The sequence below is a fragment of the Adiantum capillus-veneris genome, chromosome 15, assembly GCF_014529385.1.
Source record: "Adiantum capillus-veneris isolate H3 chromosome 15, ASM1452938v2, whole genome shotgun sequence".
Lineage (NCBI taxonomy): Eukaryota > Viridiplantae > Streptophyta > Polypodiopsida > Polypodiales > Pteridaceae > Adiantum > Adiantum capillus-veneris.
Genome location: NC_140945.1, coordinates 33,332,931 through 33,405,019, shown reverse-complemented (window position 1 = coordinate 33,405,019; position 72,089 = coordinate 33,332,931).

Genomic DNA, 72,089 nt, shown 5'->3' with positions numbered 1-72,089 from the left:
ATGAGTGGCCGTTCAAACGTTTATAAATAAAGTCACTTGCTAGTCGTACATTGCAAACTTACCTTGGTCGCGCAACCCCGAGAGTACTCCCACTCTTCTTCAGTCACTTCGTCACCGCATTGTTGTGCGCTTTTCAATTGGTTGTGCAACCATCTTAAGCTCATGAAGGTTGGTAGGCTCTCCAGAACCGCTGGATAGTGCATCGGTGGTCGTCTTCCCCGTCTCCACTCGATTCGTGCCCTTTGTCGCTCTTGCTTTGCATCCTCATATTGTGAAATCCACTTTTGCATCACTGGATTGTGAAGCATGCAAAATCGGTTGATTTTAGCCTCTAGATCTTCCGTCATCTTCTTCTCAACACCGAGATTGCACATGACAATCCCAGATATGCGCTCATCATCTATGGTTCGCCATAGCGTATCCCGGGATTTATCAAATCCGTCTAACCACTCTCCAATGTACACTAGGGACTCTGATACCAACCAACCTTCTGCCATGCTACCCTCCGGACGTGCCTTTTGACGCACATATCCCTTAAGCGTTTTCATGAAACGCTCTAAGAAGAACATCCATCTGGAATGAACTGTGCCAGCTATTTCCACCTCATCAACTATGTGAATAAGAAGATGCACCTGAATGGTTAGCATTGTAGTAGGAAAATGTTTCTCAAACATGCACACAAGCTCCGCAGCATTTAGTTTGGCGAATGGTATGGAGTCTACGTCGATCTCCTTTTGTGAGATCCATTGCACCAGCTTTGCAAGTTTGTAGATTGTGTTACGGATGTCGAGAGACAAACATCCCTCAATGGCAACCGGTAAAATAAACTGTAAAGTATGTGCAGCAATGATATTAAAGTCCACATTTTATGCAATGATATTAAAGTCCACTATGAACGTACCTGACACATTTTATGCCAATCGTGTGACTTCAAACCGGTAAGCTTTCCTTCTTTAGTAAAACACGTTCGGAGCGAGTGCATTACGCCAGTGGGGGTCCGCAAAGATCGAATGGCCTCTTTTACTTTGCGTTCTTGGGCTCCTGTGAAAATCCATGGTGCTTTAGGAAGTTTTATCGATCCATCAGACGCTGTTTGCGGCCAATATTGCTCCATACGATCCACATTTCTAAGGTCAACTCTGGCTCCCAAAGTATCTTTCTTGCCGGTCAAATGGTCCCATAGTAGATTACCCACATTCTTGAATATGTGCATTGGATCGAGCAAGTGATTGATCACGAGTCGAGGCCAGTATGGTAACTCGTACCATAGAGATAGTCTCTTCATCCCTGGAGGCAATCCGTCATCGCACATCTCCTTCTGCTCTAACCATGCTTGTGCAGACATCCTTGGTGGCTCTCTTCCCAAAAAGCCGTCGCGTAACACATGATTCTCCGGAAGATACGCTTGATGACCTTCGTAGATTTGCTTCTTCAGTGAGGGTGCCCTACGTGCATTCAGTCTAGGTCCACATGTGACACATGCTCTGTATCCGCTTGTTTGAAGCCCTGCATGTATACATATGATAATAGATCAACTATGGGAAAAACAAGATTTACAGTGTCTGAGAGAGGAGTGTCAATAGATCACCTGAGCATTCTGTTAGCCCGGGATAGTCATGCATGGTCCACATTAGAATACCTCTGATCAAAGCATTCCGTCGTCCTGTGTGTCGGCTCATATCCACCACCTCTATGCCAATCCACAATTGTTGTAGCTCTTCCAATAGTGGACGAAGATACACATCCATATTCCCCACTTTATATCGCCCTGGCACAATCAAGCTTAGCCATAGGTGCCCCTTCTTCGTAGTCAACCACGGGGGAATGTTGTAGTTGACGATGACAACGGGCCATACACTGTAAGATGTTGATCTTTGACCAAATGGATTTACGCCATCCATAGCCAGGCCTAAGCGCAAATTTCGAGCTTCCCTGGCAAAATCCGACCATGTTCCATCTATATGTTTCCAGGCTGCGCAATCTGCAGGAATTCGTAGCACACCATCCGAAGATTTATTCTCCTCATGCCATGATGCTAGGGCGGCCATGGACTTACATTCGAAGAAATGCTTGATGCGAGGAAGCAAAGGAAAATGTCGCAAAACCTTTTGTGGAATTTTTGTCCCGTGGAGATCTACTCGATATCTTTCGGAATCACATTTCGGACACTTCTCCATGTCTGTGTATTCCCCTCTGAAAAGAATGCAGTCATTAGGACAAGCGTGGATAGAATTGTAATCCATCCCCAAGTTTCGCAAAATCTTTCTTGCTTCATCTCGGGAATCTGGCATCACATTGTCAGCTGGTAGAATGTGCTCTTTCAGCAATCTACACAACATAAAAATATGATACAGTCGTGTAAAAATCTATCAGATCATTATACACCATGAGTTCTATTAAAGTAAACTAATTGTAATAGATCACCTGAAAAGCGCTGTGACGCTAGTGTCACTCCATCCAAACTTTGCCTGCATGTTGAGAAGAACCAGGAGTGCTTTCAATCTAGACATACGTGCTCCATTATACAATGATGTATCGGCTTCACTTTTCATATCATCATAGATAAGCCTTTCTGAATCCATGATCGTCTCGATCATTTCATCAATCTCGGGCTCAAACATTGCCTCGTTGGGAATGTGCTCTGCATGATCATCCCCCGAGCTGTCAGAGGCTACATCTTGTGGCCTCACATATGCTGCTTGACCAAAGCGCCTGCGAATACGTCTATTGGGTTGCAAGATTGCTGCTTGTTGGCCAGCGTCAGAGTCCGACGAGTTATAATTGGCAACAACTCGATCTATAATAGATGGATCGAACTCGCCAAATTCACGAACGTGCTGCAAAGAAACACGTCTTGTCCGTCGCACAGCATGCTTGCATTGATTACAAGGACATAAGACCCTCGTTGAGAGATAGGTGTTTCGGTTGGACGGTCCCACATCCTCGTCGCTACTCATAATGAGGATAAAAAACTTATAACCTAGACAACAAATTTAATATTCTATTGGCATTCTTCATCTTATCTCTCTCTCTCTCTCTCTCTCTCTCTCTCTCTCTCTCTCTCTCTCTCTCTCTTTACCTCACATTCTCTAGTCATGTCCAATCCCCGCACACCTCGGTCTAGAGGTGCACGGAGATCAGAACCACCGGGTTATAATCTCGTCTTTATTGGTCAATACCTATATTTGTGGGTACAAGAAATCTAGACACCCACGTCTACATGATACTGCATGTAGTGGACAAAATTCCTTTGCCTCTTCTCTAGCTGTAGCACTTCACTTCATCTTAACATCTTTTCACAGTAGATCTTTTCACTGTTCGTCTAACTCTAAACCCTAAACCGTAAGTAATTCTTGCGTGGACTCGATCTAACGTAAATAAGCGTAAATCTAAATAAACGTAAATCTAACTAAAAATAAAGCTAAATCTAATTTAACGTAAGTCTAATGACTAGAGGTTGTCTAGATGGTCATTGTGTCGGGGATGTAGTGACTCTTGCCGCCCTGAAGATCCACCTTCTTCCCTATCTTCTGAAGACATTTCACCAGTACTTTTGGATCGACGGAGCCCACTATGAGTGAAGGCAGCAATACCCTATATTCCATTGAGGGCTTTCTTCACCCGCTTCATGCAGGCATCGCAGTCTATGGAGACCCGCATCTAATCTAATATAACATAAATCTAAATCTAGCTTAAATAAATGTAAATCTAGTTAAAAATAAACCTAAATCTAATTTAATGTAAGTCTACATATAACCTAATCTTTAACGTCTTTTAAAATAGTTTCCTACGACGTTATAACTCTCTTCTTCCTGTGTGTGTGCGCGTGTGTGGATGTGTGTGCCAATAAAAAGAGATAAATGGTATAACCTTTCTATCACTCATGCCAAGTATGATAGATTGATTATGCCATTTCTCTCTTGAATAATAGGTCTTCAGTTCAACTCCTCGTCGGCTAGATCTTTAGGTCTTTTAATTTTAATTAGTTTCCTACGACGCTCCCTTAGTTTCTCTTTCTTTCTCTCTCAATGTGTGTGCGTTTTTTTGGATCGTATGCATGTTTTCTTTCTCTTTTCCTCTCTCAATGTGTGCGTTTTTTGTTTATGCATGTTCTCTCTCTCTTTTCCTCTCTCAATGCGTGCGTTTTTTGTTTATGCATGCTCTCTCTCTCTTTTTCTCTCTCAATGTGTGTGTGCATTCTTTGTTTATGTATGTGTGCGTTTTTGCACTCTCTCTCTCTCTCTCTCTCTCTCTCTCTCTCAAAAACACTATATGTGTGTGTGTATGTGTGTGTGTGTGAGAGAGAGCGCGATGGAGAGAGAAAGAGGGGAAGGGAACATGAGAATGAGGAGAGAGAAGGAGCATACCTGGCTCTCCTTCCTCTCTTCGTGTGTGTGTGTGTGTGTGTGTGTGTAAAAGAAAAAGAGAGAGAGAGAGAGAGAGAGAGAGAGTGAGGGAGAGCGTTACCTGCTCTTTGCTTGAGGGCGCCGAAAAACTCAGATCTGAGATCTGAGTTTTTGGGCGCGCTCGGTTATTTTTTTTACCCCAGTGAGCGTCGCTATGAGCGTCGCTATGAGCGTCGCTATGAGCGTCGCTATGAGCGTCGCAAATTTCTTTGTAAATTTGCGACGCTCATAGCGACGCTTATAGCGACGCTCATAGCGACGCCGGGATTTTTTTTTTTGAGCGTCGCTGTGTGAGCGTCGCTAATGTGAAGAGCCTCTTGTAGTGTGAGGAGCCTTAGTTTTCAACAGGGGTTTTGGGACCCACTTTTTTCTTGCTTCATGAGTTGATCCCTTGACTTGATGGACACTCGGCTTTTGTATCCATACTTGGCTATTACCATTGTAAAAGCCTTGCTTTTCTAATTGATGACAAGGTATCCATCTGTAGATTGCAGCAGCCTTGGTTATAATTGGCTTCTGTTGGCTTTTTGTTTTCATTGCTTGCTTTGGGATAGACGCTTGTGTTGCTTGATTTCTCTTCGTTGTTCCGGATTGAGCTACAATTTTTGGTAACCATATTTGGGTGTTACCTTCATAAAATCCTTGTGCTTCAAGTAGCTTCACTAGAATCATCCGCTGATTCACCTGTTTATGTTGGGTATCTTCGTTGAAGTCTGATTTCGGTACCCAAACTTGTCGCATTTCCCGCTTGGCAGGTCTTTTTGTTTGCCTTTTGTTGGTGTTCTTTCGCTTCCCTGAGTATTTTGTATTCCGTTGACAGCACGTCTTGTTCCTTGTAGAACTCATTGGCTGAGGTGGGTAGGTCCAGGCTGTTACTTTAGGCTTTTTGGCTCAAACATTAGTGTTTCCTTAGAAGTAGCTTTGAGCAGTGATTGACTCGTTTGATGCTATCCACCCTATCACCTTTTGTTGTTGTGGTTGAACCTGTGTTTCATGTATCCAAACTGGGTCTTTGACTTGGATGTGCTCTTTGGATACCAACACTTGGTTGACATTCTTCGGCTTCTTCTGGATGATTTTTTGTGATGGAAACTTTGGTTGATAGACTTTTTGCTTTGGTTTCCATTGCATTGTTGATGGTGTGGCTCTTGATGTAGAGGCTTCGTGGGAAATTTGATGGAAGCTCGTTGAAGGTAAAGTCGTCTGGCGAGGTTGATATACTTCAACATTTACCTTTGCTTTACCTTTTTCTGCGATGGTTGGCGTTTTCTTCTCTGCATGGATTTGAGAAGCTTCATGGAGTCTCACCGTTGTTGTTGTTGAAGCTTTTGAATGTTGTTGAAAGAAGATGTTCCTCCAGCTTTTTGTCAGGACCAGACTCTCTTTGATATGATGGGAGTTGATTATGTGGAAAGTATCTTTATACTCCCCGATACTCAATTTGAGTACAGCTTCTGCCACTCCAAAGCTAGGAATCGGCATTTTTGAACTTGTGCAAATTGTTTCTTCTAGCTCATTGATTGGTGGCTTTCCCATCATGATCCACGTTCCATAAGTCATTAGATTCTTTGTTGCTTTTGGATCTATTGTAGCTAAACATGTGATTTTGAGTCCTGTTTCTCCGTGTATGCTGAATATGATCGCCCTAGGAGACAGTCGATCTTCTTCTCTGTCCTTGTTCTTGTCTTGATCTTGCACTTGTTGAAGATTTGTTGTTGAACTTGAATCTTTTCTCCTTCATTTTCTTTCATTTGCACTTTTTGTGGATTTTGCTTCTTTAAAATAGCTTTCGTCCATTCTGCAAGTATGTCAATGATGACATATTCTTGTTGTTGCTCTGCTTTCTTCATGTGCACTTTGGCATCATGCTCCATGACGTAGCTATCTGTTTCACCTTTTTTGCCTTCACACTCACAAATCTCGTTAGCTTCCTTCAACACCTTTATCGTAAATACGGGAGTTATATCATACCCTTCCTCATCACAAAATTTAGTCAGAGTCACCTCATTCACACACACATCAAGAGTCGCCAATATTTGATCCCATCCAAAGGGTTCAAATAATTGCTCTGGAAAGGGTTCTGGTATGTAAGCTTCATCGTTCATTGATCTTTCTAGGATGCAATCCTCCTTCACTGAGCTTCCACCCTTCGAAGCACCACACATCCAAAGTTCTTGTTTGGTTTGTATCCACGTAGGTATCTCTTTCCCATTGACTATAGTAGAGTCAATTTCTTCTAAAGGAGTTCTATTCACATCTCTATAGCTATGGTCTTTTATGCTTATTTTTGTGGTGATGTTTTTATGTCTCAAGTAGATATAGCTATAGCCCCAATCTTGAACCATCTTAAGTTGACGCATGAAAGGTCTTCCTAAAATGATATCAAAATTGTTCCCTTTTCCAAAATCTACTATTGCAAATGTATGTTCATATTCAATTCCACAAGAAGTTACAATAATTTTCTCTAAGATTCCCATAGTTTTTTCCATGTATCCATCTGCAAGTTGCAGCTTCATTCTAGTTTTCCTAAGCGCTGGTCTACCCCATTTTTTCCAAATGTCTTTTGTGGCTATGGCTAGTCCAGCCCCACTATCAAGTATAGCCAATGTTTTAACTCCTTTGTATTCCACAGGTAAGGTGGTGTTTTCTTCTTCTCCTTCGCAATATTCCCCCACCTTGTTTATTGGCACAGGTTTAGCATTTGCACTTTGTTGTTGAATTTTGTTTGATTGTTCATTTGAGGGTAGATCTTGAAGAGGCATCTTTAATCCCATCTTCCCCAAATTGTTGCCTACTTCATCCCATACATGTGGTCTAATCTTAAGTAGTTCAGATAGAGTAATGGTGCACTGTATTGGAGCTGACATCAAATCTTGCATACTCTTTGTATCCATCTTCTTGGATATGGCTTTTCTCTGAGATGGCACCACTCTAGTCTTTGAGCCTACCTCATGCTCTCCTATGTATGAGGGTAAGGTCTTCAAGGAATCTGTTTTGCTTTCAATTGAAACTTCTGTCCCTGCATCTCCATTTAGAGATTGAATGTCTCCCTGATAGACTTCATTCCCTGTGTTGACCTCAATTATGGGTGCAGATTGGAAAGTCGCACTTCCATCTTTTGCACTTCTAATTGCTTCCCACAATTCATTTGGCCATGGCTCATCTATCTCTGGGATAGGTGCCATAAATTGTGATTTTGACCTTGCATCATTAGTGGTGTTGGCCACTACTCGATCATCTAGTTGAATTTTTAGGTTGTTGGTTTCTTGTGTTGCAGTCTTTGCTTGCACATCCTTTTGTGATTTTAGCTCAATGTTTCTTTGAGTTAATTTTTCAACAACCTTTGCCTTAGGCATTTCAAATCCAACACTTTTTGGTTTTGTTTCTAGAGGTGAAATTGGTGCTTCAGGCTCCATCATTGCCTGTGCAGTTTTTACCAATTCCTTACACATTTTCAACCTCTCAGTCTCTATCTCAGCATGAGGATATTTCATCACTCGTTGCTCTAGGGTTTGGTTGGGTTTCAATCTAGCCTCATATGCTTCCAATGCAGCATCTAATGGCTCTAGGACTTTGTCTACCAACACAGATCCTCCCGAAGATGCCTTCCTTGGCTTCTTATCGCTCACCACCGTTTTGTTTTCCCGTTCATGTTTTAGCTGCTCCTTTGTCTCTTGTAATTCTGTTTGTAGTTCAGTTTGATTTGTAATTGTTTTTGCTTTAATTCTGTCTCTTTTGGCTTTCCAGGATTTTCTCCCAGTCCTCACTGACACACTAGTTGTTTCCCCTTGTTTGGTTTGTGGATCTTTCTCCTCATTAGCTTGGTACTCAGCACTTTCTTTTGCTTGGGCTCTAGTCACTACCTTCACAGGAATTTTAGGTTCTCCCTCTTATCCACTTGGAGAAGGTAACACTCCCACAACATTCATTGTTGTTTTTCCCTATTTGTTTGGGTGTTTTGGACAATTTGGAACAACGTGTGTAATGGCACACTCCACACAATATCCAATTATCTCTACACGAGAACAATTCTTGGCCCAATGATTACCTCCACACTTGTAGCATGGTCCATCTTGTTGAGTCACTAGTGGCACAATTGATGGTTGTTCTTGCTTAGCCAGAGTGGTCTCTGGTCTACGCTCTTGATTGGCTATGAACATCAGAGTGTCCTCATTCAATGGATAGAGTTTTCTCATAGGTTCTTGCCCTAGCCTAGGTTATGATGCTTGAGCTCTTTGTAAAGCCCTTGATACAACCCTATTTTGAAATAATGGATGATTTGGTAGTGGCATTTTTTTTTCTATTTGATGTCCACATAGTATCCCCCTCGTGTAGGTTTGATTATAGTAGCACTCACTCATCTCATGATTGGTCCATTTTTTCTCAATGGCACACCATTTTATTCGTTGTGCTACTTGCACTGCTAGCTCATCTAGGATGGTCATTAATTGAGACATAACCAATTTCCTTGTGTTGGTTTCACGAGATGCTAAAGTAGCATTATCCATAGTGATCTTTGTATCACCAATTTCCTCTCCATAGGCTTTACAATTGTCAACTAGGTATAACGCTTCTCTCGTGACTTGTTCAAAGGAATTACATCCTTTTAAGTGCAAATCTTTTTTGAGTGTTTCATTTTTCAAACCCGCTATGAAGAGAATTGATCATCTTTCATCCTGTGGTAACTCGCGTTCCTGACATCTCTCTATATATTGTTTGAAGCGTAGCGATGCTTCCTTCACTCTCTCATCTTCTTTCTGCTTGAATGCATAGATTTGGGACACTGTGTTATGCTTGATTCCCCTTTTAGAGAATTCCACAACAAATTCTTGTAACAGTTGTTCAAAATTTGAGAAGGCATTTTTGTCCAACGGTTGGAACCAATTTAATGCTATCCCTTCCAAGGTTAAGCCAAATCCCTCATACTTTGTATGAAAATAAAATACTTGCTCGGCTCTTAACACTTGTTTGAACAAGGATGCATGTACATATGGATCCCTTAATCCACCATACTTCTTCTTGACACATTTGGCCAATTGATATGGTCTCATTGGTTCTGGTTCAACCATGTATCTTAGTGTGTTGGGGTCTCTCACAAACACATCCCTCGTTCCTTCTTCTCGTCTTGGAGCAAATCCTGGGGGGATCCCCTTTGAGACATGTTTTGAAATGTTGATGGATTTGTAAGTCTAATTGGTGGTCTCTTGGTTCCACTCAATGAGGTAGGAGCTACACTCCCGGGAATAGCTATTTTGGATGTTTGAGTTCTATTTGATCCCATAGTTTCAATGTTAGCTTCTTCCCAATCATTCTCAAAAAACCTTGGTACTGATAGCCGTTTTTCGGCTTTCCATAATTGCCATAGTAAGCTATCTCACCCTATCAAATCACTCAAACATTTTGGTTATCCCTACCATTTCCCTATACATAGGCGTGTGTGAGTTAGGGACTTTCTCCATATTTTCTTAAAAACCCTCAGCTAGCTAGTCACTGGGCTAGTTGAGCCAAAAAAATAAATAAAATCAAAAAAATAATATATTATGGTCCATTTGTGTGTAGATATTGCATTGTATATAGGGCCTAAATAAAAGGATTTTTCATAATTATTTTGGTATTTATTTAAATATTTTTACCTATAGTGTGTTATTTATGCTATGTACATTGACTCACCATTACCACAATTTTTCTTACCATTTTGCATACTCTTTATTTTTGGTGTAACTCCATCCCAACAAAAATCCAAAAAAACTAGTTTATTTATGTGTATATTTTTTCACTATTGTGATTTTTTCCTTCCTACATCTATTCTCTTTTACTCTCATAAATTAGAACACAGAAAATATTCATCTTTTTATGGTAGACTTATAATGAGAGAGATTTATTTTGATCCCTTAATATTTTTTCCACCTATAGTATTTATATTTGACATGTACATATTTTTTTAGACCCCTCAATATTTGATTTTCTTAGTTGTACTATTTACTTATATCATTATCTCAACAATATCTTCAATTATAGACCTACCAAATAAGGTCAAGGGTGTTGAAGATGATAAAACAGGAAACAGAAGGAAGACAGCAACTCAGAGTAGGAAGAAGATGGAGAAGGAGAAGACACAGAGCTTGTGTACGAGATCTCTGTAGTCTCTCTCTCTGTATTAGAATAATAATGTGTATACAAACTCAGAGCTACAAAGCTTATATGAAACCCTAAGAGATAAGGTGTCCTTTCACACCAGATGTCCAGGGGGAAAAACCCAGTGGGAGAAAAGTGCCCCTGGTGAAGCGCGTATACACACTAACACTACTACATGTCTACAAATCCCCCCTGTAGTGATAGTGTGAATCCGTACAAGGTAGCAGATCATCATGTGTATGAGAGTAAGCCCAAAGCTTTTCGGAAAGCTTCAAACTTTTCTCGTGATAACGCCTTCGTAAATAGATCTGCAATGTTATCCTGTGTAGGACAGTAAGTTAGTGTGATCTCCCCTGCATGTAGCCTTTCCCTGACATAGTGGTAGTGAACCTCTATGTGCTTTGTTCTTGCATGAAATACTGGATTCCTTGCAACTGCCATAGCACTCTGACTGTCAGTGAAAATGGTAGTGGGTGCCTGTTGACACTCACAAAGATCTGCCAATAACCTGCGTATCCATACACAATCAACTGTTGCCGTGAAAGCTGCCCTGTACTCAACTTCACAAGTTGATGTAGCCACTGTGGGTTGCTTCTAGCTTAGCCAAGATATACATGCATTTCCCAAGAAAAAACAATTGCCACTTGTGGAATGTCGTGTGTCAAAATCACCAGCCCAATCTGAATCGCTGTAACCAAGAAGCTGCATAGAACTGTGCTTTCCATACATATCCCCCCTTGGAAAGAACATGGCAAGATTAGGGGTACCTGAAAGGTAACGAAGTATGCGCTTCACAGTTTGCCAATGATGCATACCTGGGCTGTGCATAAATCTGCTTGCTTGTGAAACCCCAAATTGAATGTCTGGACGAGTGTTGCCTGCCAAATATATCAAGCAACCAACTGCTGCTGCATAAGTATGTACATCAAAAGGTTCTCCAGCATCGTGCATGCTCAACTTTGATCCAGTTTCTACGGGTGTAGAGATTGGCTTACAATTTTGCATACCAAACTTGTCCAAAATTTTATGCAAATATTTTGCCTGCAACATGTATATGCCATCCTCTGATTGCACAAACTGAATACCCAAGTAATAATGTAGCAAACCAAGATTAGACATCTCAAAGGTTTTTCTCAAAGCATCTTTAAACGCTTCAATTTCATCTGCATTATTGCCTGTAAGAAGCATATCATCCACATAAAGTGTTAGCATAATGAGAACTCCATCTCTCTTTTTGACATACAAAGTACTTTCTGTTGGACTATTCTGAAATCCCTGGCCAATCAAATAAGTATGTATCTTCTCATACCATGCTCTTGGAGCCTGTTTGAGACCATACAAAGCTTTACGCAATCTACATACCTTTTGCTCTTGACCTTTTACAACAAAATCACTTGGTTGACTTACATAAACTTCTTCCTGCAAATCACCATTCAAAAAAGCAGTTTTGATATCCAACTGATGCACTTTCCAACCATGATGAGCAACAATTGCAACTAGTGATCTAACTGTGGACGCACGAGAAGTAGGAGCAAAGGTTTCATCATAATCTATGCCTTTCTGTTGCGCATAGCCTTTTGCCACAAGCCTTGCTTTGTACCTGTCAATAGTACCATCTTGTTTCCTTTTTACCTTAAAAACCCACTTTGTACCAATAGGCTTTTTACCTGTAGGCAAGTCCACTAGATCCCATGTATGATTCTTATGAATAGAATCAATTTCTTGCTGCATAGCATCTTTCCACTGAACACACTCTAAAGCTTGTTCAAATGAATCAGGCTCATCTGCATCACAAAGAGTGCTAAAGCAAGCCAAATCTACTTGCTCTCTGCCAAAAGTAGTACCAACACGTGTTTTTCGTGGCAACGGTGCATCCAACTTGCTATCCTGCAAAGTTTTCTGAACCCATTTAGGCAAGGTTCTTTCTTCCCTGAGAACTTCTTGCTCTTCATGCACAATTTCCTCTACATCATGAGGTGTCACATGTTGATCAAAAGATTGATCAAGATTATCAACCTGTTGTGATTCTTGATTCTCCACAAAAGAAGGAAGCAAACCTTCAAATACATCATGTGTCTGCATATGAGGTACATCAACAGTAACCATAGGTTGAGCAGTAGTTTCTGCAAAAATTACATCACGACTTTCAAAAATCTTGTTTGTAGCAGGATTGTAAAGTCTATAACCTTTACTTCCACTACTGTACCCCACAAATATACATTTGATTGCCTTATCATCAAGCTTTCCACGTAACTGCTGAGGGATGTGAGCATAAGCAAGACAACCAAAAACACGAAGATAACTGACTGAAGGTTTTTTGTCATACCAAGCTTCATATGCAGTAATGGTCTTCAAAGCACGAGTAGGACACCTGTTCAAAACATGTGCTGCACAAGCAACTGCCTCCATCCATAGCTTATGAGGCAAACTCTTAGCCTTGAGCATACATCTAGCTGTCTCCATTAAAGACATGTTCTTCCTTTCTGCAACACCATTCTGTTGTGGTGTGTATGGCATAGTGCATTGGTGTTTAATGCCTTTCTTTCCCAAAAAATCCTTAAATGCACCTGACATGTATTCACCTCCTCGATCGGTACGAAGAGTCTGTACTTTGCAACCTGTTTCATTTTCAACCATGGCGACATAATGTTGAAAAACTGCAAACACATCTGACTTTGCTTTGAGTGGATACACCCAACAAAACCTGGAAAAGTCATCAATGAAGGTCACAAAATAAAGGCTGTTTCCTATAGATGGCGTCCTCATAGGACCACATACATCACTGTGTACAAGCTGCAACTTTCGTGTCGCTCTAACTGAACCATCCTGCGAAAATGCAAATCTGTGCATCTTTCCAAGAACGCAACCTTCACATACATGTCTTGGTGGCATCTCCAATAAAGACAAATCATGCACCATATTATGAAGTTGTAAAGTCATCAAACTGCCATAACTAACATGCCCGAATCTAGCATGCCACAACTCAGCATCCTGCATGGCCTGAGTCTTTGTTTCTGCAATACATACCTGAATCTGCTTTTCATAACGATCTAGCACAAATAGTCCATTGTCCAGCGTACCTGTAGTGATAAGAGAATAACCATTCTCTCGATCTCGTACAACACATCTGTCATCCTCAAAAATGACCCGAAGACCATTTTTTGCAAGAGAGGATACAAACAACAAATTCTTCTTGATCCCTGGAACATATAAGACATCTGGCAAGCATAAATCTGAACCATCTGAAATGGTAATCAAAATCTTACCAACGCCTTTGATTGGATAAGAAGCATTATTTGCACATGTCACCTTCTTTCCTGCTGGAGCTGCATCCAATGAACAAAACAAATCCTTCCTTGAAGTAATATGCCTGGATGCACCACTATCAAAGTACCAAATCATTTGTGTCTTGTCAACACTGTAAGCAGAAAAATCTGAACATACTACAAAAGCATAAGAATCCTGCACAAAGTTTGCAGACTCTTCTTTAGCTGTAGAAGAATCACCAGAAGCTGAAACAACCAAACTTGACTCTTTCTTCTTTTCTTTAGCAATTCGCTTTTTACACTCACTAATGTAGTGACCAGGTTTCTTGCAGTAGTGACATTTACCTTTCTTCTTGGACTTGTCGGAATCACCTTTAGACTTCTCTGAAGACTGTCCTGCACTAGACTTGGAGTGATGAGCACTCTCTTTACCCCTGTTTTTGTTCTGTACAACAAGAGCATGATCCATACCATCCACCTGTAAAGACTTGTTCTTACGTGATTGATCCTCCTGCAATAGCAAAGCCACTAACTCTTCAAAATAAAGAGGGTCAGGATTAGCTCGCAAAGACAGAGTCAAAGAAGTCTGAAAAGTCAAATAAGATGGTGGTAGTGAATTGAGTGTTTTGGAAACCAAGTCCTTCTCTGGAATCACTTCATCAATGCTAAGCAATTGCTCTTTAAGATCCCTTATTTTTGTAAGATGCTCGACAATATCGTCACCTTCGTCCATCTGTATTTTGTCAAGTTGTTTCTTCAAAAACTCTATTCTGGCAGCGTTTCTTCCTCCAAACATAGCTTGCAGAGTGTTCCAAGCATCCTCAGAAGTTCTGCAAGATCTGATATGTGGTGTGATTGTCCTCTTTATGGTTAAGGCAATCACAGCCATAACCTGTGCATCTTTAGTATCCCATCTCTTTTGCTCTGGAGTGACTTGTGAGGGTCCTGCACCAACAGCTGCACCACGACCAGGCGTGGTAGGTGCAATGCTACCTGGACGAACTTCATCTCCAGATACATAATCCCACAATCCTTTACCAACCAAAACATTTTTGGCCATAAAAGACCAAAGAGAATAGTTGGTACCATCCAATTTGTCTTCGGATGTAAACGCACCAAAAATCTCTTTCTCCGTAGATTGAGCCATACTGTGGATGCACACAAGAGAGCAAAAGAACCTCCAAGAGATTCACAAATCTCCTCTCCAATCCAAGCAAAACTCTACACAAAATCTCAGCACAAAGCTAAGACAAGCTGCTTCCCAAAAGAACTGTTTACCTGAAGAAAATCTGTCAAAAAGCACACCCTCTTGATCTAAACGCCTCCGAAAAGTAACTTCTGCTACGCTGCTCAGAACAAAATTCTGAGGGCTCGAACGGCTTCGAAAGGGGGGTAAAACCCCAGGTCGCCTAATCAAAATACTCCCGGAACGTCGAGGATGCTCCCACGAACAAATTTTCCGAAAACTGCCTGAAAACTGCGATTGCGCGCGGACGCGAAAACGCAAGTAGAGGCTCTGGAAATCACCTCGCTCTGATACCAATTGTTGAATATGATGAAACAGGAAACAGAAGGAAGACAGCAACTCAGAGTAGGAAGAAGATGGAGAAGGAGAAGACACAGAGCTTGTGTACGAGATCTCTGTAGTCTCTCTCTCTGTATTAGAATAATAATGTGTATACAAACTCAGAGCTACAAAGCTTATATGAAACCCTAAGAGATAAGGTGTCCTTTCACACCAGATGTCCAGGGGGAAAAACCCAGTGGGAGAAAAGTGCCCCTGGTGAAGCGCGTATACACACTAACACTACTACATGTCTACAAAGGGTATGTGGCATGCATGCATGCACCATGGGGAGCTCACTCTTGGAGGTATTTAAAAGAATCATCCAAAGAAGGACCTCACAAGGACCTTGTGCAGTGGAAAAAACAGTCGGTTTTACTGAATTTTTAAAGATCACATGCTCCCCAAATTTGAAAAGGTGATACAAACAAAAGTTGTAGCTCGTGAGCTGAACTTTCACCTCAAAATTTTTTCATATTTTTTTGAGCTACGAGCTGTGAGCTATGATTTTATTGGTGGACCCCAATTTGCCCATGCGATGTAGCCACACTCCCTCTTCCACTTTATCATTTTCCTCTTTCACACACACTCCTCCCTCTCCTTCCCACTCCCAAACCTACAACTCCCATGTCCTAATTCACCCTCTTCACCATTGCCACATCTCTCACACCTCCGTAGCCTTCATCCTCCATTTCTACACCCTATGTGTCCCCCTTTCTCTCTACATATATGTCCATATTACCATACTCTCTTCAGCTTTGTAAAGAACTTAAAAAAATCAGAAAAAATCCAAGGATAACCTCTGCAAATGAAGTCTTTTATCATGAATTTTCCAAGGTTTGAAATAACATTGCTTCATCGACACGCGCTGCTTCGCCATGCTGGCTGCTTCTTCTTCCGGTGCTGTAAAGAGGTGAATGTCAACTTCTCCAAAGCTTCAACCTCTCTTTACAAGCTCACACCTTAACACCATATTAAAGAGTTTGAGACTTTATGGACAATTTGGGAATCACCAATGTCTTAAAGATTTGGCCATACGAGCAAATCTCAAACTATTTTTTATGGCCAACTCCTTCGACAAGGTAGTACTTAAAAAGCCCTGTTGATCCATGCTCTCAAAAATTTGGCTAAGATTTGGCCATGTGGTCAAATCTTAAGCTCATTTTGAAAGTGGGAATTGAGAAATTCTCAAATCCACTAATATGGTGTTCCTTCTCTAACTTTTCTCATCATATATCTCTCCATTTGATGAATGATTTTGTAAATATTTTTTAGTGATAATTACTAACTACTAACCACTAACCTTATCGTAAAATACACCCTCTACTAGAGTAGACACTCCCAAATTATTCACTCAATCCTCTCTCCTTTCATCCTCAATAATTCTCTTCCCTTGAGCCCACATCCATGTGACTCAAAGGACAAGAGAGACTCACCCTCATTAAAAAAAAATAAAAATATGCATAATATTTTATTCCTTCAAATAAACTTGATTAGGCCTAATCCTAATCGGGTCTTCTAAAACCTATAAATAGAGCCCTTCTCTCCCTTGTAAATCATCACATGATCACACTACACCACACCATTCTCAACACATAACACACCACTCTTCAAGCGTAGTTGTGTAGAGTGTGTGCATTGTGAGTGCTCTATTCCATCACTACACATAGGTGCATGGAGAAGCTTGAATTTTGTTATGCCATCTGGAGGAGTGGAGTGTATGCCATACTCTTCACCACACCTGTAGCCTACTCTTGTGCATAAATAAGATTTATAGTTTTGGGTGCAATTGTATGCTGCAACTACAACTCTTCTCTCCAAATTGACTTGATAAGTTGGCTCATCAGGTGGTTGAAGGTATATTGTCCTTGAAGTTTGTTGTGCCATTTCATGCTTGGTGGTTTGAGGGCTTGTTGAATTTTTTTCCTAAAAGGTCAATTGTAAGAGGGTGCTCGGTGAGAGGGCTCCCGTGACCCTAAGACAATTTGTGTATTGGCAACAAGGTAAAGTTTTGTGTTGTCTCTCTATTTCTCATCAAGATTTGTGTACATCTAGTCTTTAAGACTAAGAGAGTTGCTCAAGTTGATTTGTGCTCTTTACCTCTCTCTGGCATGGTGAATGTTTGTGTTTGGTGTGTGTGGCTATCTTGCATTCCCCTCTCTTTGTGGGTTTGAGTACAAGGAGATATCACGTGCGTCCTAGTTCGCATCTACAACTAGGTGGTGCCCCTTTTCTTGTTTGGTTTCTGGCTGTGGGTTGTTGTTGTCTCTGATTGTGCTTGCCACAGCCCCATTTGAGCAGCACCGGAGCCTCGAAGGGTGTTTAGAGGCCGCTCTTCTTATTGCCGGCCCCGGACCTCCTCAGTACGCTTACACTCGGTTGAAAGTAGTAAGCAGAGATTGGAGTACCCATGTATGTATATCTTTCTAGTTCAATTGGGCTGATAAGTTTGTACTCTCATCCATACTTATCTACCATTAGAACTTGCACGGTCATCTGTGTATGTGAAGGCATAGAGATTCTTGTAGTTTGTCAAATCTTCAATGATGGAATTTAAAAATCTATAGAAGTTGTTTTGATCCCCAATAGGTAACCTATAAAGGCCATCATAAGTGTAATCCGTTAGAGCTCTCGTGGATTCATTGGTTTTGATGAACCTCACGTTGGGTTTGTTGATTAGAGGATGCTTCTCCTCTAAGTCTCCAACAATTTCCACTTTTGCTCTTTCAAACTCCCGCATTTTAGTTGATTGGTTTGGCTTCCAATGAGCTACATGATCACTTGACAAATATCCATGAGCCATGCCTTGAGGTTTGGCTTGATATGATTGATAAGCTTCATGGTCTTGTCTCAACCCTCTTTTTATAGGTGTTGCACTATTTCTGGTTGTTTGTGTAGGTGGTATAGCTCTGAGTTGAGTGGGAAACCCCAATGATGGATGAGTTGTCATGTTTAAGCCTCACTCAATACTCTCAAGATGATCCTTGATAAGGACACCTTGGCTTAGTGCACACAATCCGTTTTTGCCCCTGGTCAAGTCTCTAAAAAGTCATGAATTTGTGACTTTTTTTGTCTTTGGAAACTTGGTTTTGGGTACCCCAAAAGTTTGGTCTAGGTGTGTGCTATTGCCCACAAGCTTTCTTCGTAGCTATACCTGACTCAGTTTGGAGTTGTCTATCAAAAGTTAGAGCACTTTTAGTGAACTGCACTTGAAACAACACTCAAAACAATCTTAGGATCAGGACACAAAGAGATTTTGTGCTTGTATCTTGGCTTCCAAAGGGTATTTTTCACTCAAACTTGATATTTGGGATGTACTCAAGTAGGTGTACAAACTTATGAAGTCAGATACCCCCACTATGTAGAGGTACACCGATCGCGATCATTGACCCCATGTCACAGATTTGGAAGATTTTTGCACAGTAGTTAGACCTTGATGTCTTGATACCAAGTGTCTTTGTATTTTTGAATTTGGAGATGTTTTGACTAATGAAAACCTAAATCCCAGGTGGTTTTGCAGTTATTGGCCTGGTTGTGTAATTGGGACTTTTGATTGCTTTCTTTTGCTTTTTTGACCTTGCTTCTTTTGGAAAATATGTTGCACTAGATGTCAGCTACCTACTCATAAATTTTCAGTCCAAAATGTCACTGGAGTACACCGATTGCGATCGTAGTTCCAGCTCCTTTTTGCATGAAATTTTAGGAGTTGATCAACATGGGTATGATTAGTCTATTCCGAAACCCATTTTGCATTTGGATCACAAAAACTTGAATTTTCTCAAAATTTTGGTATGAAGGATCAATGATCAATGTTTGCCCTATTTGACAACTGTCTTTTGGTTTTTTGACCTTGCTCCTTTTGGAAAAGTTGTTTGTCTAGTCATCAGCTACCTACTCACAAAGTCTCAACTCAAAATGTCAGTATGGTACACCGATTGCGATCGTACTTTGGAGCCCAAATTGGATGAAACTTCACCAGCTTGTTCACTAGGCTATTTTAAGACTACCTGCCAAATAGTTTTGAATTTGGACTCAAAAAAGTCAAGTTTCTACCATTTCTTGGTTAGAAGTGTGTGTTTTCCCAATTTTATCAGTTTGACTTGATTTTGGTGTTTGTTTTGGGAAATGAAAGCTATTTGGGATTGTCTTGTGTACAGGCTATCCCTCTGTATGGTTTCTTCTCAGTTTAAATGTGTTTTGGTCTACTGAAAGTCAATTTCTATGCCAGTTTAGCAGTTTTTGACTTGGATCTGTATTCAGTGGTTTTGACCATTTTTTTGTGGTTTTTGACCCTAGGTCCTTTAGACTTTTATGTTTCTATACACTTGAGGATCCCACATATGAAATCTGGTCAAAATCTTGGATTGAGGTACACCGATCGCGATCGTACTTTTGAGCCCAAATTAGACCAAATTTGGCATGCTTGTAGACACTGATGTTTTAAGGCTATCCCCCAAGTCTTTTTGCATTTGGATCACCAAAAGTCAAAAGTTTTCACTTTCTAGGTCTGTCATGCTAGTTTTACCCAAGTGGCTTGATTTTCTTGATTTCTGATGTTTTTGGGTGTGGTTGCTTTAGACAAACTTGTTTAGAATCTTATCAGGAAGGCACATGTGAAATCTTGTACAATTCTGACACTGAGGTACACCGATCGCAATCGTAGTACAGAGGCCAAATCTGATGAAATTTTGTCTGCTCCCTCTGACAAGTGTTTCCCAGTGTTTGGTGCTACCACTTTGTGATTTGAATCAATTTCAACTCTGTTTGGTCAGATTTTCAAAATTTCAGAGTCTTATGGCCTTTTGCCAAAGTTATGGTTTTCTAGTTTCTCGACTCTAACTTTTACCCCAAATCTGACAGGAATGTGATTTACTTATCCTACTCCTAAGTACAGAAATGAAAGAACATAAGAAAATGAATCAAACAAAATAAACAGGATTAAAAACGGATGATGGATTAGTACTCAATCGATACAAAGAAATTTGAAGAGAAAAAATGCTCAAATCAACCTCACTCACAACTCTATATATCTCTCAAGAGTAGATCTAGCCAATCCCCCGACCCTAGACTCCACTAAGCACTAAAACCCTGTTTAGATGCTTCACTGAAATGTAAATAAAATGGAAATTATCTTTTGGAACAATAATAAAACTTTGAATACGCACTTGGTCACTCATCACCTAAGATTCATTCCCCGGCAACGGCGCCAATGTTTGCGGGTCGCCGCGACGGACATCCATAGCATAGCTCTCAAGCATCAACATAAAATTATCGATACAGGGGAAGCGACTCGGATGAGGCATGGAAACTCACTAGGGTGTCAATCCTAATGAAGTGAACTCGAAGAGATGCAACTACTAACTCTACAAGAAAATCAATCACACTAAAGCCAAGTAATCTGCCTATGTCCTTCTACACAGCTCTACAGTCATCATGCCCGTTCCTCATGCAAATCATATCGGAATCCCACGAAACTTGAAGGGAAGCTACAGGGGACTATCAGGAACATATCCTATCACTGTCACAGCATTCTGGAGAGGTACAACGATCGCGATCGTTCATCCCAGAGTACGCAAAAACAATAAACGAATGATTCTAAAGGGTCGTTTTTAGGTCTCTAAGGCCTCTCCTAGGGTCAAAACAACATAAAATACGCATATAAACACTCAAAACAGCGATTTAAGGCTTAAACGGATGCGTCTGAAACATTCACCGAATCTTGAATACTTACACTTGAATGGAAGAGCAGAGTAAGAGGAACACAATGCAATAAACAAAACTGAATTTGGATTATCGTAGCCACAGAAGCGATGATTACAAGTTGGAGCAAAGAGGTAGCTCTCTGTATGTAACGCGGTAGTCCCTTATCTTCAAAAAATGATCTCCCTTTTCCACTAACCTTGGTGTATTATATACCTAGGGCTTTTGAAAGTGGCCGGCGGCCAACTTCTCATGGACCTTTACATACATCATTGGAAAAATTACGTCTTTGACTCAGACTTGACATAGGCGATTTTCATTAGACTTTTACAAAGTTTGATGTATTAAACATCGGAAAAATAATGTGACCACATCAAAACTTTGGCCGGCTGACTCAACGGCGCCTTGGCTAGGTGGACACTTGTATGTTGTTATCACCTCTAAACAAGGAGCTACATCACTCCTTTTACAATGAATATTTTATGAGGAGCTACATCATTCCTTTTACAGTGAATGTTTTATGAGGAGTTCCATTACTCCTATCCTATCAAATACAATAATGAATACAAAGGTTCAATAAAGAGGTGTAAGGCTATCGATTAGCTTGTAATCAAAAGTGTCTTCGTGAATCTTTTGTATAGCTTGTCATCAATATGGCATCACCAAACATGTCTTCGTAAATCTTTTATTGTCACCAAGTTTGTCTTCATGAAATCAATTCTTTGATCAATCCTACATAGATCATAGACTCAAAAAAACATAGTCATGAAAATTATTAGCATTGTTAGTGAAATAATTACATTCACAATGCCATAAGAGATGGTTCGCGATGCCACTCTTTTGATGAAATATATAGGCACGATAACATATAAGTATGAACGTAAAAGTACAAGATGCGTGATTACGTGATGCAAATGACATGTGTATAAACTACATAAAATGACATTTATCAACGTAGTGATATCAATGAGTATCATCAAAGTATTAACAAAATATCATCATTGTATCAATAAAAATGAATAAATCATCATGGTATCAAAGAAAAGCATCATAGAATATTCATTGTATCAACGAAACAACGTCATGGTATCATCGAGAATAACCATGGTATCAACGAAACAACATCATGATATCACTGAGAATAATCATTGTACCAACGAAACAACATCATGGTATCACTGAAAAGAATCATAGAATAATCATTGTATCAACGAAACAACGTCATGGTATCATCGAGAATAACCATGGTATGAACGAAACAACATCATGGTATCACCGTGAATAACCATGGTATCAACGAAACAACATCATAGTATCACCGAGAATAACCATGGAATCAACGAAATATCATCATGGCATCATTGAGAATAACCATGGTATCAACGAAATATCATCATGGTATCAACGAAAATCACCATGACCAAAGTACTAACAAAACATCATCATGGTACCATCAAAATCACTATGGTATCAACAAGAGATTATCAATAAAACGGTGTAAACTATATCTCTAGAAGAATAATTATACGAGAATCAATGAACGAGTATATCATATAACAAAAGATCATGTACCAACAGTAGCTCGATAGAATTTAGACGATCATCGGCTCGACTGAATCGGAACGATATGTAACTGGCTTCTGCAACAAAGTTACGTCAGTAACAAATATATGATTGATGAAAAGAAAATATAATCGAAAAGTTTTCAATTATGAGAAAAATCAAAAGCAAAAAGTAAAATTTGCTTTTCAAACATATTCGCAGTACCAGAACGATAACCCAAAATCAGTGCAGAATTTAGAGAAACTTTCTTCTGCAAAGTTATATACCACATCATTTTTCTACATAGCTTCTGCAAAATCATTTGGAATTAGCAGAAAAATAAAAAAAACAAAAACAAAAGTTGCTTTTCAGGCATGTACGCAGTCCGTAAACGATAACTAAAAGTCAGTGCAGAATTAAAAAAAACTTCCTTCTGCAAAGTTGTAGACCACATCGATTCCAGTGGCTCCACATGCTGTGTTTGGAAAATCGTTCTCAATTAGAAGAAAAAAAAAAATAAAAAAAAATGAAAGTTGCTTTTAGGTATGTACACAGTCCGCCAACGATAACTCAAAATCAGTGAAGAATTTGAAAAAACTTTCATCTCTGCAAAGTTGTAGACCACATCGATTCTGGTGCCTCCCACGAGTAGTTTCCGTAAAAAAAAATTTAATTAAGAGAAAAAACAAAAACATAAAACGAAAGTTGCTTTTCAGGTATGTACGCAGTTCGTGAACAATAACTCAAAATTGGTGAAGAATTTGAAGAACTTCTTTCTGCAAAGTTGCAGAACACATCAATTCCAGTGCTTCTAGCGGGTAGTTTCTGCAAAATCATTTTTAATTACCAAAAAATGAAAAAACAAAAAGCGGAAGTTGTTTTTCAGATATGTAGGCAGTCCGCGAACGATAACTCAAAATCGGTGCAGAATTTGAAAAAAATTCTATCTGCAAAGTTGTAGACCACATTAATTCCGGTGCCACTACCGAGTAGTTTCTGCAAAATCGTTTTCAATCAGCAGAAAAAAAAAACAAAGAGTGGAAGTTGCTTTTCAGGTATGTACGCAATCCGCAAACGATAACTCAAAATCGGTGCAGAATTTGAAAAAACTTCCTTCTGCAAAGTTGTAGACCACATCGATTCTGCAAAATCATTTTTGATCAAGAGAAAAACTGAAAACAAAAACGTACTTCTCTGATAGCATGTTGAGAGAGAGAGAGAGAGAGAGAGAGAGAGAGAGAGAGAGAGAGAGCATAGAAATAGAACCCCAAAGTGTGTAGAATACACACATGAGATGATCTGGGTGCCATATATAGAGAAGCCATATATTGAGTAGCTTCACATATAAGCTTAACAGATCCCACACTGTACGAGCGCAAGTTGGCAAGTAGAAAGCGCTTAAACACCCTGATGGACATTTTGAGTTCTTGCAGCGGTATGATTAGTATTTCACGTTACACTTTTACATTTGTTGTACTTTAATGATAAGCTAAGAAAATAGATTGTTTTGTAATTATATGTTTATACTTACAGAAAGTCATATTGTTTTTTTTTGCAGAATCCGACAGATACGCCACTTGGACGCGATGAGACGTCTGATTAGATGACGTCAGTCTAGCTGTAGCTAGATAGCATTAGTTTCCTTTTGTCATAGCATGTATAATGAGATGACGTGTATACATCTTTTATTTTCTCAATAATGACAATTGTGTTGTAACTATTACATTTGCAAAGATTAAATATCAAGTGATTTTTCCTATGATGTATATAATTGTTATTTATTTACTTTCGTCCAGTTACTTTTGTCAGTTTCGTATCTTTATTCTGCAAACAATAGTATGCATGATGGATTTAATGGTTATATTGTCTTGTGGGTGACTACTTTCAGTCTATATCTTGCACTTTCTTTCAAAGGTGAATATGGGCTTATCTTGCATTCATTTAGGTTTACTCTATTCTAGAAACATTCAATATGGTTAGTGGGTGGCAGGGCATCACCCAAGATGTTTAACTCTCGGGCATTGCTATAAGCATCTCTATATAAGGCTCTGTTACGTCGCTATAAGCGTCGCTACAGAAAGATTGTAACCGTGTCTATAATTTCCGCTATATGTGTCACTATATAGCTATGCGGATAGCGATGCATACAGTGATGATTATACCGACGGTTATAGCGACGTTCCCATAGCGACGCTGTTAGCCATGATCTTAGCGACACAAGGGAGTATAGAAACCTAATGTATTTCTGTCGCTAACTGCGTCACAAGTGCACATAACCTCTTGTAGTGAAGTTCCATTCCTCTCTCTCTTCCCTTTTCTCTATCTCTCTCTTGCTCCATTTGGTGTGTGTCTTGATGTGAGATTGTTTGTGTTTGTTTTGTTGCACTTCTTCTTGGTTGTTCTCTTGCGTCCTAGTTTGCATCTTATAACTAGGTGGTTTCCCTTCACTTGTTTGGTTGTGGGTTTGTTGTTGTTTTTTCGTGCTTGTGGTTGCTTTAGCCCCAATCAAGTAGCATGAGATCCTTGAGGGGTGTTTAGAGGTTGTCTCTCTTGTTGCTTACCCCGGACCACCTCAATACCTATTTTGACTTTCATTTCAAATAGTAATGCTTACAAATTTTGTACTATTGTATTTTTTGGGGCCACATTTTGTGCTATGGTGGCGTACTTTTTGGTTTAGGGTTTAGGGTAGCATAATGAGTGCTTGTTTTTAGATTCAGTAAGCTAGTAACCCTAAGCAATAAGCTAGTTGACTTACCTAGTTTGCTAATAGTATAGATAGTTGTAACCATCATGAATGGCACTTTGTATGCTAGTTAGCATACCCGGTTATGCTAGTCAATAGACATGCTTCTATATATGTTAGTCACCATACATGCTAAGTATTCTATCTAGGAGAGTTTGTATACTAGTTACATAGGGGGTATGGTGGCTAGCGTACTATGTATAGTTACCATACCCACTTATACTTTTTAGCATACCTACTTATGATGGTTATCATAAATGGTAATGTGTATGCTAGTTAGCATACATGCTATTTATGCTATGTATGGTACTTAGCATAGTGGCTACGGTGGTCAACATACCCAATTAAACTAGTTACTATACCCAGTTATGCTAGTTAGCATACATGCTAGTTTTTCTACGTATTCTTGTTAGCATAGTCTATATGCTAGTTAGCATAGTGTGTATATTGGCTAGCATATTGTGTATGCTAGTTTGCATACCCATTTAGTGGTTGTTATAAACACTAAAGCCATGTATACACAATGCACACAAGAGACACAAAACCAGCTTTACGATAAAATTGCATTATTTGCAGCAAGAAATATATTGAAAATTTAGTGGTTACAACTCAAAAGCTGAAGGGCATGCTATTACAGGTTGCTAGCATAGCTTTCTGAGGTGATTATCTGCTTGAGATGTGCTCTATAGGTATTTTGTTACATCACACTAGATGTGAAAGTAGCTGGACAATGGGTTTCTTGTGGTCTAGCTTGAAGGTGTATGCATCCAACTGCTTGTAATACAGTCCTTGCACAACATATGAACCTCTGTCAATTACATTGATCCATTCATTGATGTACCCCTTCTTCACATTATTCTTTGCTGCAACACACTTGATGAGGTAGAAATCTACATCCTTGGCATTGGTTGAAGCATCTATATTTACAATAAAAGTTTTGCCAACACATAGAGTGCTGCTCAACACATCATGATGACCTTTGTATGTGAAGCCAACATAGCCGAAGACTTCCTCTGTTAGAACTTCATCTATTGGCTTTAAATATACAAAACCTCATCAGGTAATGGCAATAGAATATGATAATCCCAAGATTGAATGTGAACTTTATTGATGCATCAATTCCACCTTTCATGCATGCATGCATCACAAAAGCATGCCAAGTTTCTTATTGCAAGGACAATTGGATAATGCGAGTTGGTAACCACAAAAATCATGCAAAGAGAAAGATTTTGCCCCCTCTTTTTCCTCCCAAAACACATGGGCACATTCCCTTTCTTTTGAGGGATATGATGCAGGTGCTCCCTATGACAGGTAGGCTTGGCAATAAGAAACAACGTCTCTTGCACACCACAAAATAGCTCCATGTGGTTTTAGCTTCTCAGGGATCAAGGTTCTTTTTAGAAATGCTCTTGCACCATCATGCTCGCCCTTGCCACGCCTTGATTCAAAGAAGAACCAGATCATCCCAATACCGGCAAGTATACTATATCTTGGAACACAATATAAAGGTCTGGATCCCTTGAATTGAGAGGCCGCACCATCAAACCACACCCATTGTTGTGTAGGAGTGACACCCTCTTGCTATAATCATTCACCATGTAGCATGAAGCAATGTTTCTCAAACAATGTGTCATACACCTTGTCATCTGAAATGAAGAAGTGGATTGTTTTGACTACCTCCTGTGCCTTGTGGTAGAATGTCGTGTGTACAAAAATGGTTACCTGATTAGACTGCCAATGCATTGCCTGAATATCATTTTGCTTCTTGAAGGTGTAATTGTTGAAAAATTCAACAACTAAGACAACAACATCATCCAAAAACCAAAGTAGACAATCCTTGAATTCTTGTCCTAACACTATATCAAAAAAATTGAGAATTTCTCAATTCCCACTTTCAAAAAGAGCTTAATATTTTTTCACATGGTCAAATATAAGCCAAAGTTTTTGAGAGAATGGCTCCAAAGATCTTTGCAAGTACTACCTTATGGAAAACATCGGTCTTAAAAAATAGTTTGATATTGGTCCATATGGCCAAATCTTCAAGAGATTGGTGATTCCCAAATTGGTTCTATAGTCTCAAACTCTCTAATATGGTGTGGACCTTTCTATCGAGCTACATAGTTATGAGTGATGAAGAGTTTGAACTTGGTCTTTAAGAGTTGCAAAAACTCTCAACACTGCATTTATTTATGCAAAAGATATTTTCTTTCTTTATTGTTTCCATGCTTGTATTTTGCTTCTACATATACAAACACTTTCAAAGTTATACTCTTACCCAGTTTTTTCTATCTCCAAGAAACATAATTCTAACCTATTGAATCCACATATCTACACTCTCCGATCAGCCATTGTCTTCTATGGAAAACTGCATCCACTGGATTTGGACAGAGAATCAAATCCCACATATGTGTGACACCTTTGAACGAGTGATTCCAAGCCAAGTAACCCTTGCTATTCTTCTCACATGTGGCACACATACTCCATGGAGAGTCGCAACCCACATCAACCCAAAGGCACAAGGGTGCATGTGGGTTAGTGAATCTTGTGCATGGCATTTGCAACATCATGTGTATCTATCCTCCAGCTGCTTGCAAAAGAATGGCTTCAACATCTCAAACATTCTCATGCCAATCTGGATGTTTTTTGTTGAATTTGTGAAAGAGCTCAACTTGTAGTATCAGAATTTGATTAGTTTTTTTACTAGGATAAATGAATCCAAACAAGATTATAGAGATTGTTACCTAGGACATCCAACATGTTCGTGAAAAAAATTGGAGTGTTAAATAGAACATTCAACATCCTAAAATGCACGTAACAGGGTGTGTTGACTACTATATATAGTGTTATCACTAGCATAATAGGTATGCTAACTAGAATGCTCAGTGTGCCAACAAACATATGTCAATAGTATAGCATGTGTACTAGCTAGCATACAAGGTATGCTAACTAGCTCCTTAGGTATGCTAACCAACATATCATGTATGCTAACTAGCATGAACAATGTTCTAATCTGCATGCCCAGGATGATAACTAGCATACTAGCTGTGCTAACAAGCATAATCAATGTGTTGTTCAGCATATGAGGTATGCTAAACTACATACAATGTGTGCTAAGAAGAACAGAAAGTATGCTAACTAGTATGGACTAGGTTTTGACCAGTATACCTTGAATGCTAAGAAGAATAATAGATGTGTTGATTAGCATACCAATGATGTAGTTGATCATACCCAACATGGTAATTATCATACTAGGTATGCTAAGAAGCATAGAATGTGCTAATGAGCATACCCATTATGCTAGTCAGTATACTAAGAAAGGTAGCTAGCATACTCATTATGTCAAACAACATACTCAATATGCTAGTTTGCATTCAAGGAACACTAACTAGCATAATCATTGTGTAAAAGAACATATATAGCATGATAGTGAGCATACTAGGTATGCTAACTAGCATAAATTAGCATACATATTGTGTTAACCAGCATACTTTGTATACTAGTTTGTATGCTAGGAATACTGACTGGTATAAACATTGTGTTAAAAAACATATACAACATGTTGGTGAGCATACTAGGTATGTTAACTAGCATAAATGGTGCTAATTAGCATACATATTGTGCTAACTAGCATACACTGTATGCTATGTAGATTACTACGCATGCTAACTAGCATACTCATTATGCTAATTGGCATACCATCCATACTAAGAATGCTAACTAGCATAAACCTTGTGTTAAGCATAAAAAACATACTCAACATGCTAGTAAGCATAATAGGTATGCTAACTAGCATAAAGGGTGTTACTTAGCATACATATTGTGCTAACCAACATACTCTATAAGATTACTAGGCTGTTAATTAGGATACATGTTGTGTTAACTAGCATACTTTGTATGCTAGGAGATTACTAGGCATGCTAACTAGAATACTCATTATGCTAAACCACATACCCAGCATACTAGGAATGATAACTAGCATAAACCTTCACTACAACACGCCACACAAAAATTGATGCGTACATCGATAACTCAAAGCTAGTTTTAAAACTAAAATGCACTCGAATAAGTATCAGAATAGATGTCGATATCGTGTCATCCGTATATGTTGAGATGTCGAGCTCTACACCTTGAGCTGGCATCCACTACGGGTCTTGGCCGCTTACGGCATTTACTCACTGGCGCGTTAGGTGACCGACACGGAGGATCTCTGCCAGTGATTCTACAGCTGGACTACACTTATAGTGCCAGCCTAGTACGCTTCTAGCGAGTTCACACTTAGTGACCACATGTACATATGTGCTACTTTTCAGCTTTAGCACTTAGTCATTTTGTACTCTCTTTTCTGTGAAGAAGAAGAAGAAGCTTTCCATCTCTGTGTGCTTTGTGCTTGTCTTGTGTAGCTCTCTTGCATACTCATTCTTTACATGGTATCAGAGCCTGGTGCAGGCAAGAGAGGCTAAGAGAGCAAGAGCATCACAATCCCTTCGTTCGCAATCCACGACCAGATGCCGAAGGCGCCTCGTGCAGCGAAATTTTTTTTAGGGGTTTTTCGCACAAGTTTCTGAACAGGTCTCCAAAGTGCAGTATACAGAGATTTACTGTACAAGTACAGTGGTTGTATGTACGCTTGATTGTGGACACTCGTTGAGTGTAGAAAGCGTTACAGGTACCACGATAGCAAGTTCAGCAGATTTGCAGGTTTTTGTAGATTGCAGCTATTTTGTCTTAGTGCTTCAAGATGTCTGACGGTTTCAGTCAGATTGTTACTGAGAAGCTTGAGAAAAATAACTACCCTGCATGGAAGTTCAGAATAACAAATTTCCTAAAAGGAAAAGGTTATTGGGACTATGTAGAAGGAGACAATGAAAAGGAACTAGAGATTCCCGAGGCAAATGCTACAGCAGAACAAAGGAAAGCTTTGAGGGACTGGCAACAAGGCCAGAGCAAAGTGATGTATTGGCTGTCTATGAGCATCACAGATGGCATGATGGGCTATCTACAGGATGCTGAAACCCCCGCCATTGCATGGAGAAACTTAGGCAGAGTGTTCGAGGTGAACACCAAGGCCAGGAAGCTTCAACTAAAGTCGGAGCTAAATCAGGTTAAGAGGAACAACCTCTCCATCAATGATTATGCTTTGAAGATCAAGAGTATCATTGTGGCTCTTAGATCTATTAAAGTCTCAGTGGAAGACGATGACATTGTCCGTGCATGCTTGGATGGTCTAGGAGATGAGTATGTACATTTTAGGTCTTCCATGAATACAAGAGACAACATCCCCGTGTTCCAAGATTTGATTTCTATGCTTATTCTTGAGGAGAAGAACCTTGACACATCTTCTTCTCATGGCAGAAATAATTCTGAACAGGCCTTCTATTCTAACTCCAACAGAGGTAGAGGTAGAGGTCGTGGTCGAGGCCCAAGGGGTTGCAGGGGCCAATTTTTGGAATGGCAATCAAATCAAAACAATACAGGTGGCAGGGGAAACCAGTCTCAAGGCAGGGGGAGTCAAAGAGGTCGTGGTGCAGGATCAAGCAGGCAGCAACATACTCCAGATAGTAGAGAATGTTGGACTTGTGGTGAAAGAGGTCACATGTCACGTGACTGTCCAAAGGGAAAAGCAAGTAGAAAGAGAGAACAGGGCAACTATGCATCTACTAGCAGAGATGCAGATGACAGCAAAAACGAGTGCATGTTTGTTATGCAACATGTAATGAATACAATGACTGCAGAGAATTCCACCCAAGATGATGTTTGGTATGTGGATTCAGGTGCCTCTAATCACATGACGTCTCGTGGAGAGTGGTTTAGAGATATGCGCAAACCAGATGTGTCAGGCTATGTGCAGACAGGAGATGACACAGCTCACCCCATTGCTCATGTAGGGGACATACCTCTAAATACGAAGAGTGGGAAATCAAAGTACTTAGCAGATGTACTTCATGTCCCAAACATTACAAAGAATCTTGTTTCTGTTGGACAAATGGTTGAGCAAGGTTTGCAGGTTCGCTTCAATCCAAATGGCTGTTATGTAGAAGATTTCCAGAATGGCTGTAAGCTGATCACAGAGGGAAAATGTGTGGGCAGAATGTTTACGCTGAATGTAGACATGCTCGAGGTAAAAGCTGCATAATTTGCACAGGGCACAGGTGTTGTGGCTGATGTTGACATTTGGCACAAACGCATTGGCCATGTCAATGAGCAGAGATTGCGTAGCATGCAATCAAAACAGATTGTAAAAGGTTTGCCCAAATTCAAGGTGGATGGTATGCATAAAGTGTGTGCAGCATGCCAGTTTGGAAAACAGTCAAAGGGCTCATTTCCACATGAGCGCAATGTATGTAAAAAGACACTTGAGGTGGTGCACACAGATGTTTGGGGTCCAACCGATACTGCAAGTATACATGGTTGCAGGTATTATGTCTCTTTCATTGATGACCATACAAGGAAAGTATGGGTCTACTTCATGCGTAACAAAAGTGAAGTGTTTGGTCACTTTCAAGACTTCAAAGTCATGATTGAGAAGGAGACAGATATGCAAATCAAGACATTGAGGTCAGATGGAGGGGGAGAGTACTTCTCCAATGATTTTTCAGATTTTCTGCGAATGCATGGTATACACAGGCAGTGTACATGCAGATATACTCCACAGCAGAATGGGGTCACAGAAAGGAAAAACAGGCACATTGCAGAGGTTGCACGTGCATTGATGAATGAGAAGAACATGCCTCATCATTTCTGGGCTGAAGCTATAAATACAGCTGTGTACATTATGAACAGGACACCTACAGCTGCGGTGCATGATGTAACACCTGAGGAAAAGTTTACAGGTACAAAGCCTGATTTGGCACACTTGAAAGTGTTTGGCTGTATAGCTTACGTGCATGTACCAGATGAGTTGCGTAGGAAATTGGATCCTAAAGCAGAGAAATGTATTCTTGTGGGATATTCCCTTGAACAAAAGGGGTACAGGTGCTACAATCCTACTACACGAGAGTTACGAGTGAGCAGAGATGTAGTCTTTGATGAGATGAGCAGCTGGTACAGTAATGCACATGGCACTATTGGGGCTGATGTAAAAGATGATGTGGTTGTACAAAATGTGAGGCCAAAGTCACAGGTTTTGAGTGGACCACAAGAGTCCTCTTCTCGTGGCTCTGTTGAGAAACCATGGAATGGTAGACTACGTACGCAGGTTACTCCACCAACAGGTACAAGGAATGTATCACAAAAAGGAAAGGAAAAGGTTGATCTTATGGCTGATGCATCATCAGGTTTTTCACATGTAGACATGGATTCAGATGGTTCTGAACAAAGTCTTGATGAGGAATTTGGAATTCCGACTATCAGGACACCTGGTGTAAGGAAAGTACAAGAAGATGCTAGAGGGCAAAGGAGTGACCCAGGACCACGTAGATCTAATAGAGTCAGAAATCCAGTTCAAAAATTGACTTATGATGGGTATCTAGCGCATCACCAAGCCTACATGACTAAGGTGATACAGGATGTGGAGCCCACATGTTTTGAAGATGCAATTGGAAATGTGCATTGGGATGATGCAATGAATGAAGAGATGGCTGCATTGGAAGCAAACGACACATGGGAGTTGGTGCCATTGCCAAGTGGCAAGAAAGCTATTGGCTGTAAATGGGTGTATAAAACCAAGCATAAGGCTGATGGTAACATTGAGCGTCACAAGGCAAGGCTGGTCGCAAAGGGTTATGCACAGACGTATGGCATAGACTATGAGGAGACCTTTGCTCCAGTGGCAAAGATGACGACAGTGAGAGCTGTCATAGCAGTGGCTGCATCTAGAGGATGGATTATGCATCAAATGGATGTAAAGAATTCCTTCTTGAATGGTGAGTTGCAAGAGGAAGTGTATATGGATCAGCCACCTGGTTATGTCGATCCAGGTTACCCAGATTATGTATGCAGACTTCTCAAAGCTTTGTATGGTTTGAAGCAGGGCTCTAGAGCATGGTATGACAGGATTGCCAAGTATCTTGTCAGTATTGGTTTTAGGAGAGCTCATGCTGATCATTCACTCTATGTACATGAGAGTGATGTGGGGATTGTGGTCATTACCATATATGTAGATGACCTTATTATTGTTGGTGACAATGCTATGGAGATTGACCATGTGAAGGGTCTTCTCAAACAGGAGTTTGAAATGAAAGATTTAGGCGAGTTGCGCTACTTTCTTGGCATTGAGGTGATCAGGACTCCAGAGGGTGTATGGCTATCACAGAGACAGTATGCTTTGGACATGTTGTCAAAGTATGGTATGGCTGATTGTAAGCCAATTTCTATTCCCTTGGATGTGAATGCAAAGCTGAGTGCAGAGAAGGGTGATGTTGTTGAGGATGTCAACATGTACAGGAAGATTGTGGGTAGTCTAATCTACTTGACTATCACGAGGCCAGACTTGAGGTACACAGTAGGCTTGGAGAGTCAGTTCATGCAACTTCCGAGGAAGCCACATTTGGATGGAGTACGACGCACACTTAGGTATGTGCAAGGTACTCTTGACTACGCATTGTTCTATGCAGCAGATGCACCATTAGCGTTGTATGGGTATACAGATGCAGATTGGGCAGGTAGCATTGTTGATAGGAGATCTACGAGTGGCTTCATGTTCTCTTTTGGGAGTGCTGCTGTTACTTGGAGCAGCAAAAAGCAGCCTACGGTTGCTTTATCAAGCACAGAGGCCGAGTACAGAGGTGCAGCAGTTGCGGCGTGCGAGGTAGCTTGGCTTCGCACATTACTTGAGGACTTGGGAGTGTAGGTGGACCAGCAGATTTTCATCCATTGTGACAACCTCAGCAGCATGCAGTTGGCTAGGAACCCAGTGTTCCATGCCAGGACCAAACACATAGAGGTCCATTACCACTACGTTCGAGAGCGAGTGTTGGCGGGCGACATCGACTTGGTCTACGTCAGCACAGAGGAGCAGATAGCGGATATCTTTACCAAGGCCCTCGAAGCTGAGAAGCTTTGACATTTCCGGACTATGCTTGGACTCTGCGACATGCAGAGCTCGAGGGGGAGTGTTGAGATGTCGAGCTCTACACCTTGAGCTGGCATCCACTACGGGTCTTGGCCGCTTACGGCATTTACTCACTGGCACGTTAGGTGACCGACACGGAGGATCTCTGCCAATGATTCTACAGCTGGACTACACTTATAGTGCTAGTCTAGTACGCTTCTAGCGAGTTCACACTTAGTGACCGCATGTACATATGTGCTACTTTTCAGCTTTAGCACTTAGTCATTTTGTACTCTCTTTTCTGTGAAGAAGAAGAAGAAGCTTTCCATCTCTGTGTGCTTTGTGCTTGTCTTGTGTAGCTCTCTTGCATCCTCATTCTTTACAGTATATGCACTGGTATATTGGTCATCAAAATAAGCAATGAAAATCACACTGAAAACACCGCCTGTATATGCGTTAGTATAATATTTTACTATACCGACTTCTATTTCAAGGAAATATACCAGTGTCTGTACTGACGTTGTGAGCGGGATGGAAACACACAGAATGCCTCTATAATCATCCGACACACACTCTTGGGATGATATACACACACACTATGGGCCACCACTCGGCTTACACAACCCATCTGGCCGAAACAGGGAACACACCTTTGGAGTGAGAGGAGAGAGACTATCCACTCGCCCATCCCACACAGAGAGACACACACACACACACAACCAAAAAAATCATCTCAAAAGAGGAGAATTTCTGATGTTTAGGTACAATAGAGCTTGGGCCAACACCAATGGGGCAAATAGCTCACACAATATGGGCAAAATATGCCATACAATCACAAACTGGAGCAGAAGCTTCGCTCATAGGAGAAACTTACACATCCAAAAAAGCAGAAAAATAGTTTGGAATTTGAGAAAATGGACAGCGCCATTGCGTCCGGAACGACCCAAAACCCCTGTCTACAATGTCAAAGTGCTCAAATCCGACCTCAGATGAACAATTTACGGCCAAAACAGGCTCCAAAATGGGCAAAAACACAGTTGCGCGGCAGTTTCTCCTCTTCTCTCTACGTTTTTTCTGGTCTTCTCTATGTTTTTTAAGTTTCCACTATTATCTTTATTACTTGGGCACCCTTGGACTTTTAGTTGACCTCAAACAGACCCCGAACAGGCCAAAAACTGACCTCGCAGTGCATGGTTGTCACCCTGTCGCATCCATCCGCACACTTGGCACTCAACTTTTTCCAATAATGCATCCCGCCACCACATGAAGTGGCCCCAAAAGATGGTCCTCATGATGAACTTTTTACATGATTATCACAAGAAAACACCCACGTTGTGTCTGTACTCATCCACGTGCAAGTATTGACCCCATTCGACCTCCTGACGCCACTAGATGCCATGTGACGCACCTGCTTACCTCATGTTGTCGGCCTGTGGATAGCTTCCTTGAGAAGTTTTACGTGCTACCAACTCCTCATTTTTGTAGAAAAAAAACATTGGTACTGATGACGATGAAAATCGATGCACTATGTGCATACTGTCCTACCTGTACACATGTGGGCCCCACATAACCACCTAGCTTTGGAAAATGGGCAATCCTTTATTCGATGCACCATGAATGTGTATGTACATATGTAAAATCCCTTACTCCAAAAAACTCCTGACATAATTTGCCCATCCCCTAGCCTGCTAGATCATTCATGATCAACAGCAGCAAAAAGAGATATGAGACTCGTCGCGTCACAGGTCTCTTCATCCCTCACACACATTACTTCTTCTGCAGACAGCTCATCTTGCTCCACCATTATCAACCTGGCATGGTACAATTTAAGATGCAATCCATTTACCCTTGACTTTCCATCCAGGTTCGCTAGTTGATATGTACTATTCGAAAAACACTCGACCACCTTAAAAGGGCCTTCCCACTTAATTTGAAACATCTTTTGGAAGGTGTTGTCTAGCTTACTGTTGTAACACAAAACCAAGTCATGCTTCCTAATACCCTTACTTTTGACCTTTTCATTTATCTTTGCCAAAGCCCTATCCTGCATCTGCCCATAATGTTCCAATGCACTCATCCAATCCAGCTGAACCTCTTGTAATTTGAGCCTCTCTTTGAATGCATCACTAGGCGGTCCAAGCAACTTCTCTAACATCTTTATTGCATGCAACTCTACCTCTACATGCAATAGTGCTTCCTTTCCAAATACCAAATGAAATGGAGTAAACCATGTACCTGTCTTCACTGAAGTACGGTAAGCCCATAATGCACTAGGCAATTCCAAATCCCAATTCTTTCCTTGGTGCTCTGTCACTTTCAAAAGAATTTGTACCAACTCACCGTTGAATCTTTCATTTAAACCATTACACTATGGGTAATAAGGAGTGGTATGCTGGTGTCTAATATTCATCTTGGCACATAAAAAGTCCAGCAGTTTAGCTCTAAATCCTAGCCCCTTATCTAAAAGTAGCTCCAATGGCATCCCAAACTTGCAACATATTTCATCATACAAAAATTTTGCCACATCCTTTGCAGTGATTTGTTTTACTGCTATAGCCTCTGCCCATCTAGAAATATAGCCCACTGCAGTCAAAATATAGATTTTGCCCCTGCTTTCTGGGCCTATTGCATCAATCCCCTACTTTTCAAACACATCAAATGCCATAATGGTTTTTCGTAACTCTGGCGTCAACACTCTCTTCCCAAATGCTTGACACCTATTGCAAGACCTACACCAATGGTGAACATCCTTGTGCAAACTAGGCCATACATACCCCTCTTGCAAGATCTTATGCAAGGTGATCTTTAGAGCAAAATGGCCACCACATGCGCCTTCATGATTCTCTTCCAACACTCTATATAGCTCCTCCCGCCAAGGTACACGTATCAGCATGAGATCAACCCCTTTCATGTATAAGACATCACCAATCAATTTGTACGTGTATGCTCTACGCACAAAACCATACTTCTTAGACTTTTGAATGTCTTTTGGAATGATTCTTGTTAGCAAAAACTCCTCTTCTTGAGCCAAAGTTTCCCGGCCACGATAAAGAGGTAAATTGGTCCTCAACACAAATAGCTCCCCAATCATGCTTTGAGATGTTTCATGTGCCTCTTCATTTAGAGAACGTTCAATGTGTCTGATACTCCATGCTTCAAAATTTTTTAACAGGCCTTTAATCCTGAAACACATTTCCTTCAATGAGGTGTTCTTGCTCTTACACACACCCAACACTTGCTTCACAACTAACAAGGCATCACCTTTTATGCTCAACCTTCTAATCCCATGCTTCAAACAAATGTGTAATCCGGCTTCCAACGTAGCATATTCAGCCTCATTGTTACTATGCGTATCCAACTTGAACACTCTCTTGCATACTAGCTTCCCCTCTGGATCGTAGAGTGCTATACCCCCTGAAGCTGCATCATGGCTCTTTCTGTATGAACCATCAAAGAACAGCACACGTGCATTGCTGATCTGTGGTGCTTCTTCGAATACCTTTTTCACTGCCTCTTCCTTAACAATAAGGGGATTCTCCTTATAGGTCAACAAATCAACTAGGGTAGCCCTTGTAATGTCTTCCACTAAAAAAGAGAACTCAAACTCTTGCAGCTCAATTACCCATTTCCTCACCACATTTGACATGTTAGTTCCATTAATTAGTTGTGTCAAAAAGGCATAACTCGTCAAGAAAACAAAAGGTAGTGGTAGCAAGTAATGACAAAACTGTCGACAAGCAAATATTACACTGGCCATAGCTCTACTTCTGAGAATTTTCTCTCTCCTACCAAATTCACTCGGCTTGCACAATACACTAACCTCATATAATGACTGCCCTTCCCCTTTTGCAATAGCATGGCTCCAATGGCATCATCCCCTACTGATGGATTTACATAAAAAACTTTCTCCCAATTAGGGGCCTGCATGGCTGACAAACCCCCTAACACCTCTTTGACCTCTTGAAACACTTCTTCACACTTGTCATCCCATTACAATGGATCATGCTTTGCCACTTGCTGTAATAGATAAAGAAGCTGCGAAGACAATGGAATAAACCTTGCCATATACTTCACTTTGTGTATAAAGGTTGCCAATTGCTTTGTACTCGTAGGTGATGGAAGAAGAATAATACACTTAACCTTGTCTGGATCAGCCTCAATGCCATTTTTTGACACCATATGGCCCAATAACTTCACCCTTGGCTGTGTCAGATGACATTTCTTTGGATTTAGTTGTCCTCCACATTTATCATATCGAGCCAATACAATCTACAGCTTCTCATGGTGTTCGGCCCTACTGTTGTAGACATAGAAGTCATCCATAAAATCTTTAACACAACTACCAATGAATGGTGCCAAAACCCAATTTTCTCTCTCTTGATAGAAGGAAGGTCCATTTGACAACCCAAATGGAAATACTGTGTAGAAATAGCAGCCCCATGGCGTAATGAAAGTTGTCTTTGTTCGGTCTTTAAGAGCAATCTTCAATTGAAAATAGCCTGAAAAACCATCACACACATTGTACCTCTCATAGCCAACCACTGAATCCAAGATCTGATCGATGAATGGAAGAGGATATGGGTTCTTCTTAGTGGCTTCATTTAAGGGATTAAAATCTACACAAATCCTCCACTTCCCATCCTTCTTTGGACTCTACTAGACTCACCCATTCTGTGGTCTCCACAGAAATGCAACATCGGCATCCTCATCACTGCTAGTTGTACTATCACTGTCCTCATCAAACACTGTGGAATAGTCTTCATCACCAGACTCATTTTCATCTTCATAAAGCTCCTCCAAATTTTTCCTTGTGTCCATATTACAAAGCTTCTTGGCACCTGTCTTTCCATAGAGGTTAATCGTACCACGTCTCCAATCTTGAAAAGCTCCCACTGCACATAACCATGGTCTGTCCAGTATGATAGGATATGCTCCCAACCCCACTGGCATCACATGAAAATCAACCACCACCTTTTCATCATACGCCTCCACTTTTAATCTCTTTACAACACCCAAACATTTTACTTTTTCATGGTTTGCCAATCTGATCCGAAAGCCTGACGCCCCAGTCAGTGTAAGACCCATCTTCTCAATGCATGAGTGTGTTATGATACATATTTGGGCTCCACCATCAACATAACCTTGTCCCAAATTTTTTCTTTTATGCCACACATCTACTATTGGACAAATGTCTGGTAGCTCATCCATCACCAACACCTTTACTGAACCTCTCTCTGGCTCTTTCTCCATTGGGTTAACCATCCTCTTCCATTGTCGCTTTAGCTTAGGCACAATCTCTATAAGCTACCCAAAAGTAACATCTGCTTTCCTGCTCGTTAGATCCTCCTTCAAGTCATAGATTAATTGCCCATCCCCTAGTGGAAAATCTGAAACATGAAACTTGTGACGAGCCCTCCTTTTCCTCTTGGCCTTGACGTCTTCGCCTTCATGGCTCTTTCCCCTCTTCTTACTAGGACCTGGGGCACTTCTTCCTTCCTTTTCCTCTGTAGTCCTCTAGCTTTGATGCCCTCTCCAAGGTGACTACACTTATCACTTTTGTCTTTCCCTTTTCCTCCTGGGTTAATCCACTAGTTCCTTCTTCTCCTTTAATTTCGATGCCATAATCATTTGACCTAGTTAGCACCTGTCTTGGCAATGGATACATGTCTCCACCCATCCTTGGTGGCTTATCACATTGCAGGCCGATGTGACCCAACTCTCCACAATTATAACATGTGGGTGTCTGCCTCTAGAACCTACCATTGCTTTGTCCAACACCATTCTTGGGTCTTTCTTCACCTCCTGGCTGATTTGCAAACCATCCTCTATCTCGATTATTTTCCATAGTACCTAGCAGGTTTAGGCTGAGATTCTTCATTAAATCTACCACTTGCCTCATGTATTTCCTTAGCCCATCATCTTGCACTGCTGTAGTGACCACTACTGGCATAACTTGAGGAGTAACAGAAGCCACTGGTTCATGATGAACCCCTGGCATGCGACCTTGTAAAGAGTCCATAGGCTGAAATTCAGACCTCATGGGCAAAGACTCTACTCCTAGCTGGCTCATTTTCCTCAGCTTCCACTCTTTGTTCCTTGCTACCTCTAGTGCATCTTCATATGTCCTAGGCTTCTTTAGCTCCACTCTCCAATGTATATTCTCCCAAAGACCAGCCAAGAACCTGTCCTTCTTCATCATGCCAGGGCGGGGGTACTTGTGGTGCTAAGATCTTGCACATCCGCTCCCATGCCAATGAAAACTTACGTATGTACGCATCTACTAGCTCACCTTCCTTTTGTATCAAACCTTGTACTTCTTGCCACACTTTGTCAGGATCTTCTGTCTTCACAAACTCCACTTCCAATCCATGCCTTAGATTGTCCCAACTCAATCTTATAGGTGGATCAACCACACGCAACTCCTCTTCAAATGCTTTGGAATAAACTCATGCATTACTCTTCAAAGAGATTTGGAGAAGACGTAACATCTGCGCCGGATCATGAATCTGGTTGCTAATGCAGGCAACCTCCATCTTTTCCAAAAAGTCTTCCACATCTTCATCACTTCTTCCATGAAACTCCGGATAAGAGAAAGCCATGGCTACCCAAGTTATAATGCTTTGAGAACCCCTTCGAACACACGTGCAAGAACCCTAAACTTTTGACTGACTCAATCCCTAGAGACTTCAAAGACCATATTAGGTATTTTGGTAAAAATCTCACATTATGGGAATCTCCAAATCGACCAAATTCATGTAATTTGGGAATTTTCCACTTAAAGTGGGAAAAATTGAGGTGTGTGGCTAGTAAATAAAGTGAAAATCTCATAGGATTGTGGTGTTGATAAACACCAAAAGTCAAGAGGATGTACAACACATGGATTTGAATAATAACTATAAATTACATAAAACAAAGGAAGATACAAAAAAGATTTTGTTTACAAATTGACTAGTATAGTCACAATAGAAGCTCCACATAATTCTACTCCACATTTGATGCCATATCTGAACTTTGATCCAAGTGTGGCTGATGTGCACGAGTGAGGCCTTCTTTGGCTTTTAGAGCATGTCTTTCTGGAATCTTTATTCTAGAAAATGGTCCTTCTTTGTTGGGTCTCCAGGACCAAACAATTGCATCTATAGTTTCCCACACTTGTGGGTCCTTATAGTTGACAGCCCAATAACCCTTCCAACAATTACTGTAAGCTTGAGTATCTGTCATCCCACTTTTTCTCGCGCAAGGTGCCCAATATTGAATCAAGAGTTTTCTGTAGTTTGGTGATGTAGGCTCATTATCAATGTCAGATAAAGCCATTGCAAGCCACACTGGATAGATTTCTGTGTCACTCGGAACAAGCATAAGAAAGTCACCTTGGTGCACATCAGACATAGGGTCAAACTCTTCCCTTGGCCTATCTCGTTGAGGCCCACAAAAATGATCGTTCAACTCTTCAAGGCCTAGGAATCTTTCTGCTCCTTGTTGCAAATTCATTGTAGTGCTTTGTAGATGAGAATATTCTTGAGTTTTTGGCCAAAATATTTCATACAAGACTCCCTCTGATATGATTGCTTTTCCAATCTCTTCAATTACCTTACTCCAATAATCTATCACGGGTCTATAATATCGCGGAATACTTGAACCATTCCCTAAATTTTTCCAAAATTTTATATAGTTCTTTAGCCCCAAAATGACTTCTTCGTGGGCCTTGACATACTCCGCCATTTGTACTAGAGGTGGATCTCCATGTGGTAACATTGGCTTGCCTTCTGTGTCTGTTTTCCAAAGGCGAATACTTCCACTCCAACTTGATACACCTACATGTGCCTTATATTGCATCATTGGTGTCTCATCCTGCATAAAGAACCTGAACTGAAGCGGTTTGGAATGTCCAACAAGTATGTCTTGTCCATCACAAAGATAGCCATCACAATATTGCTTGAAATCAGGGATCTTTGTGAGAAAAAATGGAGCTGGAGATGAAGATGAGCTGTTTCGTAATGTATCCATCAAATGTGGCAAAGTATAGGTTTGTGTAACTCTCAACTTCTCTGAAAACCTACTAAACATGGCGTCTATGTCCTCATGTGTATGCCCAACCATTAAAAATCCCAGCTGGATGGTTTTGAAAACACCCCTTGCAACAAGCATTGACAAATAGGCAAATAAGTATCGATTTTTGTTTTCCCCTGCACAATTATCCAATTGTAGCAACAAGTTCTCTGGCAATCTGCGAAATGTTGACCCCAATTCCTCTTCTGCAATTTCTGACGACTGCACAATGGGCTCTTTTCCATCACTCAAGTTATGGTAGTCCAAAGCATCCCTTGAGTTCAAAGCATGTAGTAGTGAAATATTGCTCCTTGGAAGTCCATTTGTTACTAGATCACCAAGAGGATGCTTATCTATCCTCTCGAGGTTATGTAAACAATTAGCAATTGAGCCAATTGTAAGATTTGGATCAGCTGGCCACAAACCATTCAAGACAAAGTGTCCGTAATGACCTTCTCCATGTCCATGAGTGATCATGCCAATCAATGCCACCTGCAGATTATATCCTGAATCCACACCCTTGGGAACAATGCGTAATCTAGGAATGGCAGTCTTCTTTTGATCCATCTTATCATGGATTATGCATACATATTTTTGTGGTTGAGTTTCTGAATACCTGCGCCATGCATAATATAGGCTTCTGCAACTCTTTTGTTGTGCCATGTGAACTTCTCTCTCCCTCAAGAGAAGAGCTCTCTCTTCAAGAGAAGGTTTAGCTTCTAACCTTGCCTTGATTGAACTACAAATATTGCACTTAGAGAACTCACTCGTCTTTGTTAAAGTGACATGTGGGTACTCTTTGTTCCAAATTCTACCAAAAGAAGATTGGGATAGCTTCTTCTCATAGCCCATTTGGTCAAGTGTCGTGTTGATTTCACATAAAATATCCACTTGTTTGTATGTTGATGGAATCACCAATTGAGTCTCTCTTGAGCCATCTAGCAGTGTTCTACTACTATGTGGCATTTTCTCAGAGTTATTTTCCACAAACTCGTTTAGTAGTGCTCTTGCTAAACTAGTATGTTGAAGTCCCCTTCTCAATGTACATGTGTTCCCATGTACATATTGGCGCACACCATTTTCAAAGTTCTCCTTGTATCGATAAAATGATGTCTTTGGTATTCCATGTAGCTCATACCATGCTCTACAACAAACAATAGAGCCATTTAGCCTGAATTGGTATCGTGACTTCTCATCTTTCTGATAACATATAGAAAGAACATCATAAACATAATTAGTGCGTGATTTTTGAGACTCTCCCCAAAATTGTTGTCGTAACCTTGTCACCATATCACGATCTGCAAATTGGCAGCATTTTTGTGCACAACAATCAATGCATGATACCCTTTGAATTGATTTGTTTGAAAGGTAAAAAGTCGAAGCTGGTGCTGCTTTTGATTTTTGAGTCCTGTTCATGAAAGTGTATCGTCTCTTCCTTGACAACTGGACAACATTACTCCCATCAAGTTTTTTTCCAACATTGCCATCGTTGGATACATCCTCATATGTAGCATGCATGCCATCAACAGGAACAAAGCGTTGTAATGGGCTCCCATTCAACATTGTTGTCTGCTTGATGGGCCACTTTAGCAAAGTGATGCTACCCACTTCAACCACATCATGAATGCTTGCATTTTCTCTTTCAATACCCACACCCACACAATCAGGACCAAGTTCCTGAAAGTTGACATAATCATGTGGAAATACATATAAGATGGTCCCTTCATTCATGGTTTGCATCATTGTGTCATCTTTTAAAAGGACCCTCTGATTTCTCCAAGACTCTCGAATCATTGCTTCAAATTCTGGGCTTGTCATAGGTATTGCATCTGTAACTAGAGGATCAGAATGATCATGTTCTTCATCACCATTGTAGCTTTCGTGTGGATCAATTAAGTTCCCATTTAATACAAAAGATTGCAAAAGAAGCTTTGACCATCGAACATCACTCCTTAATGAGCCTTGGAGAGATGAAGTATCCATTGTAGGAAAAGGTAGGACCACATCCTTCAAGCATTCCTCCACTAGTATGGAGACATTTCCCAGCCCTATCTTTGTACCACCACAAGTGGAATATGGATCTGTTCTACACACACAACCAATACCAACGATTTCATTGTCAAGTATCATATGTACTTTCTCCCCAGATTCGAAGTCCATCCTGTAAGTAAAAAGATTACATTGTTAAATCCATAGTTATAGAAAAATACTCTTCAAACCAAAAATCATGCTACAACATGAAAAAGGTTTGCATAGGTTGGACAAGTGGTGAACCTTGAGACCAAATCCTCCTTGCTATATTAATGGAAGCAAGGTTGGACAAGTGGTGGACCTTGAAACCAAAGCCTCTTTGCTATATGAGAGCATAGGTTGGACAAGTGGTGGACCTAGTTGTAATACCCACTGCCACCTATCAACTACTATAGGACTATGCTTTCCAATGTCCAAGTATCCCTTGAGTCTTTCAAGGTTGAACACGTGGTGGACCTTGAAACAAAAATCCCCTTTCTATATCAGAGCATAGCTTGGACAAGTGGTGGACCTAGTTATAATGCCCAATATCCAAGGTGAAATACCTTAGGACTTTGCTACCTTGCTTGCCAATGTTTACGTAGCCCCTCATTTCTTTAATGGAAGTAAGGTTGGACAAGTGGTGGACCTTGAAACCAAAGCCTCTTTGCTATATAAGAGCATAGGTTGGACCTAGTTTTAATACCCACTGCCACCTATCAACTACTATAAGACTATGCTTTCCAATGTCCAAGTATCCCTTGAGTCTTTCAAGGTTGAACACGTGGTGGACCTTGAAACAAAAATCCCCTTTCTATATTAGAAAGGTTGAACACATGGTGGACCTTGAAACAAAAATCCCCTTTCTTTATCAGAGCATAGCTTGGACAAGTGGTGGACCTAGTTATAATGCCCAATATCCAAGGTGAAATACCTTAGGACTTTGCTACCTTGCTTGCCAATGTTTACGTAGCCCCTCATTTCTTTAATGGAAGTAAGGTTGGACAAGTGGTGGACCTTGAAACCAAAGCCTCTTTGCTATATAAGAGCATAGGTTGGACCTAGTTTTAATACCCACTACCACCTATCAACTACTATAAGACTATGCTTTCCAATGTCCAAGTATCCCTTGAGTCTTTCAAGTTTGAACACGTGGTGGACCTTGAAACAAAAATCCCCTTTCTCCATTAGAAAGGTTGAACACATCGTGGACCTTGAAACGAAAATCCCCTTTCTTTATCAGAGCATAGCTTGGACAAGTGGTGGACCTAGTTATAATGCCCAATATCCAAGGTGAAATACCTTAGGACTTTGCTACCTTGCTTGCCAATGTTTACGTAGCCCCTCATTTCTTTAATGGAAGTAAGGTTGGACAAGTGGTGGACCTTGAAACCAAAGCCTCTTTGCTATATAAGAGCATAGGTTGGACCTAGTTTTAATACCCACTGCCACCTATCAACTACTATAAGACTATGCTTTCCAATGTCCAAGTATCCCTTGAGTCTTTCAAGGTTGAACACGTGGTGGACCTTGAAACAAAAATCCCCTTTCTATATTAGAAAGGTTGAACACATGGTGGACCTTTAAACGAAAATCCCCTTTCTTTATCAGAGCATAGCTTGGACAAGTGGTGGACCTAGTTATAATGCCCAATATCCAAGGTGAAACACCTTAGAACCTTGCTACCTTGCTTGCCAATGTTTACGTAGCCCCTCATTTCTTTAATGGAAGCAAGGTTGGACAAGTGGTGGACCTTGAAAGCAAAGCCTCTTTGCGATATGAGAGCATAGGTTGGACCTAGTTGTAATACCCACTGCCACCTATCAACTACTATAGGACTATGCTTTCCAATGTCCAAGTATCCCTTGAGTCTTGCAAGGTTGAACACGTGGTGGACCTTGAAACCAAAATCCCCTTTCCATATCAGAGCATAGCTTGGACAAGTGGTGGACCTAGTTATAAAGCCCCTCCTTTCTTTAATGGAAGAAAGGTTGGAAAAGTGGTGAATCTTGAAACCCAAACCCTTTGGCTATATATAGAGGATATCTTGGACAAGTGGTGGGCTTAGTTGTAGTATCCAATGTCCAAGGTCCAAGGTGAATTATGTAAAGACCTTACTTCCAAAAACAGAGTCCTACAAGTGGTTCTCCTTGAAACCAAAACCTCCTTAGTGTATTAGAACATAGCTTGGAGAAGTGGTGGACTTAGTTGTAATGGTGAATGTCCAAAGCAAACTATTATAGGACCTTGCTTCCCAAATCAAGTTTGGACAAGTGGTGGATCTTGAAACCAAAACCCCCTTACTCTATTAGAGCATAGCTTAGATAAGTGGTGGACCTAGCTGCCATGGAAAATGTTCAATCTGAACTGCTGCAAGTCCTTGCTATTAAATGTCTAAGTAGAGCTAGCTTCTTTAATGGAATCAAGGTTGGGAAAGTGGTGCATCTTGAAACCAAAAGCCCTTTATTGTATTAGAGCATAGCTTGGACAAGTGAGGGACCTAGTTTTAATGTGTGATGTCCAAAGAAAAGTATTACAAGACCTTGCTTTCCAATATTTGAATTGGTCAAGTGGTTAAAACTAAGTATAAAACTTTGACCATTTTCTTCTCGAATTGCCAAAAAGCTAGTTTTAGACACCCCTAAATGAAAATGGTTTAGGGTGGCCTTAAACAATGTTTTTTCAAAGACTTGAACAAAAGGGTTGTCGAAGAGTAATGACAATTTATTGTGGCTTGAAGTGCCTGAGTATGTGAAAACAAGCCTAGGTTTTCCACGAGGCAAAAGGTGACATAATAAGAACATTGGAAAGTTAGGATTGACCATGTGGCCTAAACTTTGGCAAGTGAAGTGGTGGCCAAGTTTTGTGGCACAGTGTGCACTTGGTCCTATATGTGTTGACCACTTGGCTAAATCTAGGACCATAAGGCCAAACCTTTGGCACCTTAAATATAGTATGGGACATAATCTAGAACTGCTATAGTAAATTAGTAGTATAGCTAATATGTTAATATTTGTATTATATTTAAGTATGTGCTAATATAATTTATGTTCAAAATTTCACTAATGAAGAATGTTCCCATTTAGCACTCCAGATGCGGGGTCTTAGGGCAATGCCACAATGGGGTGACAAGGCAGCGCTTCCACGTGAGGTTTGGGGATAGCGCTCTTGATGGGGATGTGGAATATAGCGCTCTCGATGGCGGGGCTTGGGAGGTTGATTTTGGGATATTGTTCTGGGCGGGGTCCGAGGCAGCGCCCAAAGATTTTTTTTTTTTAAAGTGAATTCCTAGTATAGAGTTATGCATGTTTTTCATATTTTCAACCATGATTTCTTTAATTTTGGCCGTGTGAATTGGTTAATTTTTTATATTGCTTTTGTTTTTTTTAATCCTATGATAAAACATGGACTTGTAGCATACGTGGCATTCTAATAAACCCTATCAAGATTAGGCACACAGAGAGCGCACGAGAAACGCACACAGAGAAAGCAGGCGAGCAGCAAAAACACAGAAAGCGCACACGGATCGCACACAGTTGGAGTATACGCGCGCGTAGAGGAGCAAGCTCAGCATCGTACACAACACACAGGTGGAGTGCACAGGATTGAAAGTTCGCGCACAAGACAAAGAAACAGCAACGTACACAACGCTTTCCAGAAGGGCAGGATCGGGCAGTCTTCTCAGGAGACATTGCACACCTCACGAATAGAGAAAAAACAGGTATTTCTCTCTCTCTCACTCTCTGTCTTTCTCCATATAGAGAAGATGGTTCTCTGTAACTCTTCTTGCACACACACTCTCTCGTCAAAAGACAGAGATACATAGTTTAAACGTATCCCTGCACACATACACATATTCCCACACATCGTCATCCTCTCTTCCACATACATAACCACAGTGAAATCTGTTATCTTGCTGTCTCTCTCTTGAAAATACATGCACATATTCCCACACATCGTCTTCCTCACTTCCACATACATAACCACAATGAAATCTGTTATCTTGTTGTCTCTCTCTTGAAAATACGTGCACATATTCCCATACATCGTCTTCCTCTCTTCCACATACATAAACACAGTGAAATCTGTTATCTTTCTCTCTCCTCTCTCTAAAAAACAGTTATTTATCTCTCTCTCTCTCTCTCTCTATCTATCTATCTCTGTATTTGCTATCTCTCTCTTGAAAATACATGCTCATGTATGTGTGCGTCTGTGTTATCTATGTGTATGTATGTATATTTGTGTTATTTCATTGTAATACTCATACATAATGCAGATACACAATTACACTTAATTACGATATGCACACATAGTATATATACATACATAAATATCACAAATAACTAACACATTGTAATACTAGTAAAATTGAATGGAAGACTTACTTGCGTGATCTGTTAAAGTCGATTCTTGTAGCGAGTTCTGGATGTATGCTGAGCTGATTTTCCTCTAATCCATTTGTAGATATGATTGTAACTTCTGTTTCTCAAAAATAGTAGTGTTGTTTAGTGATACACCTAATGGACATAAATGGTTTAAACTAGGACATGTAGACCAAAAATACGTGTATTTCTTTGGATGAATATATACACTTTTTGGTGACCCTTACCACAAGTGGTGGACCTTAAGACCAATGGACTATAAGGACCTCCAAACAATACCTTGTACACTCAATCCTTCTTGGTATCTAGGTTGGACAAGTGGTGGACCTTGTTCAAATTCTCTAACCACTCTCTCTAACATGGTGACATAATTTAGGTGTGATAAATTCATATCTATGCAAACTAATATCAGTTTAGGCTTGTTAATTTGAATTTGTTTGAATTTATGTACAATATAATGATTTGAGGTTTGCATATTTGAATTTAGGTGGTATAATGATATCTTTTTGTGGTAAACTTGAATTTAAAATCAATTTTGCGTGGAATATTTTAAATTTAAGTAGTAAAATTTAAATTTTTATAAAAAAGTTTGAATTTTAAAATTTGGGCGGGATAGTTTAAAATTTAGGCGGGATATTTAAGATTTGGGAGGGATATTTTAAATTTAGGCGGGAAGGTTTTGAATTTATAGCGAGATCTCCCTTACATAAGAGAGTATAGGTTGGACAAGTGGTGGACCTTCAAGCTAGAGCATCCATGCTACTGGACATGATAGGTAGGGAATCTAGTTGAATATTGTATGTATAATATATATGTAATAGATCTAGCTTGGACAAGTGGTGGACCTTGGAATAAAACCCCATGTAAAACATATCATGCACATTCCAAGTGGTAAAAAAAAATATCATTTAGAATATAGCCTTATAGGTTGGACAAGTGGTGGACCTTAACACCCAGATATTCTTCATATAATGACATAGCGTGGAAAACTGGTAAATCTTGAGACCAAACCATGCTACTAGCGATAATAGCTTGGACAAGTGGTGGACCTTGAAAGTAAACCCCCCATCTACGAAATATCGTGGGTTTAAGGTATTTCGATGGAGCCTAGCATCTTGGAGACATCGTGCATCTTGCTTCTCTTCATGTTTCAATGGAGCCTATCTTGGACAAATGGTGGAGCATCCTTCTCTCCATGTGTCAATGGACCCTAGCTTGGACAAGTGGTGGACCTTTACTTCTCTCTATTATTCAATAGAGTTAGCTTGGACAAGTGGTGGACCTTGGAACCAAATCCCCATTTAAAACCTATCATGGTCACTCCAAGTGGTGAGAAAGAATAAACTTTAAGATATAGCCTTATAGGTTGGACAAGTGGTGGACCTTAACACCCTAATATTCTTAATATAATGACATAGAAAGAAAAAGTGGTGAATCTTGAGACAAAACCACTCGTGCTACTAGCACTAATAGCTTGGACAAGTGGTGGACCTTGAATGTAAACCCCCCATGTTTCAATAGAGTTAGCTTCGACAAATGGTGGAGCATCCTTCTCTCCATGTTTCAATGGACCCTAGCTTGGACAAGTGGTGGACCTTTGTTTCTCTCTATGTTTCAATAGAGTTAGCTTGGACAAGTGGTGGACCTTGGAACCAAACCCCCATGTAAAACCTATCATGGTCACTCTAAGTGGTAATAAAGAATAACCTTTAAGATGTAGCCTTATAGGTTGGACAAGTGGTGGACCTTAACACGCGCATATTCTTAATTTAATGACATAGAGTGGAAAAGTGGTGAATCTTGAGACCAAACCACTCAGGCTACTAGCAATAATAGCTTGGACAAGTGGTGGACCTTGACTGTAAACCCCTCATCTACGACATATCGTGGGTTTAATGTTTTTCAATGGAGCTAGCATCTTGGAGACATGGTGCACCTTGCTTCTCCTCATGTTTGAATGGAGCCTACCTTGGACAAATGGTGGAGCATCCTTCTCTCCATGTTTCAATGGACCCTAGCTTAGACAAGGGGTGGACCTTTGCTTCTCTCTATGTTTCAATAGAGTTAGCTTGGACAAGTGGTGGACCTTGGAACCAAACCCCCATGTAAAACCTATCATGGTCACTCCAAGTAGTAAGAAAGAATAACCTTTAAGATGTAGCCTTATAGGTTGGACAAGTGGTGGACCTTAACACCCACATATTCTTAATAAAAGTGGTGAATCTTGAGACCAAACCACTCAGGCTACTAGCAATAATAGCTTGGACAAGTGGTGGACCTTGAATGTAAACCCCTCATCTACGAAATATCGTGGGTTTAATGTATTTCGATGGAGCCTAGCATCTTGGAGACATGGTGCAGCTTGCTTCTCGTCATGTTTCAATGGAGCCTATCTTGGACAAATGGTGGAGCATCCTTCTCTCCATGTTTCAATGGACCCTAGCTTGGACAAGTGGTGGACCTTTGTTTCTCTCTATGTTTCAATAGAGTTAGCTTGGACAAGTGGTGGACCTTGGAACCAAACCCCCATGTAAAACCTATCATGGTCACTCTAAGTGGTAATAAAGAATAACCTTTAAGATGTAGCCTTATAGGTTGGACAAGTGGTGGACCTTAACACGCGCATATTCTTAATTTAATGACATAGAGTGGAAAAGTGGTGAATCTTGAGACCAAACCACTCAGGCTACTAGCAATAATAGCTTGGACAAGTGGTGGACCTTGACTGTAAACCCCTCATCTACGACACATCGTGGGTTTAATGTTTTTCAATCGAGCTTAGCATCTTGGAGACATGGTGCACCTTGCTTCTCCTCATGTTTGAATGGAGCCTAGCTTGGACAAATGGTGGAGCATCCTTCTCTCCATGTTTCAATGGACCCTAGCTTAGACAAGGGGTGGACCTTTGCTTCTCTCTATGTTTCAATAGAGTTAGCTTGGACAAGTGGTGGACCTTGGAACCAAACCCCCATGTAAAACCTATCATGGTCACTCCAAGTGGTAATAGAGAATAACCTTTAAGATGTAGCCTTATAGGTTGGACAAGTGGTGGACCTTAACACCCATATTCTTAATAAAAGTGGTGAATCTTGAGACCAAACCACTCAGGCTACTAGCAATAATAGCTTGGACAAGTGGTGGACCTTGAATGTAAACCCCTCATCTACGAAATATCGTGGGTTTAATGTATTTCGATGGAGCCTAGCATCTTGGAGACATGGTGCAGCTTGCTTCTCGTCATGTTTCAATGGAGCCTATCTTGGACAAATGGTGGAGCATCCTTCTCTCCATGTTTCAATGGACCCTAGCTTGGACAAGTGGTGGACCTTTGCTTCTCTCTATGTTTCAATAGAGTTAGCTTGGACAAGTGGTGGACCTTGGAACCAAACCCCCATGTAAAACCTATCATGGTCACTCTAAGTGGTAATAAAGAATAACCTTTAAGATGTAGCCTTATAGGTTGGACAAGTGGTGGACCTTAACACGCGCATATTCTTAATTTAATGACATAGAGTGGAAAAGTGGTGAATCTTGAGACCAAACCACTCAGGCTACTAGCAATAATAGCTTGGACAAGTGGTGGACCTTGACTGTAAACCCCTCATCTACGACATATCGTGGGTTTAATGTTTTTCGATGGAGCTTAGCATCTTGGAGACATGGTGCACCTTGCTTCTCCTCATGTTTGAATGGAGCCTACCTTGGACAAATGGTGGAGCATCCTTCTCTCCATGTTTCAATGGACCCTAGCTTAGACAAGGGGTGGACCTTTGCTTCTCTCTATGTTTCAATAGAGTTAGCTTGGACAAGTGGTGGACCTTGGAACCAAACCCCCATGTAAAACCTATCATGGTCACTCCAAGTAGTAAGAAAGAATAACCTTTAAGATGTAGCCTTATAGGTTGGACAAGTGGTGGACCTTAACACCCACATATTCTTAATAAAAGTGGTGAATCTTGAGACCAAACCACTCAGGCTACTAGCAATAATAGCTTGGACAAGTGGTGGACCTTGAATGTAAACCCCTCATCTACGAAATATCGTGGGTTTAATGTATTTCGATGGAGCCTAGCATCTTGGAGACATGGTGCAGCTTGCTTCTCGTCATGTTTCAATGGAGCCTATCTTGGACAAATGGTGGAGCATCCTTCTCTCCATGTTTCAATGGACCCTAGCTTGGACAAGTGGTGGACCTTTGTTTCTCTCTATGTTTCAATAGAGCTAGCTTGGACAAGTGGTGGACCTTGGAACCAAACCCCCATGTAAAACCTATCATGGTCACTCCAAGTGGTAATAAAGAATAACCTTTAAGATGTAGCCTTATAGGTTGGACAAGTGGTGGACCTTAACACGCGCATATTCTTAATATAATGACATAGAGTGGAAAAGTGGTGACTCTTGAGACCAAACCACTCAGGCTACTAGCAATAATAGCTTGGACAAGTGGTGGACCTTGAATGTACACCCCTCATCTACTACATATCGTGGGTTTAATGTTTTTCAATGGAGCTTAGCATCTTGGAGACATGGTGCACCTTGCTTCTCCTCATGTTTGAATGGAACCTACCTTGGACAAATGGTGGAGCATCCTTCTCTCCATGTTTCAATGGACCCTAGCTTAGACAAGGGGTGGACCTTTGCTTCTCTCTATGTTTCAATAGAGTTAGCTTGGACAAGTGGTGGACCTTGGAACCAAACCCCCATGTAAAACCTATCATGGTCACTCCAAGTAGTAAGAAAGAATAACCTTTAAGATGTAGCCTTATAGGTTGGACAAGTGGTGGACCTTAACACCCACATATTCTTAATAAAAGTGGTGAATCTTGAGACCAAACCACTCAGGCTACTAGCAATAATAGCTTGGACAAGTGGTGGACCTTGAATGTAAACCCCTCATCTACGAAATATCGTGGGTTTAATGTATTTCGATGGAGCCTAGCATCTTGGAGACATGGTGCAGCTTGCTTCTCGTCATGTTTCAATGGATCCTATCTTGGACAAATGGTGGAGCATCCTTCTCTCCATGTTTCAATGGACCCTAGCTTGGACAAGTGGTGGACCTTTGTTTCTCTCTATGTTTCAATAGAGTTAGCTTGGACAAGTGGTGGACCTTGGAACCAAACCCCCATGTAAAACCTATCATGGTCACTCCAAGTGGTAATAGAGAATAACCTTTAAGATGTAGCCTTATAGGTTGGACAAGTGGTGGACCTTAACACGCGCATATTCTTAATATAATGACATAGAGTGGAAAAGTGGTGAATCTTGAGACCAAACCACTCAGGCTACTAGCAATAATAGCTTGGACAAGTGTGGACCTTGAATGTAAACCCCTCATCTACGACATATCGTGGGTTTAATGTTTTTCGATGGAGCCTAGCATCTTGGAGACATGGTGCACCTTGCTTCTCCTCATGTTTGAATGGAGCCTACCTTGGACAAATGGTGGAACATCCTTCTCTCCATGTTTCAATGGACCCTAGCTTAGACAAGGGGTGGACCTTTGCTTCTCTCTATGTTTGAATAGAGTTAGCTTGGACAAGTGGTGGACCTTGGAACCAAACCCCCATGTAAAACCTATCATGGTCACTCTAAGTGGTAATAAAGAATAACCTTTAAGATGTAGCCTTATAGGTTGGACAAGTGGTGGACCTTAACACGCGCATATTCTTAATTTAATGACATAGAGTGGAAAAGTGGTGAATCTTGAGACCAAACCACTCAGGCTACTAGCAATAATAGCTTGGACAAGTGGTGGACCTTGACTGTAAACCCCTCATCTACGACACATCGTGGGTTTAATGTTTTCAATCGAGCTAGCATCTTGGAGACATGGTGCACCTTGCTTCTCCTCATGTTTGAATGGAGCCTACCTTGGACAAATGGTGGAGCATCCTTCTCTCCATGTTTCAATGGACCCTAGCTTAGACAAGGGGTGGACCTTTGCTTCTCTCTATGTTTCAATAGAGTTAGCTTGGACAAGTGGTGGACCTTGGAACCAAACCCCCATGTAAAACCTATCATGGTCACTCCAAGTGGTAATAGAGAATAACCTTTAAGATGTAGCCTTATAGGTTGGACAAGTGGTGGACCTTAACACGCGCATATCCTTAATAAAAGTGGTGAATCTTGAGACCAAACCACTCAGGCTACTAGCAATAATAGCTTGGACAAGTGGTGGACCTTGAATGTAAACCCCTCATCTACGAAATATCGTGGGTTTAATGTATTTCGATGGAGCCTAGCATCTTGGAGACATGGTGCAGCTTGCTTCTCGTCATGTTTCAATGGAGCCTATCTTGGACAAATGGTGGAGCATCCTTCTCTCCATGTTTCAATGGACCCTAGCTTGGACAAGTGGTGGACCTTTGTTTCTCTCTATGTTTCAATAGAGTTAGCTTGGACAAGTGGTGGACCTTGGAACCAAACCCCCATGTAAAACCTATCATGGTCACTCTAAGTGGTAATAAAGAATAACCTTTAAGATGTAGCCTTATAGGTTGGACAAGTGGTGGACCTTAACACGCGCATATTCTTAATATAATGACATAGAGTGGAAAAGTGGTGAATCTTGAGACCAAACCACTCAGGCTACTAGCAATAATAGCTTGGACAAGTGGTGGACCTTGAATGTAAACCCCTCATCTACAACATATCGTGGGTTTAATGTTTTTCAATGGAGCTTAGCATCTTGGAGACATGGTGCACCTTGCTTCTCCTCATGTTTGAATGGAGCCTACCTTGGACAAATGGTGGAGCATCCTTCTCTCCATGTTTCAATGGACCCTAGCTTAGACAAGGGGTGGACCTTTGCTTCTCTCTATGTTTCAATACAGTTATCTTGGACAAGTGGTGGACCTTGGAACCAAACCCCCATGTAAAACCTATCATGGTCACTCCAAGTAGTAAGAAAGAATAACCTTTAAGATGTAGCCTTATAGGTTGGACAAGTGGTGGACCTTAACACCCACATATTCTTAATAAAAGTGGTGAATCTTGAGACCAAACCACTCAGGCTACTAGCAATAATAGCTTGGACAAGTGGTGGACCTTGAATGTAAACCCCTCATCTACGAAATATCGTGGGTTTAATGTATTTCGATGGAGCCTAGCATCTTGGAGACATGGTGCAGCTTGCTTCTCGTCATGTTTCAATGGAGCCTATCTTGGACAAATGGTGGAGCATCCTTCTCTCCATGTTTCAATGGACCCTAGCTTGGACAAGTGGTGGACCTTGGAACCAAACCCCCATGTAAAACCTATCATGGTCACTCCAAGTGGTAATAGAGAATAACCTTTAAGATGTAGCCTTATAGGTTGGACAAGTGGTGGACCTTAACACGCGCATATTCTTAATATAATGACATAGAGTGGAAAAGTGGTGAATCTTGAGACCAAACCACTCAGGCTACTAGCAATAATAGCTTGGACAAGTGTGGACCTTGAATGTAAACCCCTCATCTACGACATATCGTGGGTTTAATGTTTTTCGATGGAGCCTAGCATCTTGGAGACATGGTGCACCTTGCTTCTCCTCATGTTTGAATGGAGCCTACCTTGGACAAATGGTGGAACATCCTTCTCTCCATGTTTCAATGGACCCTAGCTTAGACAAGGGGTGGACCTTTGCTTCTCTCTATGTTTGAATAGAGTTAGCTTGGACAAGTGGTGGACCTTGGAACCAAACCCCCATGTAAAACCTATCATGGTCACTCTAAGTGGTAATAAAGAATAACCTTTAAGATGTAGCCTTATAGGTTGGACAAGTGGTGGACCTTAACACGCGCATATTCTTAATTTAATGACATAGAGTGGAAAAGTGGTGAATCTTGAGACCAAACCACTCAGGCTACTAGCAATAATAGCTTGGACAAGTGGTGGACCTTGACTGTAAACCCCTCATCTACGACACATCGTGGGTTTAATGTTTTTCAATCGAGCTTAGCATCTTGGAGACATGGTGCACCTTGCTTCTCCTCATGTTTGAATGGAGCCTACCTTGGACAAATGGTGGAGCATCCTTCTCTCCATGTTTCAATGGACCCTAGCTTAGACAAGGGGTGGACCTTTGCTTCTCTCTATGTTTCAATAGAGTTAGCTTGGACAAGTGGTGGACCTTGGAACCAAACCCCCATGTAAAACCTATCATGGTCACTCCAAGTGGTAATAGAGAATAACCTTTAAGATGTAGCCTTATAGGTTGGACAAGTGGTGGACCTTAACACGCGCATATTCTTAATAAAAGTGGTGAATCTTGAGACCAAACCACTCAGGCTACTAGCAATAATAGCTTGGACAAGTGGTGGACCTTGAATGTAAACCCCTCATCTACGAAATATCGTGGGTTTAATGTATTTCGATGGAGCCTAGCATCTTGGAGACATGGTGCAGCTTGCTTCTCGTCATGTTTCAATGGAGCCTATCTTGGACAAATGGTGGAGCATCCTTCTCTCCATGTTTCAATGGACCCTAGCTTGGACAAGTGGTGGACCTTTGTTTCTCTCTATGTTTCAATAGAGTTAGCTTGGACAAGTGGTGGACCTTGGAACCAAACCCCCATGTAAAACCTATCATGGTCACTCTAAGTGGTAATAAAGAATAACCTTTAAGATGTAGCCTTATAGGTTGGACAAGTGGTGGACCTTAACACGCGCATATTCTTAATTTAATGACATAGAGTGGAAAAGTGGTGAATCTTGAGACCAAACCACTCAGGCTACTAGCAATAATAGCTTGGACAAGTGGTGGACCTTGACTGTAAACCCCTCATCTACGACATATCGTGGGTTTAATGTTTTTCAATGGAGCTTAGCATCTTGGAGACATAAGGCAACCTTGCTTCTCCTCATGTTTGAATGGAGCCTACCTTGGACAAATGGTGGAGCATCCTTCTCTCCATGTTTCAAAGGACCCTAGCTTAGACAAGGGGTGGACCTTTGCTTCTCTCTATGTTTGAATAGAGTTAGCTTGGACAAGTGGTGGACCTTGGAACCAAACCCCCATGTAAAACCTATCATGGTCACTCCAAGTAGTAAGAAAGAATAACCTTTAAGATGTAGCCTTATAGGTTGGACAAGTGGTGGACCTTAACACCCACATATTCTTAATAAAAGTGGTGAATCTTGAGACCAAACCACTCAGGCTACTAGCAATAATAGCTTGGACAAGTGGTGGACCTTGAATGTAAACCCCTCATCTACGAAATATCGTGGGTTTAATGTATTTCGATGGAGCCTAGCATCTTGGAGACATGGTGCAGCTTGCTTCTCGTCATGTTTCAATGGAGCCTATCTTGGACAAATGGTGGAGCATCCTTCTCTCCATGTTTCAATGGACCCTAGCTTGGACAAGTGGTGGACCTTTGTTTCTCTCTATGTTTCAATAGAGTAGCTTGGACAAGTGGTGGACCTTGGAACCAAACCCCCATGTAAAACCTATCATGGTCACTCCAAGTGGTAATAAAGAATAACCTTTAAGATGTAGCCTTATAGGTTGGACAAGTGGTGGACCTTAACACGCGCATATTCTTAATATAATGACATAGAGTGGAAAAGTGGTGACTCTTGAGACCAAACCACTCAGGCTACTAGCAATAATAGCTTGGACAAGTGGTGGACCTTGAATGTACACCCCTCATCTACTACATATCGTGGGTTTAATGTTTTTCAATGGAGCTTAGCATCTTGGAGACATGGTGCACCTTGCTTCTCCTCATGTTTGAATGGAGCCTACCTTGGACAAATGGTGGAGCATCCTTCTCTCCATGTTTCAATGGACCCTAGCTTAGACAAGGGGTGGACCTTTGCTTCTCTCTATGTTTCAATAGAGTTAGCTTGGACAAGTGGTGGACCTTGGAACCAAACCCCCATGTAAAACCTATCATGGTCACTCCAAGTAGTAAGAAAGAATAACCTTTAAGATGTAGCCTTATAGGTTGGACAAGTGGTGGACCTTAACACCCACATATTCTTAATAAAAGTGGTGAATCTTGAGACCAAACCACTCAGGCTACTAGCAATAATAGCTTGGACAAGTGGTGGACCTTGAATGTAAACCCCTCATCTACGAAATATCGTGGGTTTAATGTATTTCGATGGAGCCTAGCATCTTGGAGACATGGTGCAGCTTGCTTCTCGTCATGTTTCAATGGAGCCTATCTTGGACAAATGGTGGAGCATCCTTCTCTCCATGTTTCAATGGACCCTAGCTTGGACAAGTGGTGGACCTTTGTTTCTCTCTATGTTTCAATAGAGTTAGCTTGGACAAGTGGTGGACCTTGGAACCAAACCCCCATGTAAAACCTATCATGGTCACTCCAAGTGGTAATAAAGAATAACCTTTAAGATGTAGCCTTATAGGTTGGACAAGTGGTGGACCTTAACACGCGCATATTCTTAATATAATGACATAGAGTGGAAAAGTGGTGACTCTTGAGACCAAACCACTCAGGCTACTAGCAATAATAGCTTGGACAAGTGGTGGACCTTGAATGTACACCCCTCATCTACTACATATCGTGGGTTTAATGTTTTTCAATGGAGCTTAGCATCTTGGAGACATGGTGCACCTTGCTTCTCCTCATGTTTGAATGTAGCCTACCTTGGGCAAATGGTGGAGCATCCTTCTCTCCATGTTTCAATGGACCCTAGCTTAGACAAGGGGTGGACCTTTGCTTCTCTCTATGTTTCAATAGAGTTAGCTTGGACAAGTGGTGGACCTTGGAACCAAACCCCCATGTAAAACCTATCATGGTCACTCCAAGTAGTAAGAAAGAATAACCTTTAAGATGTAGCCTTATAGGTTGGACAAGTGGTGGACCTTAACACCCACATATTCTTAATAAAAGTGGTGAATCTTGAGACCAAACCACTCAGGCTACTAGCAATAATAGCTTGGACAAGTGGTGGACCTTGAATGTAAACCCCTCATCTACGAAATATCGTGGGTTTAATGTATTTCGATGGAGCCTAGCATCTTGGAGACATGGTGCAGCTTGCTTCTCGTCATGTTTCAATGGATCCTATCTTGGACAAATGGTGGAGCATCCTTCTCTCCATGTTTCAATGGACCCTAGCTTGGACAAGTGGTGGACCTTTGTTTCTCTCTATGCTTCAATAGAGTTAGCTTGGACAAGTGGTGGACCTTGGAACCAAACCCCAAGTAAAACCTATCATGGTCACTCCAAGTGGTAATAGAGAATAACCTTTAAGATGTAGCCTTATAGGTTGGACAAGTGGTGGACCTTAACACGCGCATATTCTTAATATAATGACATAGAGTGGAAAAGTGGTGAATCTTGAGACCAAACCACTCAGGCTACTAGCAATAATAGCTTGGACAAGTGTGGACCTTGAATGTAAACCCCTCATCTACGACATATCGTGGGTTTAATGTTTTTCGATGGAGCCTAGCATCTTGGAGACATGGTGCACCTTGCTTCTCCTCATGTTTGAATGGAGCCTACCTTGGACAAATGGTGGAGCATCCTTCTCTCCATGTTTCAATGGACCCTAGCTTAGACAAGGGGTGGACCTTTGCTTCTCTCTATGTTTGAATAGAGTTAGCTTGGACAAGTGGTGGACCTTGGAACCAAACCCCCATGTAAAACCTATCATGGTCACTCCAAGTAGTAAGAAAGAATAACCTTTAAGATGTAGCCTTATAGGTTGGACAAGTGGTGGACCTTAACACCCACATATTCTTAATAAAAGTGGTGAATCTTGAGACCAAACCACTCACGCTACTAGCAAAAATAGCTTGGACAAGTGGTGGACCTTGAATGTAAACCCCTCATCTACGAAATATCGTGGGTTTAATGTATTTCGATGGAGCCTAGCATCTTGGAGACATGGTGCAGCTTGCTTCTCGTCATGTTTCAATGGAGCCTATCTTGGACAAATGGTGGAGCATCCTTCTCTCCATGTTTCAATGGACCCTAGCTTGGACAAGTGGTGGACCTTTGTTTCTCTCTATGTTTCAATAGAGTTAGCTTGGACAAGTGGTGGACCTTGGAACCAAACCCCCATGTAAAACCTATCATGGTCACTCCAAGTGGTAATAAAGAATAACCTTTAAGATGTAGCCTTATAGGTTGGACAAGTGGTGGACCTTAACACGCGCATATTCTTAATATAATGACATAGAGTGGAAAAGTGGTGAATCTTGAGACCAAACCACTCAGGCTACTACCAATAATAGCTTGGACAAGTGTTGGACCTTGAATGTAAACCCCTCATCTACGACATATCATGGGTTTAATGTTTTTCGATGGAGCCTAGCATCTTGGAGTCATGGTGCACCTTGATTCTCCTCATGTTTCAATGGAGCCTACCTTGGACAAATGGTGGAGCATCCTTCTCTCCATGTTTCAATGGACCCTAGCTTAGACAAGGGGTGGACCTTTGCTTCTCTCTATGTTTCAATAGAGTTAGCTTGGACAAGTGGTGGACCTTGGAACCAAACCCCCATGTAAAACCTATCATGGTCACTCCAAGTAGTAAGAAAGAATACCCTTTAAGATATAGCCTTATAGGTTGGACAAGTGGTGGACCTTAACACCCACATATTCTTAATAAAAGTGGTGAATCTTGAGACCAAACCACTCACGCTACTAGCAATAATAGCTAGGGATAACCATTAAGATATAGTCTTTCAAGAGGTGAGAAAGAATAACCATTAAGATATAGTCTTATAGGTTGGACAAGTGGTGGACCTTAACACCCAAATATTCTTAATATAATGATAGAGAGTGGAAAAGTGGTGAATCTTGAGACCAAACCACTCATGCTACTAGCGATAATAGGTTGGACAAATTGTTGATCTTGAATGTAAACTCCCCATGTACAAAATAACGTGGGTTTAAGGTATTTCGATGGAGTCTAGAATCTTGGAGATATGGTGCAGCTTGCTTCTCTTCATGTTTCAATGGAGTCTATCTTGGACAAATGGTGGAGCATCCTTCTCTCCATGTTTCAATAGACCCTAGCTTAGACAAGTGGTGGACCTTTGCTTCTCTCTATGTTTGAATAGAGTTAGCTTGGACAAGTGGTGGACCTTGGAACCAACCCCCCATGTAAAACCTTTCATGGTCACTCCAAGTGGTCAGAAAGAATAACCATTAAGATATAGTCTTATAGGTTGGACAAGTGGTGGACCTTAATACCCAAATATTCTTAATATAATAACACAGAGTGAAAAAGTGGCGAATCTTGAGACCAAACCCCTCATGCTACTAGCGTTAATAGGTTGGACAACTGGTGGACCTTGAATGTAAACCTTCCATGTTTCAATAGAGTTAGCTTCGACAAATGGTGGAGCATCCTTCTCTCCAGGTTTCAATGGAGTCCTAGCTTGGAACAAGTGGTGGACCTTTTGCTTCTCTCTATGAGAAGAATAAAGTTAGCTTGGTTAAGTGGTGGACCTTGGAACTAAACCTATGTAAAACAATTTTATCATGGACATTTCAAGTGGTGAGAAAAGAATACCTTTAGATATACGCTTATAGGTTGGACAAAGTGGTTGACCCTTTAACACCTAGATCTTTCTTTAATAATGACATAAGTGGAAAAGTGGTGAATCTTGGCCCCCAAACCCATGTATAGGGATAATTAGCTTGGAAAAGTGACTGACCTTGACGTTAAACCCCAATGTAAACAATATCGTGGGTTTAAGGTATTTCAATGGGATCTAGAATCTCTTTGGAGACATGGCTGCAACTTGATTCTTTTTCATGTTTCAATGAAGCCTATCTTCCACCAATGGGGGATCATCTTCTCTAAATGTCTCAGTGGAGCTAGCTTGGACAAGTGGTGGACCTTTGCTTCTCTCTATGTTTCCATAGAGTTAGCTTGGACAAGTGGTGGACTTGAAACCAAACCCCATGTAAAACATATCATGGTCATTCCAAGTGTGTGAGAAATAATACCCTTTAAGATCTAGCCTTATAGGTTGGACAAGTGGTCGACCTTAGAACCTAGATCTTCATAATATAACGACATAGAGTGGAAAAGTGGTAATCTTGAGACCCAACCACTAGTGCTACTAGGATAATAGCTTGGAAAAGTGACTGACCTTGACGTTAAACCCCACATGTAAACAAATATCGTGGGTTTAAGGTATTTCAATGGATCCTAGAATCTTGGAGACATGGTGCAGATTGCTTCCTTCATGTTTCAATGGAGCCTATCTTGGACAAATGGTGGAGCATCCTTCTCTCCATGTTTCAATGGAGCCTAGCTTGGACAAGTGGTGGACCTTTGCTTCTCTCTATGTTTCAATAGAGTTAGCTTGGACAAGTGGTGGGCCTTGGAACCAAACTCCCATGTAAAACCTATCTTGGTAACTCCAAGTGGTGAGAAAGAATAAAGTTTAAGATATGGCCTTATAGGTTGGACAAGTGGTGGACCTTAGCACCCATATATTCTTAATAGAATGACATAGAGTGGAAAAATGGTGAATCTTGAGACCAAACCACTCATGCTACTAGAGATAATAGGTTGGACAAGTGGTGGACCTTGAATGTAAACCCCCATGTACAAAATATCATGGGTTTGAGGTATTTCAATGGAGCCTAGCATCTTGGAGACATGGTGTAGCTTGCTTCTCTTCATGTTTCAATGGAGTGTATCTTGGACAAATGGTGGAGCATCCTTCTCTCCATGTTTCAATGGACCCTAGCTTGGACAAGTGGTGGACCTTTGATTCTCTCTATGTTTCAATAGAGTTAGCTTGGACAAGTGGTGGACCTTGAAACAAAACCCCCATGTAAAACCTATGCTGGTCACTCCAAGTGGTGAGAAAGAATAACCCTTAAGATATAGCCTTATAGGTTGGACAAGTGGTGGACCTTAACACCCAAATATTCTTAATATAATGACATAGAGTGAAAAAGTGGTGAATCTTGAGACAAACCACTCATGCTACTAGCGTTAATAGGTTGGACAAGTGGTGGACCTTGAATGTAAACCCCCCATGTTTCAATAGAGTTAGCTTCGACAAATGGTAGAGGATCCTTCTCTCCATGTTTCAATGGAGCCTAGCTTGGACAAGTGGTGGACCTTTGTTTCTCTCTATGTTTCAATAGAGTTAGCTTGGACAAGTGGTGGACCTTGGAGCCAAACCCCCATGTAAAACATATCATGGACATTTCAAGTGGTGAGAAAGAATACCCTTTAAGATATACCCTTATAGGTTGGACAAGTGGTCGACCTTAACACCCAGATCTTCTTAACGTAATGACATAGAGTGGAAAAGTGGTGAATCTTCAGACCAAACCACTCATGCTACTAGAGATAATAGGTTGGACAAGTGGTGGACCTTGAATGTAAACTCCCCATGTACAAAATATCATGGGTTTAAGGTATTTCAATGGATCTTAGCATCTTGGAGACATGGTGCAGCTTGCTTCTCTTCATGTTTCAATGGAGCCTATCTTGGACAAATGGTGGAGCATCCTTCTCTCCATGTTTCAATGGACCCTAGCTTAGACAAGTGGTGGACCTTTGCTTCTCTCTATGTTTCAATAGAGTTAGCTTGGACAAGTGGTGGAACTTGGAACCAAACCCCCATGTAAAACCTATCATGGTCATTCCAAGTGGTGAGAAAGAATACCCTTTAAGATATAGCCTTATAGGTTGGACAAGTGGTGGACCTTAACACCCAGATCTTCTTAATATAATGACATAGAGTGGAAAAGTGGTGAATCTTGACATCAAACCACTCATGCTACTAGTGATAATAGGTTGGACAAGTGGTGGACCTTGAATGTAAACCCCCCATGTACGAAATATCATGGGTTTAAGATATTTCAATGGAGCCTAGCATTTTGGAGACATGGTGCAGCTTGCTTCTCTTCATGTTTCAATCAAACCTGGCTTGGACAAATGGTGGAGCATCCTTCTCTCCATGTTTCAATGGAGCCTAGCTTGGACAAGTGGTGGACCTTTGATTCTCTCTATGTTTCAATAGAGTTAGCTTGGACAAGTGGTGGACCTTGGAACCATACCCCTATGTAAAACCCATCATGTGCATTCCAAGTGGTGGTAAATAATACCATTTAAGATATAGCCTTATAGGTTGGACAAGTGGTGGACCTTAACACCCAGATCTTCTTAATATAATGACATAGAGTGGAAAAGTGGTGAATCTTGAGACCAAACCACTCATGCTACTAGGGATAATAGGTTGGACAAGTGGTGGACCTTGAATTTAAACCCCACATATACAAAATATCATGGGTTTAAGGTATTTCAATGGAGCCTAGCATCTCAAAGACATGGTGCATCTTGCTTCTCTTCATGTTTCAATGGAGCCTATTTTGGACAAATGGTGGAGCATCCTTCTCTCCATGTTTCAATGGACCCTAGATTGGACAAGTGGTGGACCTTTGCTTCTCTCTATGTTTCAATATAGTTAGCCTATATTAGACAATTAGTAGACCTCAATCTCTCCATGTTGTCTAGAGCTGAGCTTGGACAAGTGGTGGACCTTACTTCTCCCTTCCCTTAGTTTACTAGCTTAAATGATCACTATGTATACTTGCTTAGATCTAGCTTGAACAAGTGGTGGAACTTGTATTCACACAAACTTAATCCATTACAAAAAAGTATATGTTAAAATAACATTTGGTTTTTTTTGTTTCAGGAAAGATGGCTCCAAAAAAACAGGTTGCAAGGGTTGCTGTCTCAGTTGACTATACTTGCAATGATCTTAGGAAATGGTATTTGGACATACATGGTATAGAGGGTGCACAATTTCATAAGGTGCATCTATTTATTGCCAAAAAGGAGAATGACAGCTTGTTTGAAGATGTTGGACAAGTTGTGGAAGCATCTGTCTCTGTAGTTGATAGTCATCCAGAGGTGGAATGCATTGACATTCTAGTTCCAATGAATCTAGAATTTCAACTATCTCCAGGAGCATATGCATTGGAGCGCATGTCTAGAAACAAAGAAGAGACAATGTTTTCTCGAGGATGGAAGTTTGCAGAATCAAATCCAAATATCACAGCAGATCAACTTCAAAGCTCCATCATTGCCACACTACAACGAAAAAAGGTGAAAGCTTCACGACCACCATCCACAAAGAAGCAAGCAAAAGTGCAGAAAGTAGAAGCTAAGCGAACTAGTTCCATTTTGGATGTAGACAAGGCATCTTTGGCATCCTCATCAACAGAGGGTTCAATGTCAAAGATGAGAATTGTGGATCCAGATGTTTTAGAAGCTGAGGCCATGAAAGGACAAGAAAAAGATACAGGTGGAATGAATAAGTACATAAATTATTTTCCTTTCCAATATAGGGAATTTGATATCCCTATTCAAAATTGTTGGCTTGCTCCTGATCACTATAATGCACGTATTATGGATAAAAAACACGCTGAAAGTGTGTTATTTGGATTTTCACGGAGTACGACCAAGCCTGCAGCATGTGCATATTTGATGCCTGTTCGAAATGCAAAATCAAAGAAGGGGACTCCTTTGGCAGTAGAAGAGGTAGAGGAGCAAAAAATTAAAGATTATCATTATTGGATTCTTGATGGGCAGCATTCAATCTATGCTGCAAAAGTTTTGCTTCACAATGAACAAAACAACAAAGAGATCTTTGAAAGACTGATTAGCGTGTATAAATTTAGAAAGGCTCGCATTGTTGTGAATGCTCCTCCATTTGTTGCAACTGCTATATCTGCCATTGCAAATGAGGAGGCTCAGGCATTGTATGTCAAGCAACCTTACAGCCAAATATTGAGACATTTACGGAGTCAATGGATCTTCGCAGGACGACCACCAAAGGCAGCAAGTGGAATTGCAGAGGGACATGCATCTCGTGCCGGATGGGATGTAAGTTATTTTCTTTGTCTTTTTGATAGTGTTTAATTAACAAATCTTGCTCAATAGTTTAATTATTTCTCTATTTCTTTTTAGGGTTTTCTTCGATTGGCAAGAATGAGTGCAGCAGCAAGTTGGATTGCTAAACAGGCACACATGGTCACCTACTCTGATTTAGTTTATGATTGCTGGATAGAAATCATTGAAAATCTAGAAGAGGAGAATAAGAAACCCCCAACAACTGTATTTAGATATCTTTGTGGCCTTGAGGAATCAGAGGTAAAGACTATTCAAGAAGAGATTAGAGATGAGAAGATTTTACTGTCAAAGAGTGCAAAGGATGGTGATGCAACTGACATGTATGATCGAATCAAGCAGTTGAAGCAAGACAAATTGATTCAAGATGCACTTCTTGAAGGCTTCAACAATTTGAATGAGTCTTCACCATGTAAAGACTGGGAGGAGGTGGTCAAAATGTATAACATCAATGATGTTGTTTATAAAACAATTTTAATGCTATGCGAGGAATGGATCAGATCTAGTTTGACGCGTGGAACAAAGAAAATGGCTTTTCCAGATGGAGCAATAAAATACATGCAATGGGCAATTCACCTTCAAAAGGAGAAAACTGAGCCTAGAGATTTGCCATGGTCAATCTATGTGGTGAGCCTACAAATGGAAGGCAATCTCTACTTGATGCGCCACTTCAATAATAAAGTGCCTATTGGCTTATGTGTTTTAGATATGACAAAAAACGTTGGAGGCAATTTGAAGTGGAGTGAGGAGACATTTAACAATGCTTTGGATGGGATCTTGGCTATTGCTGGAGGGTCAACAGATCCTGGATTTGTCTTTCTTGCATTTGTGGATTTCACTAACTTCACAAAATTGCAATGTGCCTTTCACGCCATGGGAGATAATTGAGCTACCATTGTTGTGGTGCATTGCATCACTTTCCATCAGCTCCTTGCAAAGGAGCAATTCAATTCCTAACAGTTATTGCCTTCTTGGGACAAGGCAATGCATTTGAAGACCTGAGAAGAAGATCAGAGGAACATCCCATGCCAATTGATTGTTCTCTTCTTCAAGTAGCAGATAACGATATGTCAGATTTGCAATATTTGGAGGCCAAAAAAAGAGCTTTGGTCAAGCACTACATTCGTACATATTGTTTTGAAGACCGCAAGCTTGTTGATGTTTTTGGTGATGGCTCCTTGGTTGCACAAGAAGGAATACAACAGAAAAAAGAAGTCATCTGCTTAATTGATAGTGTGGAGGAGGCAAAAAGCATGGAGACCATGCTGCTAGACTTTGTTAAGTCTCATGAAGATATAGAAAAATGGGCTGGACTTCAACAATCCACTTCGCAATCAGGCGACATTGTGCCTGTTACAGAGGAGTGCTCTCCACAAAGAGAAGAAGAACAACAACAACACCATCCTCTGTCAATGGAGGACTTTTTGGAAATGGAGACACGTATGTTTTGAGTTTCTTGTGCATGTTAGTGTTTTTGTTACTGATTTGATACTCTTAATGTTAGATTTTGCTTTATATAGTATTGATTGAGCTTGTATTTTTTATCTCAAGCATTCAAGGTTTGAATGTAAATAGTAAATTACTTGAGTTTTTGAATGGTGGATCTGTAGACTAAAACTAAAACATTTAATACTCACAAAGACTTAATTACTTAAGAGCTTGAACTCAATAAGTTTTGGACCTTTTATCAATACCCCCTTGATATGATACATTAGATCGTAGCATGGTTAAATGGTGATGCTTCATAAATTGAACCTAGCTTAGACAGGTGCTGGAGCCTAAATTTAAACTAACCTTGCTAGAAGGGAGCTTATGTTTGGACTTTGAGAGAAATAGCATAAGTAATCAATTAGAGCATAGATTAGACATGTGGTGGTGGCCGGCCTTAGAGACCAAAATCTTAATGAGCTTGGAAAGGTATTTAAGTACTGCAATTTACTTAGTTTTAGTACTCATTAAATGCATAGCTTGACAAAAGGTGGACCTTACATGGATCCTAATTTCAAGAGGTGTGGTAGACCTTCAAAACAAGCTCATATAGCTTGGACATGTGGTAGACCTTGCATGAAGACTAGTTTAGACAAGTGTGGTACACCTTGTAACCAACACCCATTTGTTATATTAGCTTGGACAAGTGGTGGACCTTGCTTTTATGTTTCAATGGAGCATATTTTGGACAGGTGGTAGACCTTGTTTCTCTCCATGCTTCAATGGAGAGAAACTTTAGCTTGGACAAGTGGTGGACCTTGTTTTTATGTTTTAAAGGAGCATATTTCGGACAAGTGGTAGACATAGTTTCTCTCCATGGTTCAATGGAACCCACCTCAGACAAGTGAAGTACCTTGAAACCAAACCCCCATAATACAACCTACTAAATAGGTTGGAAAATTGGTAGGATATGAAACCATCCATGATAGAGCATAGTATAGGTGAAAACGTAGTGGTCCTTATATCAATTACCCATGCATAGCTTGGACAAGTGGTGGACCTTGATTCTCTCTATGTTTCAATGGATCCTATCTTGGACTAGAGATATATCTTACTTAGTTCCATGCTTCAATGGATTGTAGCTTGGATAAGGAGTGGAACTTCAAACAAAACTCCACAGCATAGCATATATTAACAATTCATGGGTTTTATAGAGATTGTCTGCCTATTTTGGAGAGTTGGTACACCTTTATTCTCCATTCTTCAATGGATCTGAGGTTGGACAAGCGGAGCTGGAGAAGTGGTCAACCTTAAAATGAAACCTCCCATGCTACAACCCATCATAGATCGTATATGTAGTGGACCTTGAAACTCTTTTATGTCCCTAGCTTAGAGAAGCATTGCACTCTTGATTATCTCCATACATGAAGGCAAGGTTGGACAAGTGGTGGACCTTCAAACCAGAATCTCTATGCAATAATAGGCAAGTGGTGGAGCTTGTTTTCTCCTTGTTCCAATGGAGCCTAGCTTAGACAAACAATGGAGCTTGCTTCTCTCCATGTTTCAATGGATCCTAGCTTAGAAAAGTGGTGGAGCTTTGCTTCTCTCCATGTTCCAATGGACCATAGCTTAGACAAGTGGTAGACCTTGAAAAAACACCCCCGTATACAACATATTATGGGGTTTTCATGTTTCAATGGCTCCTAGCTTGGACAAATGGTAGAGCTTGCTTCTCTTTATGTTTCAATGGATCCAATCTTAGCCAAGGGGTGGACCTTGAAACAAGAATCCCCCCCCCCCATGTACAACGTATTATGGGTTTTGAAAGCACTGGGAGAAAATAATAGCTTTGATAAGTGGTGGACCTTGCTTCTCTCCATGCTTCAATGGAGCCGAGGTTGGACACATGTTGGAGAGAAGATGGTTGCCCATGAAATAAGACCATGCATGCTATAATCAATCATATGTTGTACACATGGTGGACCTTGCAATTGTTTTATATGCCTAACTTGGACAAGTGGAGGACCCTTGATTACCTCCAGATATCAACAACAAGCCAAGTTTGGACAAGTGTAGTACCACCAAACCAGAATCTATATGCTACAATAGAGTATAGGTAGGACACGCGATGAACCTTGATATCAAACCATCCATGCTACTAGAGATGATAGGTTTCACATGTGGTGGAACCTTGTATCAATGTTCTATGTGTAGTTTTTGACTAGTGATAGACCTTGAAACTAATCCCTCTAGGCTACAAGAAAAAAGAGATGGATGAGGAGGCTAGACTACTTTTGTTGCATCAATGCATCCCATGTTACCACATATACTATAGGGTTCTTGGATAAGTGTTGGATCTTGTGTCAATGCTCCATGTCTAGCTTGGACAAGTGGTGGACCTTGGTTCTCTCTATGCTTCAAATGGGCAATAGATTGGAGACACAGTGGCCTTTTTTTTCCAATGATTTTATTTTTTGGAAACCTTGGAGGCACCATGTAAGAGGCACTCTAAGTCTTCCATACAATGGACCTATTGGACTATAAAATAATGATATCTTTCTTTGATATTGTCATTATTTTATGCATAATATTTTCTTCTTTTTGCAGACACAAAGGAGTTAAGTGATATAAAAACTAGATGTATTTCACACTATGATTGGCATGAAGATCCTTTTGGGACACCAACTTTTCCTATTCCCAAAGATGTAATTTTCCATATTAACGGTGTGGATTTTGAAGTGCGACTTTCATGTATTGAAGGAGCTGGTTATGGGCTATTTGTGCATACTACCCTGGAAAGTGGTTTGACTATTCTAAACTATGGAGGGCATAAGTATAGATTTCAAGACTGGAAAAAGATATGCAAAATATTTCCAAGAGCTTATAAATATTCTCTTCTAGAGGATCCAAACATAGAAGAAGAGGAAGATCAATCATACATTATTGGTTGTGTAGAAGAAGGAAACGTGTCGGGCTATATAAATAGTTCTCACAGTACAAATGTCTGTCCCAACGTACGCTATACATTTGATCCAAATTTGCCACCTTGGCATAAATGCACCTCTTCACACATCAAGTCAGAAGAATATGGCCATGTATGCATTGAGACTATTTGTCAAGTTGAAGCAGGAGAAGAGTTGTTTGCTGACTATAACTTTACTTGACATTGTAAAGTATTGTACATGGATGGAAATCTCAAGTACATGCATCATTTTCATTTTTCATGGATGAAATCTCAAGTGAATATAACATTTGATTATTGTTTAGTTTATGCTCAACGAGAATCTAGAGTGCTCTTATGCTTTGTGTGTTGTCTAACATATTTGACTACCTTGGCCATAGAATCTTGATTCTACTCTAGATTTGTGATAAATCTTACCAAAATTTAATCAATGTCTAGGTTGGACAAGTGGTGGGGCTTCAAACATTACTGTCTTAAACAAGTGGAGTTATCTTACTTGAATAAGTGGTGGCCTTTGAATCCAAATCTAAGCCAAATCTCTAATTATTTTCTTGTAGTCTAGGTTGGACATTTGGTGGACCTTGTATCCATGTTTCCTCAACAAGGGTGGCTTTTTTTTCACTTTAAGTACTCATCTTTAATAAAGTGTAGGATGGAAAATGTTGAGTTAGTAGATTGTATTTTAGACAAGTGGTGTTTGGTGTACGAATGCTGAAAATGGTTGCAAGGATTCTAACAACGACTTTACCTTAAATAAATTTCTTACTAGGAGTTCTACATATAAATATGGTGAATAAAATTCTAGTGGTTTTGAGATACCATTTGTGTGTGTGTTTTCTTAGATTCACAAACTGGGATGGATAATGCTCCTATGGTTCAGTCAACAACTATAGAATCCATAGATTCTATGGTTTCTAAAGTGCCCAAGATGGATGATATTTCTATACTAGAGTCTAGTGTTGTGCAACTTGAGCAAGCTTCCAATAATGAGAACCAAGAAATCGATGCTTCAAAAATGCAACATACATCAAAAGAGACTGAAAAGTCCACTC